At 37.8% G+C, this 72089-nt stretch overlaps 1 protein-coding gene and 2 long non-coding RNA genes across 4 annotated transcripts; 2 read left to right on the top strand and 1 right to left on the bottom strand.

Annotated features, from left to right (window-relative positions):
* The first annotated feature begins 43731 nt into the window (after positions 1 to 43731).
* EBS1 (EMS-MUTAGENIZED BRI1 SUPPRESSOR 1) lies at positions 43732 to 53388 on the top strand. Of its 2 annotated transcripts, none has more exons than XM_079074506.1 (36): positions 43732 to 44199; positions 44303 to 44662; positions 44740 to 44893; positions 44985 to 45156; positions 45268 to 45341; positions 45515 to 45611; positions 45706 to 45818; positions 46262 to 46377; positions 46458 to 46515; positions 46612 to 46764; positions 46846 to 46944; positions 47234 to 47386; positions 47476 to 47544; positions 47650 to 47732; positions 47927 to 48089; positions 48171 to 48305; positions 48399 to 48501; positions 48584 to 48678; positions 48748 to 48860; positions 48938 to 49121; positions 49205 to 49273; positions 49373 to 49518; positions 49611 to 49860; positions 49970 to 50026; positions 50110 to 50240; positions 50331 to 50419; positions 50511 to 50845; positions 51267 to 51293; positions 51366 to 51430; positions 51519 to 51621; positions 51823 to 51981; positions 52076 to 52216; positions 52309 to 52352; positions 52441 to 52555; positions 52673 to 52825; positions 52950 to 53388. In XM_079074506.1, the coding sequence occupies exons 1-36, from the start codon at positions 44039 to 44041 to the stop codon at positions 53169 to 53171; spliced, it is 4761 nt and encodes a 1586-aa protein (XP_078930632.1). In that variant the 5' UTR covers positions 43732 to 44038; the 3' UTR covers positions 53172 to 53388. The 2 variants fall into 2 exon arrangements, with proteins under 2 accessions (XP_078930632.1, XP_078930631.1); XM_079074505.1 differs by having other exon boundaries at positions 51198 to 51293.
* A 1331-nt stretch (positions 53389 to 54719) lies between these two features.
* Positions 54720 to 56362, top strand: LOC145138247 (uncharacterized). The gene is made up of 2 exons (XR_013721414.1): positions 54720 to 54894; positions 56049 to 56362. It is a non-coding gene; the product is annotated as an uncharacterized LOC145138247 (long non-coding RNA).
* A 597-nt stretch (positions 56363 to 56959) lies between these two features.
* On the bottom strand, positions 56960 to 58507 carry LOC145140669 (uncharacterized). Its single transcript, XR_013722232.1, has 3 exons — positions 58230 to 58507; positions 57374 to 57755; positions 56960 to 57303 (listed from the first exon to the last, which is right to left on the bottom strand). It is a non-coding gene; the product is annotated as an uncharacterized LOC145140669 (long non-coding RNA).
* Between the last annotated feature and the right edge of the window lie 13582 nt (positions 58508 to 72089).

Raw genomic sequence — 72089 nt, 5'->3', positions numbered from 1 at the left:
CTCCAATGATTTGTGATTCAATATGATCTCGAAGAATCACTACAAGAAAACAACCCTTTAATGACATGCAAACAATGACACACACTGATTTACAATACACATTTTTTGCGTGTCCTAAAAATAATGTCAGTTTTCCAAAATTTGAAGGATAGAGGACAGCCATTTGTGCGTGCCCTAAAATTAGTGTCAGAAAAGAAAAAAAAGAAAGAAACACGGAGGGCACCTATCATAAAATGTGTGTCATGTAAGTGTGTCGCTTTATAATTTTTAATGAAACACACATTTTAAGGGGGAAATGAAATCCACAAAAATTAACCCCCACCTATTCGATCCCAAAAATTAAAACCCCCGCCTCTTCGAATTAGCAAGAAAAAACCCTAAGGCCTTCGTCTTCATCAGCAGCTTCCTCAATTCCCCAATCCATCACCTCCACCAAAAACCTAATGCTCGGTTCCAACAAGCTCCTACACTCTTAATCAAAATCAGTAACTTTCCAAGGAAAGAAGTGGAGGGAAATGGAAGGATCATTTTCCCTCCTAACTTTCCTTCCGATTTGGGAGGATTTAGAAAGAAAGAAGAAAATGATTAATTTTCCTTCCACTTCTCTCTAACTCGGGAACACAAAAGAAAATTTTATTTTCCTTTTTTTTCTCTTATTTTCTCTCCTAACTTTCTTTTCTCTTCTTTTCTTTTCTTTTGTTAAACTCGGGAACTAGGCGTTAATTTTTCAAAACCAGTAATAGATTAATTGCAACCACCGAAAGTTAGCCATCATGTGGGAGATAAAAGAGGAGGCTGCAAAATCGATAAATCGACTGTGAACGTGGGGGAGAAGAAGAAGGAAGTGCGCAGAGGAGGCTGGGAACCTCTGATTAACTGTAATAAATTGGGTTATTACGGTCAGGATTAAAAGATGAAGGAGTTTTAAAGGCTGAGATCTTTTAGGCGGTTACCACGCACCGTCAACATTAATATAAAGAATATGTTGTATACTTTTTTCATCACACATGACACATATACCCTTTTTTAATATGGTAATATATCAATTTTTAATATGTTAATATATAAATGTTTGATTTTGTTCCAATCAATATTATTCAGTTTTCGTGATTTTTTTTAACAAAAACATTGCAGTTTTAAAAAGTATCTACCAAAAGGGGGTAGTTTACAACTTATTTACAAAATAATTGTAGTTTTATTAAAAAAAAACCTATTAGCCTAGGAAACGGACTCCAACACCCCCACACGTTCTTGCTACGTCGTTCATCGCACGTTCGTTCATCTTTTCTATCACGACCATCAGTGGAAGCGTTCATCACCATCATCTTTTTTAATCTTTCCTAGGATAATGCTTTATTTTCATTGGCATCTTTATCTACCTTTGCTTCAATTTTTCCTATGACAATTTTTGTTGGATAAAAGGGTTTTTCGACTCCTTCACAAAATAAACTTCTTGTTTGTATATTAGTTTAAGGCTCTTAATTTTATTGTTTTTGAGTCCCTTTCATTAACATGCGGCATCACTTGAAGCAATAAGATTGCTACATTCAATTCCTTGTTGCTAATTATGATACTGTGAATTTCTTTATTCAATTCCTTGTTGTTAATTATGATACTATGAATTAATTTCAAAATGTTCTTTTGTATATGATATGACCTGATTCTCCGACGATGTTCTTCGGTGTTCTGGGTACTCCGGTGAATCTGCAAGGTAACAACAGGGAGAAGTCGTCAACCGTTCTCTGGGCGGAGGTCCCGGGAAAACGCTCTGACGGTCAACTCAGTAGGTAGACTTGGATTGTATGGAGTGAACTGAGAGAGAGCAACTTACTCTTCCGGGTGCTGGAGGAGGCCTTTTATACTAAGGCCCTTGCCAGTCCGTACGAGACAGGAGTGTTAGACCCGACATGATCGGGCGCGCTGATTAGACAATCGTGCTCCTCGTTCTGTCAGAGCCAATGATTGGCTCATGTGGTAATGCGCTGAGCATACCCTTTATCATCTTGAGTTGTTATGCTTTGGCGCGGAGTAGAAGGCTCCCATGGCGCGACTGGATCTTCTCCGATGGCGCCCCATGCGTAAGGAGGGCCCGCGGGCGCAAGATACCATCGGGCTGGTTACACTGGGTGTAATTCTGCCTTGGGGTATTCTTGGTGCGTCTGAGAGCAGCTTTTGGCCCGTGCTGAAGGGCACGTTATCAAGTCCCCTAGTCCAGTAGTCGTAGCGTTGCTAGACTAGCTATGTTGTTCTGTACTTAACTGCTTCGTACACGTGTCGACTCTTGATTCAATCGATGCTTTGATTTTTCCGGCGATGCGACCTCCCATCATGGCAGTCGGTTAGATTATCTTTGCCAGGGATTTTGAATATCCCGCCTTTCCTTATTCCTTATAAGGGTGATCATTTCCTTATCAGCTTACGCTTTTTCTCCTGTCTTTCCTTCTTCTTTTCTTCAAGATTTCCTCCACCTTTCCCATCTGTTTTAATGGCTGTTCAACCTGGTATCGTTCCTTCCGACACCGAGTTCAAACTTCTCAGGGACACTTATGGTTTCTCCTCGGCCGACGGTGTGGAGTTTCTAATGGCTGACTTGATGATCCTTTCTCCTCCTGCCGGCAAGCTCGACAATTTTTAGAAGACTTTTGACGCCGGTCTGTACCTTCCTCTTACTGACTTCCAGGAGGAGCTTCTCCAAAAGAATGGTTGCAATATTCAAATGCTTACCCCAAACGTCGTTAACAAAATGGTGGCGTTCGAGATGATCAGTCAAGCCAATGGTGTGCCTCCTGACTTCTTTGTCCTTAAGTTCTTTTTCCGATTTAACGCTACCAGCGACAAGTATATGTTCTCCACTTGCCGCGATGGTCACATCTTGGTCCCTAACGACAAAACCCCTTGGCAGGACAAATGGTTATGGGTCAACCAGGAATGAGTCGGTCGTGGACACTATTGGGTGAATAACGTCTCCGATGTTACTCCTAAATTGTTTCCTCATAACCAAGCTGCTACTTGTAACATCCCAAAATTTCATATAAAATTTAAAGCTTTTCAAAACAACCCTTATACTAATAGAAGTGTAACAAAACCATTGTTTTCAATTCATTATTTAAAATCAGAGTCTCCCAAGATCAAGTCCGTTGAAAACCGAGGATGTGTACGGTCACGCCTTCGCCTTGCCACAGTCCACTGAAGTACTTGAAACCATAAACCAAAATTGTAAGCATAAAGCTTAGTGAGTTTCCCCAAATACCGTCACACAACCAGATAACATATACAAACAACACATGCTCAAATACTCATGCCTAGCCGAATCAGCCTCGGGCTGAAATACCAGGCATGTCTACGATGGGCCCAGTCATCCCTAGGATGGAATACCATCGTATCATAAGCGGTTTGGTCAAATCAACCATCGGGTTGGAATACCCCAGGCCTATTGACTGACGCACAAAGCAGTCCGGTCTCACTATATACCATATCGGGTCCAATCAACGATCGGGTTGGAATACCCCCAGGCCCAATCAACCATCAGATTGGAATGCCACTATATAACGGGCCCAATCAACCATCGGGTTGGAATGCCAACATACTATGGGTCCAGTCATCCTGTGGATGGAATACCCTCAAGCCCTCCGTACGAGTCCGACATACCGCCCGGTCCTCATCTCGTATCTGGAATGCTCCAGGGTTTGTTAGCTACAGTACGAAGCATTACAACCTTAACCCAACACAATATGTTGATATATAACAGATAAATATATAAACAGTCTACAAGCAGACAGGCAGATCTACAGATTACTAAGCATAGCATCATCCTATATACCAGGATACCGATCCAATTGATCACTACAGTACAATAGCATGCAAAACCGAATATCAACCCAATGGGTTGACATTGGTGCCCTCGACCCTCAAGTATAGTGAGGAAAACTCACCTCTCAATCTGATCCATATCTGATGAGGTTCAACTCTGAATCTCAGCTCCATCCAACACCTATCCATCCAAGTGACCAAATCCATCAAAATCTCAAAATACCAAAATACCCAAAATACCCTTTAGGCCAAACTTGGTCAAAGTTAAAAGTCAAAGTTAAGGTCAACAGTCCATGTTGACTCAACACGCCGTGTTGACTTGCTAACACGTCGTGTTTTGCCATCATCCAAAAAAGTCGGGGAAGACCCCAGCCAACACGTCGTGTTGACTTGCAAGCACATCGTGTTTTCCTAAGTTCAAACAACTTAATACATTAAGCTGCTTTCTTCGCCTCCAAGAGCTCCAATGCTCGGATCTAGACCAAAATGTGATTAAGAAGGATAAAGTTTCCAACTTTATCCATTGGGACCACCAAAAAGGTCCAAAAACTCAAATCATAAGCTTGATGATACAAGGCTTAACCCAAAATGCACTTAATCCTTAAGGTCTGAAGTCCATCCTTTCCAGAAGTGATTTAAACACCTAAACCATCCCAAAGGTTGGTGATTTTTAGACATACATGTGCAATGTATGTCTTGAACCCGTATTAGGTCAAAATGAGGGTTTATGACCTAACTTCTAAGCATGGCATCATAAATCGATTATAGATCAGATCCAAGGCACTACTGGGTCACCTTGACCTGGAGATTCATAAAGTTGCAAACTTTATGAGATCTACCCATTCCAAAATCCAAGAACAAGAAGAACAAGGGACAAAACTCGAGATCTAGCAACTTTGAATGATACAAATCAGATCTTGGACACTTACAAAGGTCCAAAAGAGTGCCAAACTGAAGGATGTGACTTGCTTGCTGGATCTTTACTTCCTTCATCCACCTTCTTCCTCAAAAACACCAAACTAGCTTCAAAATAGGAGGAAAAGATGATTAGGGTTTCTCTCAGGGTTTTAGGGGATGATGGGGGCTGAGTGTGAACAAACCCTAGCCTCCACTTTCCTTTAAATAGGCGGCAAAACCCGAAAATTAGGGTTTCATTCCCAGCCACCAACATGCCGCGTTCCAAGAGGAAACACGCCGTGTTGCCCAAATGAAACCCGCACCTTTTCTTATCTAAACACACCGTGTTGGTGCCTCCAACACGGCGTGCCAAATTCTCAAAAGGGAATTATACTCAAAGTTGCTCCTCAAATTTCTGGGTGCTAGACTACTGATCTTCTGAAGACCATTCAGGTCGTGCCTGAGGAGTATTCGGAGATTCTGCTTGCTGGTGTCGGGATGAGCCCTTCCTGGAGGCGTCGGGGGAATATGCCCATCTTTTACACTGTTATTGATAGTAAACAGCTTTGTTCTATTCTCCCCCCCCCCCTTTTTTTAAAAGAATTTGATTTGAGAAAATGGATGTCGCCTCACTTCTGAAAACCTTCTCTGCCAGGTGTTGAGTCCCTATTGTCCATGGATGCTATCCTGCGAAAACGGTACCAAGGGAAATTGGAGCATCGAGAGACTGGTCTCTTCAAGGCTCTCTCGCCGTCATGTCGTGCTGACCGGATCGCTATGAACCATGCTCAAGTTATTTTGGCTTTGGAAGGTTCTTCGGCGACCGTCGGTGAGCGTCCTCTGGTTGATCGGTCCATTACCATGGTTGCGCCGTCTCCGATCGTTGACTATGGTCGTACTGAAGTGGTTGGGGATATCAAAGATGGTATTATCTCGGACGTCCGGCGGGCCATGGCCAAGAGGAAAGCCATCTTGGCGATGGGAGAGGCCTCCTCTGATGTTTTCAACATCGAGAGGCGTGTTCAGTCGAGACAGAACTTTACCTGTCTGCTGAACTCGATCTCCTCCACTCCGGAGGTGGTCGTGGTGATCCCAAATGATGACGTGCACCAATCTGAGGGGAATCAGGGGGCGTCTATGCAACCCATTTTCAAGCTCAATTTATTTCAAAATCCAACCCCAGCCCTACTTCTTATGGGGGCTTCATTGGAGCTTCGCGTCATCACACTCCTCAAAGAAAGGTTTCTCAGTCGGTTGGCCCTGGTGCTGGCCCCTTCGTTCCCTCCTGGAATCTTCAGAATGACTCTCGATTTTCTGTGCGTGCCAATGTTGTGGAGTTTACCCGTGACGCTTTTCCGTCGGTTGCCGTCATTGATATGGATGTGATGGGTAATATTGCACTGTCCCACAATATGCCATACGCCGTTGCACAGGCCATGTTTTACTTAGTCAGTGGCTCCCGACATATCCAACTTCTGAGTGAGATGGAGGAGATTCATGCTAGTTGTGCTGCTCGAGACGATGAGTACAAATACCGAATCTCTGAGCTTGAGAAGGAAACTCGTAGCTTCGATCATAAATATGATCTTTTGGCCTTGGAGAAAGCTGCTACTGAAGAAACCTGGGCCTTATTGGAAGCTAAGATGGACTCATTGTTGCAGGCCAATGAGGGTTTAATGATTCAAAATAAGAGCCTTAAACGAGACGTCGTTGATTGCGATAGGCTTATCGAGGAAACTCGAGCTGAAGCGGAGGATCTACGCTAGGACCGGGACTTGCTTATATAGGTGGGAGTTGTACGCATTATGGATAAGTTAATCGAGCATCCAAAGTTTACCAGCGGAGTCAGTCGGATTCGACATGCTGCCTTTGCTGTCGACAAGGAGTCTGGCTGTGTTGGTTTGAAGGCGGAGATAGACTCTGGAGCTTATGATCCCGAAGCTATTCTCGGTCCTGTTGGATTAGTGTCTAAGCCCGTAACTATATTTGGTATGTAATTGACCCGGTTGTGCATGGTCATTTTGGGTTGCCTTCACCAAAGCAACTTGATAGGATGATTCAAGGAGAAAGAGAGGTTATTATGGTTTATTAATATATTATATGAATAATATATTAAAGGAGAAATCATATTGTTTAATTAATATTAGTCAAGAATTAATAAGAATTGATTTTGTGGCTAAAAGACATTAATTAAATAAAGGGGACTAGAACTGTCAATTGTGTGATAGTTGAATATTGGGCTAATGGACTCCATAGAAGTTGGAGTGGATGAAATCTATGGGGAAACCCATTAGAATTCATCCAAGGCCTCTAAGGAAGGAGTCTATGGGCTGCTTAGAGCCTAAGCAGTCAAATTAGGGTTTCCTTGTTTGATAACCCTAATAGCCTACCTATATAAGGAACCCCTAAGCCCCAAAAACGTGTCCAACCTTCTAAAAGAACCCTAGGACGTTTTTTGGTGCCTCCTCCCTCTCTCCAAGATCATCCTCTTACTTGTGGTGTTTGTAAGCCATTAGAGGAGTGACATTTGTGACTCTAAGCTCCAAGACAAGAAGATTCAAGCCATTGTAGAAGAGGTAATAATCTAGATCTGATTTCTTATGTTAATATTAAATAAGTATGCTAGATCTAGGGTTCATAAGTCTTGGATGAATTGCATGTACAATAGAGAAACCTAGATCCAAGCTTTAGGGTTTGCATGAGCACATAGGATGTTCTTTTTGTATAAAACCCATCAGGTCCAGCCACACTACTGGTCTTAATGATGCATTGCTTGCGTTTGCCACGACGGATTATGCTGCTATTCTGGGCTTGGGTCATCTTGACATGGCTGGGATACGACAACTTTTTGTGTTAGATGATGCTGGTGAGCCTACAGATGATGCTCTGATTGGGGCAGCTGGTGGTGGTGATGCAAGAGTTGGTGGTGGCCGTACAGAAGCTGGTGGTGGCGGTGCAGGAGCTGGCGGTGGCGATAAACAAGTTGTTGGCGGCGGGGAAGCGGTTGGTGGTGGCGAGGAAACAGTTGGTGGTGGCGATGATGTTATTGGTTCATAAGGTACATTGTATCGTGTGCTACCCTTCGGGTGTGAAAAACTTATGAATCTTGCTGTTTTACTCTTTTCTTTTGTGTTTGTTTGTTTTTGTTTTTTGTAGCCCTTCGTGGCATGAACTGGTGGTGGCTCCTCGTGGCCTTGGTTGTAATGAATCTTTTATCTTTTGATGATCTCTAGATGTATGATACTTCTATATATGCGTTGTGATTGTTTTATGCTTGTCTGTTTTGCCTTTGCGATGTGACGCATCTTTTGGACTTTCTAAATGTCTTTTTAGATGACTTTGAGCGTGTGTCAGACCTGTATCACTTGTTTTGTTCTATCTGGATTGCGAAGAGCTTGGAAACGGCCCCTCTAGGCGAGGCACATCAAGTTTCCATCCTGTTAAGAATACGTTTGGTCCGTGTTGTACCTCTGGCCTGTGTGGGTTGTTCTGAGTCTTATAATGCGTTAAGCGCTTAAGTGTTTAGGAGCCATTTTGAGCCATGAGGCTGAGTATGCTGGGTATTTAATTTACGTGGGTTAGCTCTACCTTTTGGGCGAGATACACTGAGTATCTAAGTATACCATGGCTGTTCTGAGCCTTTCTAGTTGCGACATATTGCTTTTAGGCATAAGGTAATTGTTTAAGAATACACTGAGTATCCGACGAAGAATGACTATTTATGAGCCCAATGAATATACTGAGTATTTAACGCAAGATGGTGACTCTGAGCTCAACGACTACACTGACTATTAAAGGTGGTTATTCTGAGCCTAATGAATACATTGAGTATTTAAATATGCAAGTGATACATTAAGTATTTTGATCTTGCAAAAGGTGCGCTAAGCCTTGAGATACACTAAGTATTTTAATATAAAGGTGGTTGTTCTGAGCCTAATGAATACATTGAGTATTTAAATATGCAAGTGATACACTAAGTATTTTTAATCTTGCAAAAGGTGTGCTAAGCCTTGAGATACACTGACTATTTTAATATAAAGGTGGTTGTTATGAGCCTAATGAATACATTGAGTATTTAAATATGCAAGTAATACACTGAGTATTTTTAATCTTGCAAAAGGTGCATTTTGGAAACTATGCATTTTTGGTGTCGCCTATTTAAGTTGGTAGCTGATAAGTTACTTAAAACGTGGAGCTTAGCAATCACCAGGGCATCACATCTGGTTACAATAATCAATCTGGTAGGTACACTCAAGTAGATTCTTGATATGGGTTATGAAACATGAAACAGGGACACTTTTATTAGCTTGATTTTATTTTGATTTCAAACTTTTCCTTTCGACATAGACCTTTAAAATTTTAGGCTTTCCCCTTTTGAGGTATAATGTTACAGTTGTATGATGATCTTATGATGCAATCTACCATATGAATTCTACTCAGGTCAAATTCCCAACCCTGTTGATACTTGTCTTCACTGTTTTACGTTGGATTTCAGGTTTATGATTATAAAAGTAATCATCGTTACAAGGTTATGATTAGTGATTTCTTATTACATCTCTTTTCTTTTTATTATGGGTTACAACTTTTAAACTTTTTTTTTCAACATGATCATCTGTCATTTCACTCTTTTAGGAGATATTGCTGCCTGAGGTATTTTCTTCAGTACCCGCCTTCAACTTATTTTTTTATTTATGTTACTAACATTTAATGATTTTTTATTGAAATTTGTTTTGATATAGAGGATAGACGCGTATGGGGTAGCAAACCGGAATGAGGTAGCCTAATTCAATATTATGATACAATATACATGATTTCAGCTTGATTTGGACCCTAGTATTATGAAATTTTCATTTTTACTCCTCATATATCATTAGTTTTTGTTTTCTCATCAATAATATGGCTTATTTTTTATTAAATAAGCCAAAATACCATTACATATTATGGTAAACATCAACTGTGTAATGGTGACTAAAGATGGCTATGCTAATTCCAATTTATAGTAGTTCAAGTTCATTGCATTTACATGGAAATTTGATATGTATTAACCATGAATTCAACATTAATTTTAATATATATCCTGCAAATTTAATATTGCTTTATCATGACTTCAACATCAACCCTTACACGTTTGTATCACATAAACTTGGTCTAATTATCTATTTCTACTTTGATTTAATTGCTTCATCTTCTGTAAATTGGTAAGCTCACTTTTATTTTATTATAAACATTTTATGGTTTATTGCAATCCAATTTTCAAGTTGGGTTGCCCATGTACCAGAAAACAAATTGCCCGACTATCCAAATTTCCAATATGAAACCTTTATCTTCGTGGGTGTATCCACAATGCTCTTTACCTCCTTCAATTATATCAGTATTGACTTTACTCTCAAAAGGGGAAGATATAAAATATTAAAAACTTAATTTCATCCATACCCTTTTAACCTTTTATTTTATTTTTATTTTGTTTAAACTTTAAAGCATCGTTGTTTTATAAATATGAAGGGCAAATGGATCTCTTGACTAAACGGCAGTTGGCATGGGAGGCGTCATTTCGAAGCCTTTATGTCACGTTGCGCAACAACATTTGTAATTTATTCTATGATATTTTCTCTCTTTTAAAAGTATTTATCTTTTATATATTATTTTATAAATTGTATTATTCTTACATGCATTTTCGTGAAAGTTTACAATATACACCAGACACTTTGTGTAACATCCCAAAATTCTAGACCAAAAATTTCATTTTTAATTAAGTTATTATAAAACCAATTAGTATAGAAACATCCATAATAAAATCTCATGTCATAACCAAAGTGTCAATAATCAAAACAAGTTATCATAAAACAATATCAGAGTGTAACCCCAAAGATCTCATATGCGGAAAACATAGTGTGATGCGCTGCGATCGAGCCGACTCCTTTCCTTTGAAAACGAAGTACCTGAAACCAAAACTGAAAACCGTAAGCATGAAGATTAGTGATTTCCCCCATCATAACCCATACTATATAACATATCTGGGTACTAGCTACCCATTCGGTCTCTTTCAACCGGTAACTTGCCTAGCATATCAGGATGTTGGCCTAACCCTTCAGTACTGTCGACCGGTAACTTGCCTAGTATACCAGGGTGCTGGCCTACCCCTTCGGCCCTGTCGACCGGTACCTCGCCTGGCATATCAGGGTGCTGGCCTACCCCTCCGGTCCTTTCGACCGGTAGCGGGGACTATTTCACCCCCTACTCTACCACATGCATCCTAGTGCATAAACATATATATCATATACTGTCTAGCTTATCCGGGTGCTGGCATACCCCTTCGGCCCTATCGACCGGTACTGGGGTCTATCCTACCCCTCCTATCACATATCACATAACATCAAAGCATACTAGCACATAAACATACCAGATAGCGACATACCAGATAGTTATCACAAAGACAATCATCTCTACTATAACTCTTACTAGTGGGCCGGACTTGGTGCCTTAGACCCACTTCTACTGGAAAATAAGTCACCTCGCACTGCTGAAGTCCTGCGGACAAACTCTAGCTGTTGGATGACAGATTCCTAAACTGCCAACATCAAAATAACACCCAATTAATAATTGGGTTCCAACACATATCCATAAGTCCATGCTTGGGGTAAAAGACTACTTTACCTCCATCTTAGCTTGATTCAAACTCAAGGCCCAATACAAAGGCCCAGAAATCAAACTATGAATCAAAACCCAACATATGGCCCAATTTTCCAAATTGGACCCAAACTTTTACATGGTATTATTCTAAGGCCCAACCATTTATTCCAGTCCAAACATTTAGCATTCTAATGGCCCAATATCTCATGATCATAAAGGCCCAATTATGGCCCATCTATGGCCCAATTTTCTAAATTGGGCCCGAACCTCACATGGGCCTTACCCTAAAGCCCATCCATAAATTCTTAGTCCATATGATTGTTCTTGGATGGCCCATCAATAGCCCAATCACTAAAGCCCAATAGAAAAGGCCCAACTTAAGGCCCAAGTAAGATTAGGGTTTCACATAAAATGACAATTAGCGTTAAGTGTTTCTTACTTAACCCATTAAGGACTTAATCCATTAAGTCCATCAATTTACTAGGTCAACCATATGGTGCGATCGGGTTAATACCTAATCCCAATCCGGTCATCAAAAAATGCGGTTCCCGAAGGAATGACTACACAACCCACACCTACACGCCTTAACTCAGAGATCTGGACGCAACTACCCACCTGGTGGTGCATGATGATGGCAGCAGCAGCCCTAGCGGCCACAGCGGTGGCTAACGGCGGAGGCTAACAGGAGGAGTGAAGAAGGTTGGTGGTGGTTCGCCGTCATCAGGAACAACAGAAATGGCATAGCCTCCGGCGACGTGAACGGTGGCGGAACAGAAGAAGACGCGAAGAGGGTGGCGACTTCCACCAGAAATAGCAACAGCGACGCCCCGGGTGTGTTCCTTCCGATCTCCCGCTGCCATGACGTCTAATGGTGGCTTTTGTCTTCAACGGGACGGCACAACGATGGCTCGGTGGTCGGAGAAGCAAGAGAGTAGGGTGGCGGCCGGTGGTGGGAGGCATAAGGGTGGAGGTTGCGGCTGATATGGTTCCTAGGGTTAGGGTTACGGGATGGGAGTTATATACCCGGCTCCCTCAAACTTTATTACATAATGACAATATCAGTCCCTCCTCTCTAAAGTGTTTCCAATTTAGCTCCAATATTTACCAATTACACCCCAGCTTCCATAATTCCTCTCAAATTCGATCCATAATTTACCAAACAGCTCCTTAGTCTCCAAAATCTCTTCAAATGAAGTCCCAGAAGTTACCAAGTAGTCCCTGCCTTCATAAATATTTACGAAACCAATCTGAAACTTATACTTTTAACCCCCGACTTCTAAAATCATGACAGTTAGCTCCTCGAGACCAACACCCCACTAAATATTATGGATTTTATGGCCACAATTCATATTAATTTTATCTATTTATTTATTTACTAAACGGGGTGTTACAACTCTCCCCCACTTAAATTAGATTTCGTCCTCGAAATCATCCCTTACCATTCCTTACATGCCAAACCACTCAAGTAACATGGCCACAATCCTGGGCACACCCTAGCCTTCCCCAGGGTAACCGTGACCAACCTTCGTAAGGCCCTAAAACCCGCAGATGAACGAAATCCTTGCAACAATATCACATCTACTCCGTCTGAAATATGCAGTCTAGAGGTGGTCTGACTCCCTGACAGACCGCTTATACTGAATCATTATTGTTGAACCCAGTCCACTTATCCCTCAACTGACTACTCAACTTCTGATAACTCGAGGTTCCCACTATAAAACAGGATCACAGACCCAATTATACCTGCAGATCACTTATACTTAGCCAAGGCTTAGATAATCCCGATGTGAGTGACTTAGCATAACCCAAGCAATCTGTTATTCCGTCTGTACTTGCAACGTAAAACACAAATACTAATACTGCCCAAACACTGAAACTGCCTGAAACAACATGCTGTCACATGGCTGCTTTCCAATTGTTAAAAATGTTATGTTTTGTGCATGGATATACATTATGTAATATTGAGGTGTCACTAATTCTAATAATCCATGTTTCTTTTTTTTCTTTTTTTTTATAAAACCGAGAATTAGAGATGGGAGGGAAAAGAAATTTGAATGTTGGGTTAGAATGGAACAACAACCGTAAATATATATGGCCCAATAAGTAAGTTTTCGGGCCATTTACGGCCCAATATAATAAAAGGAAATGGGTTTTTCGGCCCATTGAGGTTCAAGGAAGTTGTTTACGGCCCAATAAGGCCCACGAAGCAAGGTGAGACATTTTAGGTCCAATAAGGCCAATAAAAAGTCTTATGGCCCAAAATGTTATTGTTTAATGAATGTGGGTCCATTTAGGCCCCAAATGAGGATTCTTAGCCCAAAATAGTTCAATTGAGTGTTTATTGGCCCATTAGGCCCAATAAATGATTCTTGGCCCAATAATAGGTTTGAACTGGGAAGTTAGGGTTACAACCCAAAGCTGAGTGAATGTAGTATATTGAATTAGGTTTAGGGCTTCATGAGTGAGTTTTGATTCGAATAGTTGTTTTTGAATGAGAAATATGTATAACGTCAAACTTGGAGTTACAAGATACAACAAGAGTTGATTACACATAGAAAGAATTTCTTAGCCCACAAATGCTAGTTGTGACATCATCCCCCCGTTAGAGGGAATTTCGTCCCGAAATTCTTTTGAAAGTTGTTCTTAGGAACTAGAGAAAATGTGAGGGTACTTTTGTTTCATTTGGTCTTCGCGCTCCCATGTGAATTCCGGTTTGTGCTTAGCGTTCCATCGAACCTTCACAATCGGAATGCGACTTTGTTTCGTACGCTTCACTTCCCTGTCCATTATTTCAACTGGCTCTTCAACGAACATGAGATTCTCATTTACTTCGATCTCATCCAGAGGAACGACGAGGGTTTCATCTGATAAGCACTTTTTCAGGTTCGACACGTGGAATACGGGGTGTATGTTGCTGAGCTCCGCAGGCAGCTGCAGCCTATATGTCACCAGACAAATCCGGGCAAGAATCTCGAATGACCCGATGTATCGCGGATTTAGTTTTCCCCACTTCCCAAAACGGATCATCCTCCTCCATTGAGAGACTTTCAATAACACCCGATCTCCGACATGAAACTCCAGAGGCTTTCGTCGTTTATCAACGTAGCTCTTTTGTCGGTCTCGGGATGCTTGGAGTCATGCCTTGATTTGAATTATTTTCTCTATCGTTTCCCGTATGATCTCGGGTCCTGTAAGAGTGTTGTTCGGTGTTTGTCCTTTTGCCAACTGGGTGTCTCCCACCTCGGCCCAGTAAAGAGGCAATCTGTATTTGCGACCATACAACGCCTCAAAAGGAGCAACCTTAATGCTCGTGTGATAGCTGTTATTGTACGAGAATTCAATTAAGGGAAAGTGGGTATCCCATGCCCTGCCAAAATCAATCACACAGGCTCGGAGCATATCTTCAAGCGTTTGAATCGTTCGCTCGCTTTGGCCGTCGGTTTGAGGGCGGTAAGTAGTACTCATGTCTATTTATGTTCCCATTGCCTTCTGGAGCGACTGCCAAAATCGTGAAGTAAATCTACTATCTCGATCCGAGATAATAGATATCGGCACTCCATGGAGTCTCACAATTTCTTGTATATTGATTTGTGTTAGCCTCTCCATTTTGTACGTCTCCCTTATTGGTAGGAAATGGGCGGATTTAGTTAACCTATCGACAATTACCCAGATAGCATCCAATCCATTCGCTATCTTAGGTAATTTGGTTATGAAATCCATGGTGATCCTTTCCCATTTTCCCCTCGGGTATTACTGGATGTTGTAACAATTCTGAGGGCTTCTGATATTCCACTTTTACTTCGGCACAAGTGAGACACTTGCCCATGTAAGTGGCAATCTCTTTTTTCATGTTCGGCCACCAATAATGTTGTTTAATGTCCAGGTACATCTTATCGGAACCTGGATGGACGGAGTATCGTGTTTTGTGCGCTTCGTTCATGACTACATCCCTGAATCCTCCATATTTTGGGATCCAAATACGTTCCATGAAGTAGTAGGCTCCGTCTCCCTTGACTTCTAGATTCTTATCTATTCCACGGAGTGCTTCATTAGCGGCATTCTCCGACTTCAATGCCTCCAATTGTGCTTCCTTGATTTGTGAAGTTAGATGAGAGTGGATGGTTATCGATAAAGTTTTCACTCGGCGACCTGAGTATTCTTTCCTGCTTAGGGCTCAGCTACCATGTTGGCCTTGCCTGGGTGGTACTTGATCTCGCATTCATAATCATTTAGCAGCTCAACCCACCTTCACTGCCTCATGTTCAGCTCCTTTTGATTTAGAATGTGTTGGAGGCTTTTGTGGTCCGTGAAGATGGTGCACTTTGTACCATAGAGGTAGTACCTCCAAATCTTTAGGGCGAAGACCACGGCTCCCAGCTCGAGATCATGGGTCGTGTAATTCACTTCATGCGTCTTCAACTGCCTGGACGCGTAAGCTATCACCTTTCCATGCTGCATAAGGACACAACCTAACCCTTGGTTCGAAGCATCGCAATATACTACAAAGTCTTCGGTTCCCTCTGGTAAGGATAACACTGGAGCACTACAGAGAGCCCGCTTCAAGGTTTGGAAAGCAGCTTCTTGTTTGACCGTCCAGTTGAAGGGTACACCTTTTTATGTTAGGGTGGTGAGGGGCTTGGCTATCTTGGAGAAGTTCTGAATAAACCTTCGGTAGTAGCCTGGGAGACCCAAGAATTGTCGGATTTCTGTTGGTGTCTTCGGAATCGTTCAGCCTTCAATAGCCTTGATTTTGGAAGGATCTACATGAATTCCCTTCTCACTGACTACGTGACCCAGGAAGTTTACACTGTGAATCCAGAACTCGCATTTTGAGAGTTTTGCATATAGCTTCTCGGCTCTCAGAGTTTCCAAGATCTGGCGTAGGTGCTGTCACAAATACTAATACTGCCCAAACACTGAAACCGCCCGAAACAACATGTTGTCACATGGCTGCTTTCCAAAATCTACCGATACCTTCCGGGTCTGCAACCGATCAGGTCCACACGACGAATCCTGACGTCACCAAATCCAAGGCTAAAAGTGATTGCTACATGACCAATAGTAGCCTTATATCACAAACGATCTTAAGCAGTCCATTGCTTCCTTGATCTCATAACTGTAGTGGCTGTTCCTATAGTCTTATTACTGGCTCAACCAGATCTAACCCATCTGGGTAATTCCATAATCCAATCTGTGGATTTCCATATCCTCACTGCTGCACCCGAACTGGTGGGTACTACTGTTCCTTCCGTGTTCTAACAACTCTCCCATGCTATCTACCAACCTAGTGAATGATACGGCTACACCCGTAGTCTTACAACATTCCAGCACTATCTGCCAACCTGGTGAATGCTACGGCTACACCCGCTGACTTACAACACTCTAGCACTATCTGCCAACCTTGTGAATGCTATGGCTACACCCACATACTTACAACACTCTAGCACTATCTGTCAACCTTGTGAATGTTACGGCTACACCCGCATACTTACAACACTCTAGCATTATCTGCCAACCTTGTGAATGCTACGACTACCCTCGCAGACTTACAACACTTTCCATACCGGTCGAATACGCACTCGACTTAACACTCAACTGAACTTGAGTCATACTGGAGCTCTAACCTGGTTCCCGAAACCTGCTATCTGATGCCAAGGAAAAGCATGAACCAAATGTTGGAACGTTTTCTAAACTCCCAACTTACCTAATCCTCAACCTAGACGGCCACTCGACCGTCTTCCTTTCTGACGGGGATGTGAAACTCATCCTAGTTTCACACTTATTACTGCTCCCGAATACCTGATCGATTCTCCCCCGCTTAGATTCAACTAAGTCTTCACGGCACGTGAGAACTGAAGGATTCCCAATCCTTCTTGCTTTCTAATAATCCACTGATGACAACCTGTGTTTACCAATGCTAGCAATCAATCACCAGTTAAACCCTAAGATCACCCATCTTCTGAAATCTTAAAGAGTACTCTTGAAATCTGGTACAATCTGACACCTCAATCCACCTCTCATGCTGACAACTGGAGGCCTTAATCATCACTCTGGCTGACGAATCGTCGTTCCCACTTCCAATCTCGTAGCACCACTGAACTTTAACCGAACACAGCCCATGCAAAAATACAATTCTCTTGAACATCCAATGACCAACCACTTATGCACCTAACACCCGCAACTGACACCACCATCTTCATAGTACCAGTCCTTTCCTAGAAAAGGTAGTGCCTTGAACTCCAAAGTTCTTCTATAGGCAATTGTCAACTATACCCGAACAAATGATAGAACCATTGAAATCTGACTTCACTGGAGAACTATCGCTCTAACCCTGGCCTAATATCCTCTAAATAATACTCTTGCACAGATCCCAACACCCACCTAGAATTAGCAGAAAATAACACATCCGCAATCATTTGAAGGATTCCTGATCACCTCTTCCTGAGATACCTCGACCATTATGAGGACATGGTGCAAAACTCCCTTCCAATCTCGATGACAGGAACTAACAATAGGACCCTCCTTTCTGAAGGACTCTAAGGATTCACAGGCTTTGGGCTTCAAATGAGCCCCTAACTGCCCCGCGACAAATCTGTACTATGAACCGAGAGAACACTGAACACCCCGAACCAGCAACAGGGAAGCAATCTTACACTAACCACTAGTAATTCACGGTACGCAATTGGCATATGACGATATTTGATGATTTAACCCAACATGAGCAAAGAAATAAACCGGGGATACACTTACTCATCCTGCTACAGTATCCCAAACCACAACACAATTCCCATAACAATGTGCAGATAAAACTGAAAGAAGGAAAGGTTACATACCCGCAACATCGCCTGTTGGAGTTATGACTTCTCCTGTCTGACACTGTAGGGCCTGACTCCTTCTGCTGACATGACCAACCCCGCTACACTTGTAACAGCCTAAACCCCCGGAATGTCAAACTCCCTTGTGTACTTTCCCGCACGTGCTGCACTGACTCCGGCCCTATTGGCCTTTCACCCGATGATCAGAAGTCTTGGGTCTCTCCCCAGGACCCCCTACTATATGCACCTGGCACGACCCTCTCTTCTCAAAATGCTCCAAATCGATCTCACATCCTCGGACTTAGAAGTCATATCCTCCAGGATCTGACACCCTGTTACGCTCACTAGCTCACTTGCCAATGGCTGAGTTGCAACAGTTGGAACATCCTCTATCCCTAAACCGGGTCACAAACTCCTCCCCGAAGCTTCTCAGATTTTCCAAGACTCTCACTGATTCGAGTATGGATCCTGTGCTTTCAGTAGTACGGGCACAATACTACCTTCCACACCTATCCATACTTTCCTCAGCAATCCTCCCGAATCCGCCAAGTCACTTCCTCAAACTGATGCACCCAAGTCTCACTAAACCTCACTACTAACCCACTGAAACATATCATAGGCTTTTCCTAGGTTCCTGAACCCACCCAGTCCTCAGCTGCTGAAAGATTCCCAGTAATGTCAACTAGCTACCTCATGAATATAGCCACATGCAACAGAGATCAGATAATCCTTCGAGTAAAAGACCCATCCCTAGAACGGTTAGACTCATACAAGAGCTGCGCAATAGGGTCAAGTCCATCACTTTGAGATTATTCGACATGTGTCCCATGTGACTTAGCATATTCACTTAGTAACTAACGCACATCACTAAGAGTCCCACAAAGCACAAAGCAAACAACATTCACACAATGGAAAATCTAACCATCATACTCCAATCAAACCTTTCTATCCTCTAATCAGGAATCTGTACATGCAATTCAAAGGCTCATACAATCAGGCATAACCTAAACAGGCCATCCTATCACTGACTGATCAGTACTAGCATGCAGGTCTACTAGCACATATAATAGGCATATAATGCCTCTTTCCTAGATCCTTAGCCCTAGTTGTGACATCCCCAATTTCACGGCCAGAAAAGACCGATTTGTTTATGTTTTGTTTTTAAAATCAGAGTAATCTTTTAAAGAAAACAGTTGCGGAATTTGCTCCCAAAACAAAATATGATAAGAATTTATCAAAGCATTCCTTTAAAGAAATGTATTTTCATTATATAAGAAAATCTCGGGATGTCATGTTCAATACAGACCAAAAGCATAAACGGAACAAAATAGACCTTACAACAGTTATTCATAACTACTGGCCTATAACCCAAAATCTCTCGTTATGTCAGCCAACTTATGCTCTCGTGCCATAACCTGTAATATAAAGAAAACTGAGAGGGTCAAGCTTGGGAGCCTGGTGAGCATATAGGGTTCTCAACCCACAATAATATAATTATTATATTTAATTATCAAACAATCAATCCAATTACCCACCCCCATTATCTTCCTTTATTTCATAAAGATTTACCCTAAGAACCAATTACCCTTCTCCCATTCATTCCTAAGAATTGCCCTAAGGAATTGGCACAAAGTCTAGTGCTGCCATGGTTCTTAGATCACCTCTGGTGAACACGCAGTTCAAAATAATTAATGAACACCTAGTTCAAGAACACCCATTGAACAGACTCCGTTCAATAATACCTAATGAACACCTAGTTCAAAAACACCTAATGAACACTTAGTTCAAATATCCCTGGTGAACTCAATCACCTAAGGAACACAGAGTACGAAAGCTCTTAGTTCAAACCACGTGATAATAATGTATATCTCGATCCTGAAAAACCACTAATATTATTAACACATATAAATCATATTTCTAAAACAATCTATCCCATCTCGTCGATCCCCACACATTGACCCTATACAATGATCTTACGAGATCTAGCCTAAGGAATCGATATGAACAACAACTGACGAAGCTGCTTCGGAAATTCCCTGGCAGCAAACGAGGATCAATAAAGACATCAAATGAGGGGAATGGAATAAGTTTCACCACGAACCTTCGTTCATAAAAGAAAGAACCACAAGACAATTAAGTCAGGGGTAGTTATCTAGATAACAATGCCTAGGCGTGGTCCAACTATCATGAGGTATTATACCCCCAGACTCTACCTATCCCAGCATCGAACTTTGCCTAGCAGTGGCCTGAATACATGAGGTATTTCACCCCCAGACGCATCCTATCCAGCAATATAACACCAGACATACCTAGCAGTGGTCTATTACCGACACACTTTATTAGGTAGTCTACAAAGTTCCCTTAATTACTTCGTGAAAGAAAACGCTGACATATGAAGCTCGGTCGATCACTTCATAAAAGAAACGCTGACTCCAAAGCTCTCTCAAAATAAAAGTATGGGGAAAAACTACTAGAGTACTCCCGTACGCTCCCGTAACCGACACACAAAATTGTCAAAAAGACTTTGTACATGATAGTACTTCTAGCACATTATAGTACTCTGGTATGCGAAAGACTCGTACCCGAGAACATAATAGTACCCTGGCACAAGCAGCACCCAAGACACAGAGCTTTGAAAAGGACTTCGTACATAAAATGTACTTCTGTACGTAGGACGTACTCCACCGATCATCAATCTCGCAATGCACGTACTCTTAAATAGAGACTACCCAATGTCCAAACTTAATTGAACTAAACATCCCATTTAAGTCTTAACCCATCACTAGGCAAACCTCCAATACTTATAATCAATTTCCGATACTATCTCCGTTTAGGAAACGCTAACTAGTGTATTCTTAACACAAAGTTTTAAGTAATAATATCATATATACACATCTTAACACATATTGGACCATAACTGTTTCGCACGTTGTATATCATCAATTATATATATATAACACACGTTTTGAGCAATAGCAAATATTTCACACACACACACACACATATATATATATATATATATATATATATATATATATATATATATATATATATATTTCATACTTTAATCAATGCTCGTATTAAAATTACGTTCCTAAAAGGGACTATACACATGATACCTTATCGAATGAACATATAGTTCAAAAATACATAATCCGTACTCCCGGATCTAAAATTTACCTCATTACCTAATCCATATTCCCGGATCTAAAACTAACCTCTTGATCTGATCCATACTCTCGGATCTAAAACTAACCTCTTGATCTGATCCATACTCCTAGATCTAAAACAAGTTTATCTCTTTATCCTTTTATCTCATGGTCCAACCCATCTTTTATCACCTACCAACAACCTCATCTACCCATGTTCTACCCAACATATTTTTAGATACAAAATACATATATAATTTAACTCATTAAAACTTATATAATTCATCCATTCCACAATCATCTCAAATAAACAACAATATATTATACACATAGCACGTATTTCATAGCAAATACTTAATATTTATGTGTTAGAAGAAAGTGACTACACACTCACCTGATCAGAAGATGATCGGGCAGCACTACGGCTTGTAGAAGTAGTATCCTTCGGTGAAACTGTGATCTCTTCACACACCGGACTTCTCGCAGGCAGAGCTTCGGCTCGGAAACTCTTTTCTTCTCGGGATCTTCGGGCTTCGGGACTCGCTGCGGGTCTCGGGATGATACCGGGGCTTCGGGGGGTTAAAATAGAGCTTAGAGAGAGTATCGGGAGTGGGAGAGATGAGAAGGAGCAACCAAAATCGGCTGACCCTCGATTTCTATTTATAGGGTGAATTTTCTGAGTTCACCTCGTGAGTTTCTAATATTCACCTCGTGAACTGGCTCACCTCGTGAGTTTCTAATATTCACCTTGTGAGCTCGATACGTCATTGCGTTCGTCATGGCCACTTGCCCTGGAAGACGTCCATCATCTGTTCACCTCCTGAGTTTCTAATGCTCACCTCGTGAACTGACTCACCTTGTGAGCCACATATGCTCACCTCGTGAGCTCTGACACAGCCTTGGGGTTCACGCCCCGAACTTCAGAAATTCATAACTTTCGCATACGAGCTCCGTTTTCGACGTTCTTTATATCCATGCGTAGGTGAGATTATGCTCTACAACTCTTGTTTAGAATCCGTTGGCTAATTTTGATTTTATTTTGATTATATTATTTTTAGTAGGTCGGGACAGGAAAACTCCGCTATAAATTCATAACTCCTTCACCTGACGTCCGTTTTCGTCTGTCTTTTTACCGTTGGACTACTATCAACGAGATCTTCAATTCTCGTTTAGATTGTTTCGGCTAAATCTCGCTCGATCTCATATTCGAACTTCGAGCTGTACACTGCTAAGCCGAAACTTCGAAAAATCATAACTTCCTCATACGAAGTCAGATTTGGGCGTTCTTTTCACGCACGCTCTCGGTTTAACGTATTCTACGACTTTCGTTTAGATTGCTAAGGCCAAATATCGCTCTAACGTAAATTCACTATTTACGTCGCGCTGTGTCGTGCCGGTTCTGTCGCGAAACTTCGACATGTCATAACTTCTTCGTTGTAACTCGGATTTCGGCGTTCTTTATATTTTCGGAAACCTTGAGACATATACTACAACTTGGTTAAGATTAATCCTTCTAAATAATCTTCCATCAAAAGTCATTTTTGATGCTTATCGTCTCTAAATTGACTAGCCCGGATCTACGGGCGTTACACTAGTCTAGCATGCAGTTCACATATTCTCAATTCATATCATAACATAACATAACATAACATGTATGGGTATCTTGGGGAAAACTTACTTGACCTCGGCTGATTGCACGCATCACACACCTTGTTCTTTTTCAAAGTTCCTTTTTCTCTTTTCAAATTCTTTTCAAAATTCTTTTTATAAAAATTATTTTTCTTTTGAGAATTTTCATACCAAGTCCTCAGTTTGAGTCCAGACACACCCGAGAGTATGCCCGAATCCCTCAAACCAAGGCTCTGATACCAACTTGTAACATCCCAAAATTCGAGACCAAAAATTTTATTTTTAATTAAGTTATTATAAAACCAATTAGTATAGAAACATCCATAATAAAATCCCATGTCATAACCAAAGTGTCAATAATCAAAACAAGTTATCATAAAACAATATTAGAGTGTAATCCCAAAGATCTCATATGCGGAAAACATAGTGTGATGCGCTGCGATCGAGCCGACTCCTTTCCTTTGAAAACGAAGTACCTGAAACCAAAACTGAAAACTGTAAGCACGAAGCTTAGTGAGACCCCCCATCATACCACATACCATACATAACACATACTGTATAACATATCCGGGTACTAGCTACCCCTTCAGTCTCTTTCAACCGGTAACTTGACTAGCATATCAGGGTGCTGGTCTACCCCTTCGGTCCTGTCGACCGGTAACTTGCCTAGCATACCAGGGTGCTGGCCTACCCTTTCGGCCCTGTCGAACGGTACCTCGCCTAGCATATCAGGGTGCTGGCCTACCCCTTCGGTCCTTTCGACCGATACCGGGGACTATTTCACCCCTACTCTACCACATACCATCCTAGTGCATAAACATATAAATCATATACTGCCTAGCTTATCCGGGTGTTGACATACCCCTTCGGCCCTATTGACCGGTACTGGGGTCTATCCTACCCCTCCTATCACATATTACATAACATTAAAGCAAACTAGCACATAAACATAACAGATAGCGACATACCAGATAATTATCACAAAGACAATCATCTCTACTATAACTCTTACTAGTGGGCCGGCCTTGGTGCCTTAGACCCACTTCTACTGGAAGGTAACTCACCTCACACTGCTGAAGGCCCGCAGACAAACTCTAGCTGCTGGATGACATATTCCCGAACTGTCAGCATCAAAATAACACCCAATTAATAATTGGGTTCCAACACATATCCATAAGTCCATGCTTGGGGTAAAATACTATTTTACCCCCATCTTAGCATGATTCAAACTCAAGGCCCAATACAAAGGCCCAAAAGTCAAACTATGAATCAAAACCCAACATATGGCCCAATTTTCCAAATTGGGCCCAAACCTTTACATGGTCTTATACTAAGGCCCAACCATTTATTCCAGTCCAAACATTTAACATTCTAATGGCCCAATATCTCATGATCATAAAGGCCCAATTATGGCCCATCTATGGCCCAATTTTCCAAATTGGTCCCGAACCTCACATGGGCCTTACCCTAAAGCCCATCCATAAATTCTTAGTCCATATGATTGTTTTTGGATGGCCCATCAATAGCCCAATCACCAAAGCCCAATAGAAAGGCCCAACTTAAGGCCCAAGTAAGATTAGGGTTTCACATAAAATGATAATTAGGGTTAAGTGTTTCTTACTTAACCCATTAAGGACTTAATCCATTAATTCCATCAATCTACTAGGCCAATCATATGGTGTGATCGGGTTAATACATAATCCCAATTCGGTCATCCAAAAATGCGGGTCCCGACACTCCAAAACCCATATACCCAAAATTAGGGTTTTCTAAACCATAATTAGGGTTTCCAACCCAATCACAAGTTTACAACCCAATAGGCCCAAAAGCTACGTCTTTAGATCAATTAGGGTTTCATTATGGTTTCATAAGTCGGGCACCACTGACTACCACCTCGGGTAGTGGTGGTCAACGATGGATCACGGCGGCGGCCACCACCTCACGTTGGTGGTTATGCTTCTAGTCCATTTTTGTCCAAACATCCCAAAAGCAACTATACACAAGCAAAAGCACACCGCCACCCAACACGACGGCAGCCACCACCTCACGGTGGTGGTTAAGAGTTTTCTTTTGATTATACTAGCACTGATTACAATTTACAACACAAATCCCAATAACACACACACACACACACTAATATAAACACACACTCACAGCCACCCTTGTGGTGGCCGGTGGTGGTACATAGTGGCTGTCACCATGGCTGGCGGCCATGTTAGGTATCTTCTCCGTTTTCCGGCCATCAAACACCACCTACAACACACACACACATACGATTCTGATTTGTACAAAGGACCCAGCCACCCACCTGGTGGCTCATGGCGGCGGCAACAACGGTTTTGCGATGGCAGCCACCACCTCACGGTGGTGGCGGTGGTTTCTCTTTGGTTCCCGGTTAAGCAGCCACACAAACGAAGGAATGACTACACAATCCACACCTACACTCCCTAACTCAAAGATCTGGACGTAACCACCCACCTGGTGGTGCATGATGACGGCAACAGCAGCCCTAGCGGCCACAACGGTGGCTGACGGGAGGAGTGAAGAAGGTTGGTGGCGGTTAGCCGTCATCGGGAACAACAACAATGACATAGCGTCCGACGACGTGAACGGTGGTGAAACAGAAGAAGACGCGAAGAGGGTGGCGGCTTCCACCGGAAATAGCAACAACGACGCCCCGGGTGTGTTCCTTCCGATCTCCCGCTGCCATGACGTCTAATGGTGGCTTTTGTCTTCAACGGGACGGCACAACGATGGCTCGGTGGTCGGAGAAGCAAGAGAGTAGGGTGACGGCCGGTGGTGGGAGGCATAAGGGTGGAGGTGGCGACTAATATGGTACCTAGGGTTAGGGTTACGGGATGGGAGTTATATACCCGACTCCCTCAAACTTTATTCCATAATGACAATATCAGTCCCTCCTCTCTAAAGTGTTTCCAATTTAGCTCCAATATTTACCAATTACACCCCAGCTTCCATAATTCCTCTAAAATTCGATCCATAATTTACCAAACAACCCCTTAGTCTCCAAAATCTCTTCAAATGAAGTCCCAGAAGTTACCAAGTAGTCCCTGCCTTCATAAATATTTACGAAACCAATCTGAAACTTACACTTTTAATCCCCGACTTCTAAAATCATGACAGTTAGCTCCTCGAGACCAACACCCCACTAAATATTATGGATTTTATGGCCACAATTCATATTAATTTCATCTATTTATTTATTTACTAAACGGGGTGCTACACTTTGTGACAATGTTCACTAATCAAAATGGTGCATGCAACAGTTATGTATCCTAATCAACATGAACCTTGAGGTCACTTCTAAAAGAACATGTACATGATATCGCAATAATTATACATATATTTCGAGCGATATTTATGTATTTTTAGCTATATTTTGGTATGATTTAAGATAAAAGGTACTTATAAAGTTTGAAATTCCATTTTACAGTTAAAAATCATTTCTGAAGAAAAAGGAGAAGAAAATGTGCAAAAATTCGCAAAAAGAAGTGAAAGAAATTACACGAAGAAAAACGAGATCAAAAAAAGTCAAAGAATTCAAAAAAATAGCCGCGTTGGAAAGACGAGAAAACAAAATAAAAATATAAAAAAAAAAGAATTTAAATTAATTAATGAGGTTTAATTAAAATAAATTATTGGGAATTAATTATTTAATTTCTAAATAATTTATATTAATTAAATTAATTTAATTTAATTTAAATTGGAAAAAGAAAAAAAAATAGAAAAGAAACAAAATTCGGAGCCCAAAACCCGGAGCCCAAACCAGGAGCCCAAACCCGGAGCCCAAGTCTCGAATCGCGACCCAGATCCGGAAGATCCGAGCCCGATCCGGAGTCCGCCCCGCGTCCAGATCCCCTCACAGACTAACCCGATGATTACCGACCCGGCTCCGACCCGGGTTGGATCCGCGCTTTTTTCCACTGGTGACGTCATCGACGACGTCACTCGGATCCGATCCATGAACAGATTTCGACCCGCTCCGACCCGCGACTCTGATTCGTTTTCCCTCACAGAAGATCCGCGCCTCGACCCGATGTCGACCCGATTCCGACCCAAAATCCGATTCGGAACTATTCAGCTTAAAACGACGTCGTTTTATGCTCCAGATTTGCCAATTCCGATTCCATTCCATTTTTAACCATTTTTTCTCCACTTTTTCCTATTCTAAACCCATTCATTTCCAACCAATACTCAATAATTCACCACCTTTAAACTTTCCAACCATTTATTCCCATCTTTTTAATTCTTTTGAATTCTTTTTCATTAGATCCAATCTCAATTTATTTCTTTTTGGTATTTAATTCTTCCAATTTTTACTATAAATACCACCATTTTTCACCACAAAAAAGAGAAGAAATTGAATCATACACTTTGATACACAAATTTCTCCATACAATTTCTTACCATATCACCACTATACCAAATTCCACCCAACCTTTGAACCACAATTGGGGATTCAAGAGTCAAAAAGCTAAGGAATTGAAGATTGCAGTGGCATTAGGGACTACATCGGGTTTGTTTTATCGACATGTTTAACATTCTCAATATGTTTTCTATGTATGTTGTAACCTTAATTATGAGCTAAATTCTCTTTGCTTTCACTTGGATAATGAAACCTTGAAAATATGATTTGATTTATATTATTCGGATATTAATTGTTATTTATTTTATCATGCATATTTGATCATTTATTTGTATATGTTAAGTTTTTGTAATTAATTTTCCCATAACTAAGTTAATATTTTTAAAAGATCACTTTAATTATATTATCTTGAATCATAAATTTTTCATAACCATTGATATTTATGACTAGTGATGGACAAAATCCTAGGATTAGGCAAAATAAAATACTAAAAATTTAACATGTATATTTTGTATCGTATGACCAACTTACGATTCCTATTAGTTTTACGACCACTAAAATTAATAGTTTGATCAAATGTTTGCATGATACGAATTAAATATTGTTAATAAAATTGTTAATTGCATGACAATTGTTTTTAATTATTTTTATTATCAAAACGGTAAAAATTAGATCATGATTTTTAACCAATTTTAGAAATCGGTAAATAACTAATAATATCCATTGCACTTAATATAAATCATTCATTACTAAAAGGTGGAATTAAATCTAAGTGAAAGCATCCTTATAATTCTTGATTCTTAAAAACCAATTCTTGTTCTATATTTGTTTTTACACTTTAATCGTTAAAATTCTCATTATTTGTCTCGTTACTAAAAATTCCCCCAAGTTTCTTATCTTTTAAGTTAATTAGCGACAAATAGTCTAAACGTAAATCATACTCGTTTCCCCAAGTGTTCGACATCCGTTCTTACCATTGCTATATTACAATTACAATTAGGTACACTTGCCTAAGTCGTGTAGTAAATTCTAGCATCGATAATTTCGACCTTATAAATTTAAGACTAGAGTGAATTTTTACCACATCAAGTTTTTGGCGCCGTTGCCGGGGAAACGGTTTTATTTGGTTTAGTCTTATTGTTTGTTAGTTAACGTAAAAAAAAAAAAAAAAAAAAAATTAATTTAAGAAAAAAAAAAATATTTATTAAAAACAAATTAAAAAAAAAGACGAAATTTATTTAAAATACTAAAGCTTACTTACTAAAAATAAAAAAAAAATTAAAAAAAAAAAAAATTATTTTTTTTTTATCTTTTAATTTAGTATTGCATAAATTTCCTTAGTTAATTATAGATTGTTAAATTTACTAATAAAAAAAATTTAAAAATATATAAAAAAAATTATATTTAAAAAAAAAATTTAAAAATAAAAAAATAAAAAAATGGTATCAGAGCCATGTTTATATTGCATGAATAACCTTATTTAATTCGCGTGTAATACGAATAATTCTACTTACCAGAACGGAGTTTGGAATTGGTACGTTGGTTTTGGTTGTTGGATTTCAGAAAAGTTATATTTATAATATACACCGAAATGATCCTGCCTCCCGGCTGCCTCTCTCTGTCTGTTCTCTATTTGATAGTCAAAGTATTACACAAAAATTAAATAAATAATTTATGCAGTATAATCAATTCACTTTAAGATAGAATTTCCCTAATATATGACCCGAAGTTCAAATTTCACTTTCGTTCCACCTTTAGAAGAGCCCGAACGCACGTTTCACCAACTAATCCGAGAAAACCAAACAATGACCGATCTAGCCCTCCTTTCATTAGAGGAATATACAAGCCGTACTAGAGACGGAGATGATTATGGAGTCATTCGTCCAGCGATACCAGCCCAAACAAATTTCGAATTAAAAGGACAATTTCTTCACCTTCTACGAGAAACTCCTTTTGCCGGAAGAGAAGATGAAGATGCGAACCAACATGTCGAAGCTGTACTCGAAATAGCTGACTACTTCAACATTGTTGGAGTAAGCAAAGATGCAGTCATGCTTAGAGTGTTTCCAATAACACTACAAGGAGCTGCAAAACGTTGGATAAAATCTGAACCTACGATTACCACATGGGAAGGTTTAAGATCAAAATTTACAAAACAATTTAGCCCACCATGCAAAATTGCGAAGATGAAAATGAAAATTCAAAATTTTCAGCAGCTTGAAGATGAGACACTGTATGATGCTTGGGACCGTTATAAAGAAATGCTGCAAAATTGTCCACAACATGATCTAAATCCACATCAGGTCGTGCAGACTTTCTATAACGGGATCGATGTTTGTACCCGTCAGTTAGTTGACTCTCAAGGACCCATTCCTAAGAAAAATCCAGCTCACGGGAAAGCAATAATCGAGGAACTCGCCCAACACTCACATCAGTGGCATTCTTCACGAGATTCATCTTTCCGAAAAAGATCAACAGGAGAGAGCTCAGATGGCTTGGCAGCATTAAATGCAAAATTGGATGCATTAGGAAGAGACATGAAAAAGGTCAATCAGACAATTCATGCTATCCAAGTCGGCTATGACAACTGTAGTGGACCACATCTTGAAAGAGATTGTCCATTAGATCAAGATGGGAATCAAAAGGTTGATGTATGCTACTCATCTGGAGATAGATACGATGAAAGGAAGCCTCGGAACAACTGGAAACCATTCGATGAATACAAGAAGGAAATGGAGATGCAAGGGAAATGGAGACAAAGCGGTCAAGGTTTCTACCAAAAAAACCCACCATTGGAGCAAATTGTGCAAGAAAAGAAGCCAACTTTCGAAGAAATGATGGCCAGATTTGCAGAAGCATCTGATAAAAGACATCGAGATACAGAAGAGTTGGTGAAAAGAATCGGATCAACAACTGAAACTGCTCTAAGAAATCAGCAAGCTTCGATGTTGAACATCGAAAACCAAATCGGGCAAATTTCGAGAGTACTACAAGAGCGATTTCCTGGAACATTACCAAGTAACACTGAGACAAATCCGACTGCTCATGTCAAAGCAATAACAACTCGAACTGGAAAAAATCTTGAGCCGTTAGTTCCAGTTCATACTAACGAACCTTCTACTATTTCACAATCACAAGAGAAGGAAAAAGAACTAGTTCCGGTTGAGACAACTACATCCACTCCAGTTGTCAAACCATATAGGCCACCAATTCCTTTCCCTCAACGCTTGAGGAAGGAAAAAGAGGAGGAGGACTATCGCAAATTCATCGATCATATCAAATCCTTGCATATCAACATCCCATTCATTGAAGCTATGGCTCAAATGCCCAAATATGCAAAATTTCTGAAAGATTTGCTTGTTAACCGAAAGAAAATGGAGGAAGCTTCAAGTGTAGTATTAAACGAACAATGTTCAGCAGCCATGTTGAACAAACTTCCTCAGAAAATGAGAGATCCAGGAAGTCTGACTTTACCGTGCCAATTTGGTAATTTGGGTCTCAGCCATGCTCTGGCTGATTCAGGAGCAAGTATAAATCTTATGCCATATTCGTTTTACAAGAAACTTGATTTACCTGAACCAAAACCAATTCGAATGGCAATCCATCTGGCAAACAAATCAGTGACGTATCCAAAAGGGATAGTGGAGGACTTACTGGTGAAAGTTGACAAGTTCGTATTTCCTGCAGATTTTGTAGTGCTTGATATGGAAGAAGACAATGAAGTTCCTATTATTTTGGGAAGACCATTCTTAAGCACTGCAAGAGCATTAGTTGACATTCATGGATCAAAGTTGACACTAAGAGTCGGAACTGATGCTATCACCTTCGGTCTTGATAGAGCAATGAAGCACTCCAAGGTGAGTGATGATGAAGTTTTCTTTGCTGATGTTTTTGATAACTTATTGGAAAATGAGATATTGGAAGTAAAAGATAAAGACATTGAAAGCATAATGCAACTTGGAGAAGATACGTTTGATGCTGAAAAAGATCTGGAAGAACTGGAAAAGCTGCTGGAGGAGATTAATCAAAAAGAAGACTACACGGATAGTAAATCAGAAAAAGAGGAAGCACACCACAAAGAAACACCTTTTGACTCCGATGTCAAAAGTGAGTTGAAAGTTTTACCTGATCATTTGGAGTACGCATACCTAGGAAATAATGAGCAATTCCCTGTGATCATCGCTGCAAATCTCTCACCGCATGAAAAAGAGAGGTTGATTGAAGTTTTGAAAAAGAGAAAGCAAGCTATAGCATGGAATATTTCTGATATCAAAGGAATAAATCCATCCTATTGTTCTCACAAAATTTTGATGGAAGAAGGATCAAAACCAGCAGTCCAACCACAAAGGCGATTGAACCCGAAAATGCAAGAAGTTGTGAGAAAAGAGATCGTAAAACTCTTAGATTCGGGAATGATCTACCCTATTTCAGACAGTCCATGGGTAAGCCCCATTCACATTGTCCCAAAGAAGGGAGGAATGACCATCATAATCAATGAAAAGAATGAGCTGATACCAACAAGAACAGTTACAGGGTGGCGAGTGTGCATCGATTATCGAAAGTTAAATGATGCATCCCGCAAAGACCGTTTCCCCCTTCCTTTTATCGATCAGATGCTAGAGCGTCTTTCTGGAAATGCTTACTATTGTTTCCTAGATGGTTTCTCAGGATACTTTCAAATTCCTATCGTTCCTGAAGATCAAGAAAAGACAACATTCACTTGCCCATACAGAACTTTTGCATACAGACGAATGCCATTCGGACTTTGCAATGCTCCTGCAACCTTCCAAAGATGCATGACAGCCATTTTCCACGACATGGTGGAAAACTTCATGGAAGTGTTTATGGATGATTTTTCAGTGTTTGGAGATTCCTTTGATGCATGTTTAGCTAATCTAGACAAAATGCTTGCTAGATGCGAAGAATCAAATCTGGTTTTGAACTGGGAGAAATGTCATTTCATGGTGCAAGAAGGCATTGTACTAGGGCATAAAATCTCCAAGGAGGGGATTGAGGTGGACAAAGCGAAAATAGAGACAATATCAAAATTGCCACCTCCAACCAACGTCAAAGGGGTCAGAAGTTTTCTAGGTCATGCAGGATTTTACAGAAGGTTCATAAAAGATTTTTCAAAAATCACGCGCCCTTTGACTCAACTTCTGTTAAAGGAAGCAAAGTTTAATTTTTCTTCAGATTGTTTAAATGCTTTCAACAATTTAAAAGAAAAATTAACAACAACCCCGATAATGGTCGCTCCAAATTGGAATTTGCCATTTGAATTAATGTGTGATGCTAGTGATTTTGCAGTGGGAGCAGTTATGGGACAAAGAATTGAGAAACATTTTCAGCCAATCTACTATGCCAGCAAGACGTTAAACCCCGCTCAAGCAAATTACACCACAACTGAAAAAGAATTGCTTGCTGTGGTTTATGCTTTTGAGAAATTTCGCTCTTACTTGATATTGTCAAAAACTATTGTCTTTACTGATCATGCTGCCTTGAAGTATTTATTCAGGAAAGAAGACTCTAAGCAACGATTAATTCGTTGGATCATGTTACTCCAAGAATTTGACATCGAGATTAAAGACAAGAAAGGCATGGAAAATGTGGCTGCTGATCATTTGTCCAGATTAGAGAATCCAAACATCGAAGAACTCAAGGAGTCTGAAATAAATGACAAATTTCCAGATGAATCCTTGATGATGATAGGTGAAGAGGTACCTTGGTATGCAGACATTGTAAACTACTTGGCTGCAGGATTTCTTTTTAAAGGAATGACACATCAACAGAAGAAGAAATTTTTTTCGGACCTCAGGCACTATTATTGGGATGACCCTTACTTATTCCGAAGTTGCGCGGATAATGTAGTAAGGAGATGCGTATTCGGAAAAGAAAGTCGTGAGATCATGAAAGGATGTCACGCTGGACCGACTGGGGGGCATCATGGTGCTAATTACACAGCAAGAAAAATCTTTGATGCTGGATTTTACTGGCCTACGGTTTTCAAAGATGCTCACATCTTCGTGAAAGAATGTGATGCATGTCAAAGGGCCGGTAACATCTCTTCCCGAAATGAGATGCCCCAAAACAGCATCCAAGTATGTGAAATTTTTGACGTTTGGGGAATCGATTTTATGGGACCATTTCCTTCCTCACGAGGAAACAAATATATTTTGGTAGCTGTTGACTACGTATCAAAGTGGGCTGAAGCGAAAGCTTTACCCACTAACGATGCTCGTGTAGTAGTCAAGTTTTTAAAGAATCTGTTTTCATGCTTTGGTTTCCCTAAAGCTCTGATCAGTGACAGGGGTACACACTTCTGCAATACCCAACTGGAAAAGGTTTTGCAAAAATATGGTGTTCACCATAGAATCGCAACGGCCTATCATCCACAAACCAGTGGGCAAACTGAAGTCACAAATCGAGATTTAAAAAGAATTCTGGAACGATCAGTGGGAAGTAACAAGAAGGAATGGGCAGATAAACTTAATGATGCGCTGTGGGCATTTCGAACTGCATACAAAACACCTATTGGTAGTACACCATATAGGATGGTCTTTGGAAAAGCATGTCATTTGCCAGTCGAAATCGAACATAAAGCATTTTGGGCATTGAAATCATGCAACTTTGATCCTGTGGAAATTAAAACTAACCGTCTTATGCAGATGAATGCTCTGGAAGAATTAAGGGATGAAGCTTATGGAAACTCTCAAATCTACAAAGAGAAATCAAAGAAATGGCATGATAAAAGATTAAACAGAGACAAAAAATTTACCCCTGGAGAAAAAGTATTGCTATTCAATTCCAGGTTGAAACTTTTTCCAGGTAAACTGAAGACGCGTTGGTACGGTCCATTCACAATAAAAGAAGTCTTTTCACATGGTGCAATCGAACTAATTGGAAAAGATGGAGAAAGCTTTAAGGTAAATGGACATCGAGTGAAGCATTACCAGGAAGGAATGTTAGAAGAAGAAGAGAAAGAGGATATACCCCTCCAACTCACTGAAAACAATTAAGTGAGGGGTAGAGTCTGGCTCATGACTCAGTTAAAAAGAAGCGCTTGCGGGAGGCAACCCGATGTTTGTTTTGATTTTTAAATGTGGTGTGTTTATTTTCTGTATGTTTGGTGTGAATTTTCTTTTTAGTTTGTGTTTTCAATAAAAGTGCTTTTTAATGGTTTTATTTTTCTGTGAAAGTTACTTTTCAGCTTAGAAACAGGTGATGGTCAGAATGGTGTAAAGTAAATTTATGAAGTGCAAATTACAATTGGAGCAATGGCATCACATAAGTGTGGGGTGATTCCCCACAAAGAGCAGGATGGAGAACTGAAGCTAACACTGACCAACGGGAGAGCATTATTCGAAGGATGAAGCAAGTGTTCGGCCGACACAAGTCAAATCCAATTCACTCAGCGAAAAGGAGTAATTGATCTAATAACGTAATGTGTACTTGGCCAGTATACAAAGCGTTAAATTCAAGAATCGCGAAGAGAATCCCAATAATTGCATTACGCGACGTGTCCAAATCTTATACGGGACACGTAAATGCACCTGTTCAGAGAAATTGTGCGGAAAAAGATTCAGATGCCACACTTGCCTAAATCTCCAACTGGTTCAAAAAGAAAAGATTTACATGCACTTCAACATCACAAACAGAAAAATGCACTCAACACTTGTCCCACGCAATTCAGGATTTCGACCTCGCCACTACAATACCCCAGGGGAGTCTGTTCCTTTTTCTTCCTTTTTACTTTTATGTGCTTTAATTTTACATACAATGGGGACATTGTATGATTTAAGTGTGGGGTAGGGGGTCGAATAAGGAAACCAAGCATTTTTGATAAAAATTAAAAAGTTTTATTGTGTTGAAACTTAAGTTGTTAACGTTGTGTGGGATGATTCAATGCGAACTCAAATGTTTAATTGAACCAATAGTATGTTATAGTACATTTGTGGCTTCCCTATCCTAGTGAAATCATGGAACAAAAACACAACCTTGCTTAGTTTGAGGGCCATAATACGTTTAGCATCGTGTACCAGAAATATATCCAGGAGAGCTTATGTAGTCATTGCACTCTAGACTAATATCTCTAACCAATAAGAGTTGAAGTTAAGTTCCCTTGCTTAAGCATATGTTTTTATTTTTAGGATTTTTAGATTGAAAAAAAAAAGAGGAAAAAGAAAAGAAAAGTCTACAAAGCTATGAAGATCAAGAAATATCATGAAGAAAAATTCCAAAAATCAATGAAGACTCTAGAATAAAGGCAATTTGCCAAGTTATTAGTTATTGTAATTTTTATTTCTAGGTTATTTTTCCATATGTATGCTTGGGGACTTAGTAAAAGTACTTTGAGGTTAAGAAAGATTTCTGAGGATATATTCGGAGGGATGCATAAAATGAATGTTGTTCAAAAGAAGTAGGCAAGTGTTTATGAAGATTATGAGTATTTAGGATTGGGGAAGTTTTAAGAATCATTAGACACAAATGTATGCATTGAGGTTTCGATGTAATGGCTGGGTTCAAGTTGGATTGTCTTAAACAATGTTGGTGATGAAGGTTTTGATATGATGACATGCTAAAGTTAGTTTTGCTTGAGGACAAGCAAAGTTCAAGTGTGGGGTATTTTGATATCGCAATAATTATACATATATTTCGAGCGATATTTATGTATTTTTAGCTATATTTTGGTATGATTTAAGATAAAAGGTACTTATAAAGTTTGAAATTCCATTTTACAGTTAAAAATCATTTCTGAAGAAAAAGGAGAAGAAAATGTGCAAAAATCCGCAAAAAGAAGTGAAAGAAATTACACGAAGAAAAACGAGATCAAAAAAAGTCAAAGAATTCAAAAAAATAGCCGCATTGGAAAGACGAGAAAACAAAATAAAAATATAAAAAAAAAAGAATTTAAATTAATTAATGAGGTTTAATTAAAATAAATTATTGGGAATTAATTATTTAATTTCTAAATAATTTATATTAATTAAATTAATTTAATTTAATTTAAATTGGAAAAAGAAAAAAAAAATAGAAAAGAAACAAAATTCGGAGCCCAAAACCCGGAGCCCAAACCAGGAGCCCAAACCCGGAGCCCAAGTCTCGAATCGCGACCCAGATCCGGAAGATCCGAGCCCGATCCGGAGTCCGCCCCGCGTCCAGATCCCCTCACAGACTAACCCGATGATTACCGACCCGGGTTGGATCCGCGCTTTTTTCCACTGGTGACGTCATCGACGACGTCACTCGGATCCGATCCATGAACAGATTTCGACCCGCTCCGACCCGCGACTCTGATTCGTTTTCCCTCACAGAAGATCCGCGCCTCGACCCGATGTCGACCCGATTCCGACCCAAAATCCGATTCGGAACTATTCAGCTTAAAACGACGTCGTTTTATGCTCCAGATTTGCCAATTCCGATTCCATTCCATTTTTAACCATTTTTTCTCCACTTTTTCCTATTCTAAACCCATTCATTTCCAACCAATACTCAATAATTCACCACCTTTAAACTTTCCAACCATTTATTCCCATCTTTTTAATTCTTTTGAATTCTTTTTCATTAGATCCAATCTCAATTTATTTCTTTTTGGTATTTAATTCTTCCAATTTTTACTATAAATACCACCATTTTTCACCACAAAAAAGAGAAGAAATTGAATCATACACTTTGATACACAAATTTCTCCATACAATTTCTTACCATATCACCACTATACCAAATTCCACCCAACCTTTGAACCACAATTGGGGATTCAAGAGTCAAAAAGCTAAGGAATTGAAGATTGCAGTGGCATTAGGGACTACATCGGGTTTGTTTTATCGACATGTTTAACATTCTCAATATGTTTTCTATGTATGTTGTAACCTTAATTATGAGCTAAATTCTCTTTGCTTTCACTTGGATAATGAAACCTTGAAAATATGATTTGATTTATATTATTCGGATATTAATTGTTATTTATTTTATCATGCATATTTGATCATTTATTTGTATATGTTAAGTTTTTGTAATTAATTTTCCCATAACTAAGTTAATATTTTTAAAAGATCACTTTAATTATATTATCTTGAATCATAAATTTTTCATAACCATTGATATTTATGACTAGTGATGGACAAAATCCTAGGATTAGGCAAAATAAAATACTAAAAATTTAACATGTATATTTTGTATCGTATGACCAACTTACGATTCCTATTAGTTTTACGACCACTAAAATTAATAGTTTGATCAAATGTTTGCATGATACGAATTAAATATTGTTAATAAAATTGTTAATTGCATGACAATTGTTTTTAATTATTTTTATTATCAAAACGGTAAAAATTAGATCATGATTTTTAACCAATTTTAGAAATCGGTAAATAACTAATAATATCCATTGCACTTAATATAAATCATTCATTACTAAAAGGTGGAATTAAATCTAAGTGAAAGCATCCTTATAATTCTTGATTCTTAAAAACCAATTCTTGTTCTATATTTGTTTTTACACTTTAATCGTTAAAATTCTCATTATTTGTCTCGTTACTAAAAATTCCCCCAAGTTTCTTATCTTTTAAGTTAATTAGCGACAAATAGTCTAAACGTAAATCATACTCGTTTCCCCAAGTGTTCGACATCCGTTCTTACCATTGCTATATTACAATTACAATTAGGTACACTTGCCTAAGTCGTGTAGTAAATTCTAGCATCGGTAATTTCGACCTTATAAATTTAAGACTAGAGTGAATTTTTACCACATCATACATCTCATCACTTTCTTCAAGGGTATTTTTTTTATGTCCATCTTCTCACTCCTCTCTTTGTTACTATGTGTTGAAGGACATTTTTTTTACTATGCCTATTTTGAATTCTAAAGTGGAGTAAGCCACTGCAGAATAGCTTTTTCAGCTTTCAAAAATTGAAATGAATAATCTTGGAAAGGTACACGGTATCAAGTTGGTCTTGAAGGCGTTCATGATGAGAATTGTACATATGGTATTGGGAATAGGGTTGCTTTTTTTTTTATTATTTTTTTATTTTTCGAAACCAAAAAGCAAAGTACATATATGTGACTTTTTAATGTTTGTTACGTTGTCAAATCTATAAAGAGGCATCATTATCTATTTCAAATGTTACAAAATGATTTGTCTCCTTTATCTTACACTGTTTAATCAAAACAAACCAGGCATCATTATATATTTCAAATGTTACAAAAACGATTTGTCTCCTTTATCTTACCTGTTGTCACCACCAACCACTAGAAACCATAGGCGACCATCTCTAACAACCACCTCCAGCATCTATGGCAACCACCAGAACCATAGGCGATCCAAAAAATCAAATCCACAACTTGTGCCATCGAACACCACAACAATTTTGGATCTGGTTCGCAAAACCACCTTCACCACCACTGCCATCAAATTCTATCTCCACCAACTCTGTCGCCAATCACCGCTTCCATCAAACAAGTCCGAAAACTACTACCCATTACTAGAGATAGGCACAAAAACCGGATTGGGCTCTAGGATCCGATTCGATCCGAAAACCGGATTTGGTCAAAACCGATTTTGACCGAACCGGATCGGATTAAACCGGCCACCGGATCGAAACCGGATTGAGTATTCGGACAACATTTCAGATTGACCCTCGGATTGAGAACCGGATTCGGTTCAAACCAGATCCGAAACCGGTTTTTTTTTTGACCGTTGAAATTTCGGAAATTTGAATTTTTTTTTTTTTTTGAATAGCCGTTGGAAAGGGGAAAAAACGGCTAGTTTGACTTTTCTTGACTTTTTTGCCCTTCCAAACACATATAAATACAACCTATTTGCTCCATTTACATTTTACACACATTTCTACTACTTTCTACTTCTACTTTATACTTTTATTTTCATAATCTTCCAAGAAATGAGCTCCCGAAATTCTACCGCGGCTCAAGAGTCGGATGCAACGGTGGTTAAAATCTTACCAACCACTCGGAGTAAAGATGTTTGGGAACATTACGATTTGTGTTTGTTGTCGAACGGGAAAGAAAAAGCAAGGTGCAAGCAATGCGGGATGTTTTTGGGAAAAGATGGCAATAGTACGTTGAGGAGTCATACAACAAAAACGTGTCCGGTTGTAAAAGGTCAAGGCGATCCGGATCAACCAAATATTACTCCCGACTGTTCGATCTTTATTTACAACAATGATGACATTCGTGAAAGCTTTTGCAAGTTCGTCATTCAAGAGGGCTTGCCTTTCAGCCACTTCGACAACCCACGATTAACAAGGATTTTGCGGGAAAAAATGCAACCACAATACCGACAAGTAAGTCGCACTTCTCTTAGACGTGATGCTTTAAAGTATTGGGATATAGCCAAAAAAGATATGCAATTGGGATTTTTAAATAATAAAACCGGTGTTTCTTTAACGTGTGATGTTTGGTCCTCCACCGGTACTTGTCCCAAAAGCTATCTTGCCGTCACGGCACATTGGATAGATCCCACTACTTGGGTAATGAACAAACGAGTTATTGCTTTTGAACTTTTTGCGCATCCTCACACGGGGGCACGATTATTTGCAATTTTAGTAAGCGTTATAGAGACTTATAATTTACGCGACAAAATCTTCTCTATTTCGTTTGACAATGTAAGTAATAATACCGTCGCGGCAAAAAGATTAATTGCAAAATATAAACCTATTTTGGATGGCTCGTTTTTTCATACTAGATGTGTTTGACACATTATTAATCTTGCGGTACAAGATGGTTTAAAAATGATAGATTCGACGATTGAAAAATTCAAAACTGTGTTAACTAGAGTTTTTGGAAAAAATAAAGCTACAATGGAAAAATATCGAAAGTTTGCCATTTCCATAAACGTAACTCCATATAGTCCTCATTGGGATGTTGACACTAGATGGAGTTCAACATGTATGATGTTTGAAAGTTTGACACGTCAAAGAATCGCTTTACAATTATTTTACGACACAATTTCAAAAGGAAAAAATCCGGTTTCGGATTATGATTGGGATTTGATGGAAGAGTTTGTGGAAATGTTAAAAGTTTTTAAACAATCAACCACTTTTTTATCGGGCGTGTATTACCCTACAAGTCCGTTGTTACTAAATGAATTATGGTTGATGTCTGCACAATTGGAGCGTTTTGAACAAAGAAGTGAAATATTTGTTTTGGTTACGAGACCAATGAGACAAAAACTAGTCAAATATTTCAAAGAAATGCCACCACTTTTTACTTGTGCCGCAGCATTAAACTCATGTATCAATGTTACGGGTGTAGAGGCTTTGATTACCAAAATTTCTATGTCTTTAAATTTGCACAAAGATGACTCAAACTACATCCGTAACCAAATACACACTTTTAATAATACTTTTACTAATTTGTTTGACATTTACGCTACAAAGTATGGCGATATGTCAAACACTTTTGCAAGTGTAACCGACTCTACTAGTGGTGCATCGGGTAGTGGTGGGGGTCGAACGGATTTTCATATCGACCTCTATAACTACCTTTTGGAGGAACAAAACAAAAGAGCACGCACATTAACCCCTAGTAGCGAACTTGGAATTTATATGTGGTCAAATTTTTTAAAATTCATGAGTGCACCACAATTTAAAAATTTGGATCTTTTGGCTTGGTGGAGAGAAAAGGAAGCACAATTTCCTATTCTCTCCGTCATGGCCCGTGATTTACTAACCGTCCAAGCTTCCATGGTAGCTTCGGAATCCGCTTTTTCTTTTAGTGGTAGAGTTTTATCAAAGTTGAGGACGAATCTTACCCCGGTTGCGGTAGAGGTTTGCGTTTGCTTGAAGGATTACTTGGATTCGGTGGAACGTATACAACACTTGGCATCACTAGAAGGCCCACTACCACAAAATGTTGAACCGGAGATCATGGATGAAGAATATGCACAAGGCTTATCAACACCTCCGGAAGACGAAGACGATGACGATGAAGACGAAGACGAAGATGAAGAATATGGTATTGATGACACCCCTACTTATTTGCGTGGCGGTTAAAAAATATTTTAGTGAAGGCGACACGAAGTGGAAGACCACAAAAACTATTTCTATTTGGCTAAATGTTATAACGCCACTTTATTATTATTATTATTAGTTAACTAGTTTAAAAACTCTTTCTAATTCGACGTTTGATGTATGTTTTAACTATTTTAATGAACCTATGTTGCATTTTGTGTTATATATGAGGTCCAAAAAATGTTTTTAAAAAAAAAAAAAAAAAAAAAAACCAAATTCGGATCGGATTGTAACCGGATCGGATTAAACCGATTCGGATTGGGGCCTCGGAAAACCGTTCAAATCCGGTTTGAAACCGGTTCGGATTATTGGCTTATTCGGATCGGCCCTGACGTCATCAAACCGGATCGGATCCGGATCCGGATCAGATCGGGTCTTTGTGCATCTCTACCCATTACCGCTAAATCAAATTAAACTAAAACAAGACGAAAAGGAAACCAAACCAAAATGAAAATTAAAAATAAGCCCATATCGGAGTATTAATATCCTAAAAAACATGAACAGAACGAGATTCAATGGCAGAGAAACCAGATCGGGAAACAGATTCTAGTGTTTTGCCTAAAATTGTTTTAGCTTTTGTCCACCAGAGGAAGCAATCTGGAGGCGACTTTAGAGTTGCAGGTTTCCGACGACTTTTGGGTTGTAGGCTTCTGGTGGTGGTGTTCACCACCAACAGCTGCCTAGCAGCGACAACCACGTTCGATGGTACCTCCGAAAATAAAGGAAAAAGAAGATTTTGGAGTTGCTCAGTTCGAGAATGGGAAGAATGCACAAACGATGGCGGCTCTGTCTCCGATTCACGTCAAATGGATGACGGTCTTCTGTACTGTCGTCTCCGGTCTTCTATACCATCAAATGAAGACAATGGTGACAGTTTCGGGCAAGGAAGAAGGTAATTAGTGGTGGTTTCCAGCAAGAAATTAGGAGGCGGGGGGTTTGATGAGGGGATTAGTGTTAGGTGGGCCTCATAAATATTAAAGCATTTTATGTAACAGGTTCAAAATAAAGAAAACTAATAAAATATTTAATAAGGGTATTATGGTCATTTTAAGTCAGTTATGGGTGATACACGAAATAAAAACAAACTATAGGTACGGTCCGAGTGCAAAACAAATATAAGGACCAAACATGAATTTTTTGCAAACCACCAAGACGATTTTAGTAATTTGTTATAATATTTATTAATATATAAATATTATATATTAAAAATAATATTTATTAATATATAATAATACAATAAAAAAGAATTAATCCAATAAAAACTAGAAAAGATTCTCGGCGTTGCCGAGGTCGGAAGATATTGCTTTGTAAAGTAAAGTAGCATGTTGGTTGTTTTTTGTCCGTTAATGTGAGGGTAATTTGGTCTTTTCAGGTAGTAGGGACTGAATTTGTCACCATGGGTAAACCATATGAACTATTTATGTAATTTTGGTGGTGGTGGTGGTGGTGATGGCAGATGGTGGGTGAGTTTATGGTATTGGGTGGATATTTTCTAATAAATAAAACATTAATTTAAAACCAAAAAGAGAATGTTAAATCTGGTAAACCACAGGGACCAATCGTGTAATTTTGTCTAACAATAATAATAATAATGATGAGGGACCATTTCTGCCAAAAGACTAAATACTAATAATATGTAATAAAAGGCGAGGGTTACGAAAAATTCAAACCAAAGTGAAAGGGTTGTTTGTGAACAAAAGCATAAAAATGAAGGGTCAATGTTGTAAGTTGGAGGACCAAAATTGACAAAAAATATACCACTTTACTGTTAAAATCTTTCATGACTTTAATATATATATAATAATATTAAAAAAAGAATTAATATATAATATTTGAATAAAATAAAAAAAAGTAATACATAAATGACCCTTATAGTTTGGTTACAGAAATGATCACTAAGGATAAAATAATAATCAAATTGTTGAAGTTAATATTTTTGGACAAAAAATGACAAAGTATTCAAAATTGGATCATTCATACACCACCAAATATTTTTTTGATCAAAACACATAATTTTAACAACATAGTGAGACCATTTTTGTAACTTTTTATTTTTTTTAACAAAGTTAAAACTTTATTACATTTCTAAGAAAACCTCTCGGTCACCTAATATTCACGTTAACATTTTCTCTTTTGGCTGAAAACGGACTAAACCTAGAATAACATATGATAATGATAATTTTTGAATATTTTAGTCTTTAATAGTATAATGTACAAATAAAAAGTTTTAATGATATTTTTCAAATTGAAACTTTGTTACCTAGTCATTTTCCCTTTGATATAAGCTAGTGTTATAATCTTCAGATTATCCAATGAAGCAATGCCATGTCAAATATCAGACGTGGTTATTAACATATTGCAACGTGTATACTCCGTCCATGTAAGCGTTTACCATAGCTATGGTGCATTGGTGCGATCTTAAATCTTAATTCTCAAGTTCTCAATAGAAATCGTCAATTGACAAGAAAGAAGAGCATTGGGTAGGAACCCTAGCTAGCTCTAATCACTTCAAACAAGACTTGACTTACTTCACTCAAAACCCCAAGTCTCTGCTTCCGATAAAATTAGAAAAACCATCATAAAAACCTACGATTGAAGTTCATATCTTTGATGGGAGGGTTTTTAGGCGAATGACGACACTTGTGCATTCGTGATCAGCTTATAAGAACATATTGCCATTGAAAGCTTAGTTTCAAGCAATGAAGACCCGAATCAGATCTGGCTTCCAGATACTGATTATAATCGCCGTTTGCATAATAGTTTGTGGCTACTCGGTTTCTGCAGAGACCCAACGACCCAAGAATGTACAAGTTGCCCTTCGTGCCAAATGGCCTGGTACCTCACTCCTTCTCGAAGCCGGGTATGTTTGTCAATTTATCATCTACTATCCCATGGTGATTCTGTAAGTTGTAAGTTCTACTTAATTTCATTATGCGTTTATTGAATTGAATTGTTTTCCATAGGGAATTACTATCAAAAGAATGGAAAGAACTTTTCTGGGAATTCATCGAAACGTGGCTTAATAACGAAAGTGCAAACACCGATCCTTTCACAGCCAAAGATTGTTTGCAAAAAATATCTAATTATGGGAAATCGCTAGTGACTGGACCACTGGCATCAGTGTTTGATTTATCTCTTACTCTTCGATCTTCATCACCAAGATTAGTGCTTTATCAGCAACTAGCAGAAGAATCTCTTTCTTCGTTTCCATTATCTGATGACATTAATCCTAGTCCCGGTGGCAAATGTTGCTGGGTGGACACAGGTGGGGCACTGTTCTTTGATGTCCCTGAGCTGCTATTGTGGCTTCGTGATCCTCACAAGTAAGTCTTCCTAACGAATTATGCAACCACTTTTCATCGGGTAAAGTATTAAGTTATTTACCAATCTGCCCTTGTAGGAATGGAGATGGCTTTCAACAGCCTGAACTGTTTGACTTTGATCATCTCTACTTTGATTCATCTAAAGGGAGTCCTATTGCCATCTTATATGGAGCTCTTGGGACAAATTGCTTTAAGGATTTTCATAGGACCCTTGTGGAGGCAGCTAAAGAGGTCCAGTAAAAACTATCTTTTTCTTGTTACCAATTTTATAGATGCTTATATTTGATAGGTTACTTACTGATAAAGTTATAAAAACTCACAGGGGAAAGTTAAGTATGTTTTGAGGCCTGTGTTGCCTTCAGGATGTGAATCAAAAAGTGGTTATTGTGGAGCAATTGGCACAAAAGACCCATTGAATTTGGGTGGTTATGGTGTAGAGCTTGCCTTAAAGAACATGGAATATAAGGCCATGGATGACAGTGAAATAAAGAAAGGTTAGTCTTGTAAAGTCAACTCTGATCATCCTGATTCAAAATTTATGCCTATATATTCCTTCTATTTGCTTTGCCAAAATTTAAATGGGACCCACGTTAATGAAAATGCAGGTGTCACTCTAGAAGATCCTCACACTGAAGATCTCAGTCAAGAAGTCAGAGGGTTCATCTTTTCCAAGATTTTGGTATTTGATTGTCTTCATTTTTTCCCTTATTTTCTGTGTTCTTTAATTCTTTGTTTTACCACTTTAATAGGATCTAAAATTTAAAGGGTTGTTGTTAGAAATTCGTTCAGAAATATAATCTTTTACAATGATTAAAATAAAGTTGTATAATTAGCTTTCTTGAACTAATGCAGGAACGGAAACCGGAGTTGACATCTGAAATAATGGCTTTCAGGGATTCGCTCTTGTCATCAGCAGTATCTGATACACTTAATGTGTGGGAATTAAAGGGTACTATTGCATTATCTTAAAAAAAAACTAAGTTTATTTATATTATTGGGGTCTCGTTCTTCATTGTTTTTGTATTTGTGCTCTTAAATCACAGATCTAGGACATCAAACTGTACAAAAGATTGTTCGTGCTTCAGACCCTCTTCAATCAATGCAGGAAATAAACCAAAATTTTCCTAGTGTTGTCTCATACTTGTCTCGTATGAAGGTACTTTTTTCTGTTTTATTTTAAAAAGATTGCAGAAAATAGCATCACACCATACATTTGGTTACTTATTTTAGCAATTTGCTTTCTTTCTTTATAGTATGTAACCTGAAACTTGTAAAATGCTTACTTTTGTTAGATTATGTATTTCTATTAAAGAACTTTAAGTACATTACTATTAGAGTAAATTACAAATATGGTCCCTGTGGTATATAGGAAATTACAGGTTTAGGCCAAGTTTTGGTTTTTGTTGCAAAGTGAATTACAAATTTAGCCCCTGTGGCATAGATCATTGGATGATGAGGTCATGACTTTTTGCTACAAATCGATGCAATTTGGACAAAGTTGCACGAGACAGTTTATTTTCTTTTTCATGTATTTGGAAAATAAAAAAAATTGATTGAAATACAAATCGATGAATTAATCTTGTTTGAAAATTCATGCAGCTGAATGATTCAATCAAAGAAGAAATACTTGCAAATCAGAGAATGATCCCACCTGGCAAGTCCTTAATGGCTATGAATGGTGCCTTAATCGATATTGACGATATCGACCTTTTTATGTAAAATACCTTTTCCACTTTCCATCAATAAATTTAAATAAATAAATCTTCTGAAAACTTATAAAATATATCTTTCATAGGTTGCTTGACATGGCCCATCAAGAATTATCTTTAGCTGATCAATATACAAAACTAAAGGTACCGATTCTTTATAGTTTATTCTAAATATAATCATTACCTTTTTTTTTAAAAAAAAAGAAACTTCTGATTTATGTTTTTTTTTACAAATTTTAGATTCCTTCAAGCACAGTCCGGAAGCTTCTAGCAACTTTACCACCTCCTGATTCCAATACTATTCGTGTTGACTTTCGGTCAGACCATGTTCATTACCTCAATAACTTAGAGGTGGATGCCAGATACAAACAATGGAGAAGTAGCCTAAATGAGGTATTATACTTTTATTGTTTTATTTCTCATATAAGCTCAAAAAGATTTTATTTTTATTAATTTTGGCTTCATCTTTTTCAGCTTTTAATGCCTGTTTTCCCTGGACAATTACGTTACATTCGCAAGAATCTTTACCATGCTGTCTATGTGTTGGATCCTGCCTCCATTTGTGGACTTGAGGTAATTATATTTATAATTATATTTAGTCCAAAATTGAAACATTTTTCAATTTTGGTCCTTATTTGTGGATATTATATTGATTTTGGTCCCTTGAACTTAAATCAAGTACCTAAAACAGAAACTACATGAAACCTTGAAATAAGGACCAAAGGGTTTCAGTGTTGGACTGAACATGGTAAAAACAGAAATCACAGGGACTAGTTTTGTAACTTACTTGGTTACTCTGACATTTAATTTAAACTTGCTGAGTGAATCATGAAATCTTAATCATGTTTTTATTTTTTTGCAGACAATTGACACCATTGTCACTTTATTTGAGAACAGTCTTCCAGTGAGATTTGGTGTGATATTATATTCGGGAAAATTGATTGAGAAACTTGAGGAACATGGTGGAGAATTGCCATCTTCAGACAGCTCAATTAAGGAAGATCTATCAAGCTTGGTAACAAGTTTTTTCCTTTTTTTTTTAAATTTCTTTTTGTTGTTAATATATTCGTCACTAATTAATATGTGCATTCTAATGATCTGCAGACTATACGCCTTTTTCTTTATATCAAAGAGAGTCATGGGATCGAGAAGGCTTTTCAATTTCTCAGCAATGTATGGGTTTTAATTAGTACATTGATAGCTATTGAGGCTTTGTTCTTTTTTTTTTTAAAGATCAAGTGTTGACTGGATAAATTATGTTTAAAAAAATATATACAGATACATAAATTACGGATGGAGTCAGGGGAGGAAGATGCACCCGTGCTTCACCATGTGGAAGGGGCATTTGTGGAAACATTACTGTAAGTCATGAAGATTATTTTAAACCTGAGTTAAAAGTTGTTTTTATTATTGGGTAGTTTTTTCAAAGTATAATATCCTAATAAGAAAAAGATTGAAACTACAATGCTATAATTGGGTAGCTTTCAAGAATACAATTTCTTAATATGATAGGAAAAAAGTACAATGCTATTATAATATAATATTTGTTTTGTAGGCCAAAGGCAAAAACTCCACCTCAAGATACTTTATTAAAGCTGGAAAATGAGCAATCTTTCCATGAAGAATCTCAACAAAGTTCTTTACATGTTTTCAAACTTGGTCTTGCGAAGTTGGAATGTTCCCTCTTGTTGAATGGTCTTGTCCTTGACTCAAATGAGGTTCTCTTTTTTATGCATATTAAATTTAACATTATTATTAAATAGTAATAGTAATTTTCCATGGTTTTATTACATATTCAGGAAGCTTTAATGAATGCAATGACTGATGAGCTTCCAAGAATCCAGGAACAAGTTTACTATGGGCGTATAAATTCTCGCACTGATATTTTGGATAAATATTTATCCGAAAATGGAATTCATCGCTATAATCTACAGGTTTGCAACTATAATTCAAAATTGATTTCCCTAATTTTTTATAAAGTATTTATTATATTTTTGTACTAAATTCATCTTGTATTTTATAAACAGATTGTTGGAGGAAAGGCGAAGCCTAAATTTGTCTCTCTGACTCCATCAATTCTTGGAGATGAATCTTTGCTAAATAATATCGAATATTTACACTCTGTTGGAAGTAAGATTTTGGTCAATTCCTGCATTTGACTTTTGTAAACTGTTTAATATTTTTATTCTAATTCCAAAAATGCCCTTCTTAGCTATGGATGACTTGAAGCCCATAACTCATCTTCTTGCTGTTGATGTCACATCAAGAAAAGGGATTAAGTTACTCCATGAAGGAATACGTTATCTGGTACACTTTCACTATTAATTTAATAATTTATTATTTATCATGAGCAAAAAAACTAACACATATTTACAGCTGGCAGATTCTCCAAGGGGTCGTGTGGGACTTTTATTTAATTCTGATATTGATTCTGATTCAAATAGTCTCATCTTTATGAAGGTTCTAGAAGTCACAGCCTCATCATATAGGTCTGTTATTATTTTTATACAATCATCATATTATGATTTTTATTTTAGTTGATGTAAATCTTTTTTCTATTTTTCAGTCATAAGAAGAAGGTATTAAACTTTCTGGACCAATTGTGTTCATACTATGAGTCTTCTCAAGAAAGTCAAGAATTTCTAGATAAGATTTCTGAATTAGCTGATGCGAATGGAATACAATCTAAAGGATTTAAGTCAGCTATTTCTGAATTTTCTGTTGACAAATTTACACGTCATTTAAAGAAGGTACAAATTTCTCTCTTTTTAAGCTGAAGTCCATCTTTATTACCAATATCACATTTACTAATATTTCTCAATAAAACACACAGGTGGGTCGATTTCTAAATGGACAACTTGGGCTTGAAAAGGGCGATAATGCAGTTATCACTAATGGCAGGGTGTGTTCCATTTTTACCCCTTGTACTTATTCTTAAAAAGGGAAATGTGGATTACATCATTACACTAATTAGAAATTTTAATTAATTGGGAGTCCATAGGTTGTTCGTCTCACTGATGATGCTACATTTTTAAGCCAAGATTTACATCTTCTAGAAGCTTTGGAATATAAGCAAAGAACAAAGCACATTGCTGACATCATCGAAGAGGTGACATGGGAGAATGTCGATCCAGACACACTTATGAGGTTTTTCCTTTTCTATCATCTTGACATATCTACCATATTTCATTTTCTGATATGCACATAAAGTTTGACTTTTTATTTTCATTTTTTTGTAGCAAATTCATGAGTGATGTAATTATGTCTGTCACATCTTCACTTTCTACACGAGACCGAAGCTCTGAAGGGGCCCGCTTTGAGATGTTGAGTGCAGAACACAGTGCTGTTGTTATTGGTAGTGAAAACTCAAGTATTCATATAGATGCTGTTCTTGATCCTTTGAGCTCTTCTGGTCAAAAAATGGCTTCACTTCTTCGGATACTGTGGAAATGTAGTCAACCAAGCATGAGGCTTGTGTTCAACCCAATGGTTAGTTTAAAGAAATTGTTTGACTATTGGTCAAATTTCTAAAGTACCTTAGTAGTTATCAATCCTTTTGAGCTTGTAACTAATGCATTATAATGGTTTTTCTTGACAGAGTTCCCTTGTTGATCTTCCACTGAAGAATTACTACAGATTTGTTACTCCAACAATGGTAAAGTCCACCAACAACAAGCTTTCTAGGACTATCTTTGATGATGAGGATGAGGGCATTTACGTCTTTTTTGTATATTTCAGGATGACTTCAGCAACACCGATTTAACTGTACATGGCCCGAAAGCATTTTTTGCAAACATGCCACTATCCAAAACCCTAACCATGAATCTTGATGTTCCTGAATCATGGCTTATCGAACCTGTCATTGCCATGTAAGTTTCATTGTTATCCACAATTTACAGTTTCACCCCCCGTAAATTTCTCTTTTCACTTTTGAACCACTTTACTTATGTGTATTTCAGCCATGATCTTGACAATATATTACTTGAGAACCTTGGTGACACAAGAACCCTACAAGCAGTTTTTGAACTTGAAGCTCTCATTCTAACTGGTAACTCATTTTCTTTTTAAACATCATGTATTAACACTTTATGTCTTTGTACTTAATGATGAATCTAATCAATGATGAACTACTGAATCAGGCCATTGTTCAGAGAAAGATCATGATCCACCACGAGGCCTTCAAATGATACTTGGAACAAAAAAGAATCCCCATTTAGTTGACACACTTGTGATGGCTAATTTAGGTTATTGGCAAATGAAAGTGTCACCTGGTGTTTGGTATCTTCAGTTAGCTCCTGGAAGAAGTTCTGATCTTTACCTTCTGCAAGATGGTCAAGAAATGCGGTCAACAAAACGTATTATCATTGATCAGTTGAGGGGAAAACCATTTCATCTTGGAGTTGTGAAGAAAAAGGGAAAAGAACACGAACAATTATTAATTCCTTCTGATGATGATGAATCTTCAAGAAAACAAGTTGGGTTTCGTTTATTTGTTAGTAAATAGTGGATACCTTACACTTTATTAAAATTTTGTATTTTTTGTTGACATGGCACTGATGTGGAAGCATGACATGGCTGGTTTATTTTTACGTGTCATATCAATCCACATCAGTGCCACATCAACAGAAGATACTAAAGTTCATAACAATGAACAAAAATATACAAAGTTCCATAATAATGGAGGAAAATTGAAAGTTTGAGTCTTGTAAAAGAGTGAGGTGCCTAGGTGGCAGAAATGTGAAACTTGGTTGCTGTTTAATGACATTGTCCCAAAAAACATTTTTTTTTTTTCATGAAATAAAGGCAGTTTTACTCAATATTTGTAGGATGATAAAGATAGTTGGAATTCTAATATTTTGAAATGGGCTTCTTCTCTTATTGGTGGCAATGTGCAGACAAAGAAGGGTGTAAAGACTGAAGTGGTGAGTATTTTGTTCATAAAAACTCCTAATATATTATATATGACATGTAAACTGATTAATATTTTTTTGTAGGATAATGTAAGCAATGGGCGAAAGGGTAAAACCATAAATATATTTTCGATTGCTTCTGGACACTTGTAAGTAATTTATCAGCAATCTTGGATTCTTTTGAATTTGGAAGGTTTTCTTGTTTTTCTGATGTTTTTAATCGTGTGATATATGCAGGTATGAGCGGTTTCTGAAAATTATGATTCTAAGTGTTTTGAAAAACACACAACGTCCAGTAAAATTTTGGTTTATAAAGAACTACCTTTCACCACAGTTTAAGGTTATTTGCTTCTCCATATTTTTGTCTTTTTCTTAAAATAAGTTAGGGTTGTATGATGGAATCAGTATATATTATAAAACTTTTATGTAAAAATTCATTCCATTCCTACAACCCAACAAACATTCATTCCATTCCATTCTTTCCTGATTCCATTCCATCCAAACAAACATGTTATTAAATCTTGTTATCATTTTCACGCAGGATGTGATTCCACATATGGCACAGGAATACGGTTTCGAGTATGAACTGATCACCTATAAATGGCCTAGTTGGTTGCATAAACAACAAGAAAAACAACGAATTATCTGGGCTTATAAAATTCTATTTCTTGATGTCATTTTCCCCCTTTCTCTCGAAAAGGTATTCATCTCAAAATCGTATTTTCTTGTATAAAAAAGTAAAATAACCTAGGAATACGCTAAAAAAACATGTGTATGTTTCATTGTTTCTACAGGTTATATTTGTTGATGCAGATCAGATTGTTAGGGCTGACATGGGAGAACTTTATGACATGAATTTAAAAGGAAGACCTCTTGCATATACCCCATTTTGTGATAATAATCGCGATATGGATGGTTATCGGTTTTGGAGACAAGTAAGTTTCTGAGTAAATTACATTTTTGGTCCCTGAGTTAACTACTTTTTGCAATTTTGGTCCTTAAATCTTAATATTGCTTTATTGTTTAGGGTTTCTGGAAGGAACATTTACGGGGAAGACCGTATCATATTAGGTGACATCATTGTTTATATTTTATAAAATTATAATCTCATTGTCATTTCAATAATCTAATATCTATAAAAAATTGTTTTATGTTACAGTGCTTTGTACGTAGTTGACTTAATCAAGTTCCGTGAGACTGCAGCTGGAGACAATTTAAGGGTGTTTTATGAAACACTTAGCAAAGATCCAAATAGTCTCTCTAACCTTGACCAGGCAAGTGCAAAAAATTTCAGATAAAGTAAAATAATGTTAGCTATTATTGGTAAAAAGAAAAAAAAAATTAATATGTTGCAATTAATTATGTTTATAAAATTTCAATTAATGTTTCAGGATTTACCGAATTACGCCCAACACACAGTACCAATCTTTTCACTTCCACAAGAATGGTTATGGTGCGAATCTTGGTGTGGAAACTCCACAAAAGCACGCGCTAAAACCATTGATCTTTGCAACAATCCAATGACCAAGGAACCCAAGCTTCAGGTCGGTTGTCATTTTCCAATTATGCCCTTTGATTATATCTATTCTTTTTTTTTTCTTTTCTATAATTCCCATGTTGGGTTGTACCCAATGCTTGAAAAGTTGTACCTCAAATTCTTCAACTCAGGGTGCTAGACGGATTGTCGCAGAGTGGCCAGATCTTGATCTTGAAGCAAGACATTTCACCTCAAAAATACTTGGTGAAGCTGTGAGCCCGGTAGAGAAGGTGGTTAGCCCACCGGCTCAACCACATGTAGCCGAAGAAGCGGGCCCGGGTCAGGCGGTTAGCCCACCGGTTCAACTGCAACCAACCGAAGATGAAGATGAAGAATCGAGAGCCGAGTTGTGATATTGAACTTGATATTAATAGAGATTTTTGTTCCTCACACAACATTTAGTCTTGAATCATGAACCCTAATTAAATTTTGGTGTTATTAGGTTACAGAATTTGATCAGTTTTGATGATTTTTAGACAAATATGGTATTGGAATGAATTCCCAAATTGTAGAATTTAATGTATGCCGAATTTATTATAGAATAAAGACAGATTTATTATGGTTGTACTATTTGCTTTGTACTGTTGTATATTGATGTTTCTTTTTTAGTTAATAGACTCAAAGAGACTATGATCTAGAACTTGCTTATTTTTCCCTATAAAATGACCATCTAGATAGGGCAATTTATAAAAAGTTTGGATTTATTGGAAAAAAAGTTAATTTTCATGATGTATTTCATTAAGTAGTTCCTTTTGTATGAAATAATAAAAAAGGTTAAATGTAAGTAGTAATGTGTTTTTATTGACTTTTTTATAATATAATAGCTTTTTATTTTTATTTCTTGCTATTAGCAATGTACCTTGAAGAACTTATTTGTTTAAAGCAATTTTTAGGGCTGCAATTAGGTAGATTTTGGAAGGTATAAAATTGTAAATATGAACTCTACTTGATTAGAAGATTTTTTTATCATATTTTTTTATTAGTTTCACATGAACTCCTTGTAAATATAAAGTCTACAAAATTTTTGTAGAAGATAATTTATATGTGAATGATTCTTGTATTTGGCCTTCTCAACAATTATCGATTATTCGTTAATTACTCGTTTACATATAAAATTTTTAATGGATAAAATGTTTATGTTTTTAAAATGGTGTTAATTTTTTTTTTGGGTATCCAAGAAACTAAGATGCGAGATTGAATCTTTTAAAAGCAAAGGCATTGCGGAGTACTTTCCGGTCCGACTTTGCTTTAAAAGTAAATGCATTTTCATGGTATCGATTTGGGATTTTGTGGATTTGTTAAGCCTCGTGTTATCATGGCAGTTTTTATTAAGTCTCATGTTATGTGTTAAAGATAATTATGTGATAGTAAAAGGTAGGGGTGAGCATTGTGCGGTTTGGTGCGGTTTTAAGGGAAAACCGAACCGCAAACCGCATGGTGCGGTTTTTCAATGGTTTGGTTTTGCGGTTTTTAAATGCGGTTTCGGTTTTAAACCTGTAGACTGTGATGGAGAATGGTAGCTGGGAATGATGTCGTAACTCGCAAGACAAGACGCTCATAAACTATATTATAATTTCGTGTGTAATAGAAGCCAAAAGGTAGGAGGGAAGGTAAAAAAAAAAGATAGGAGGGAAGGTTAAAAAAAAAACGGTGAGATTGGAGCTAGTCGGTAGTTGCTGGAGGTAAATTGAATTCCTTTTCAATATATGGATTATGGAATATCAATTAAATTTACCCAGAAGTCAATTCGTAAAACTCAAATAATGGAAGTCAACAATTAGTTATATATATATATATATATATATATATATATATATATATATATATATATATATATATATATATATATATATATACCCTTATCGGTATATATGGGTATATTCACATTAGGTACCCAATAATCAAAACTGTGTCGTTTCGTTTTGCTACGTTAATACTTCCTTCCTAAAAACACACCGATAACTACTATTTCGTTCCTAAAACACCGAGGTTCGTCATTTATTAACCTAAAAAACATGAAGGTTCCATCGTTTCTTGATTTTGCTGATTCGCCATCGATGTATACTTATACAAGAGGTTTCGATTCGTGATTTTGGCATCAGTTCTTCGATCAATGTTATAGCTTTATTGATTTTAGACTGCTTCCATGATTACGTGTATTCATCAATGATTCCTAATTAGATTTATACTAATTTCAAGTGACAAATGGAGGCGTTTTTTGATTACATGTTCTTCACTTTGTTCTTGGTGTGCATTAGATAAAATCAAATTAGATATATACTAATTTCATTATATTGAGTCGTGTGAACGAAACCAGGTTCATTCTATGCATTTTTCTTTACAAATATATTGTTTCTGGTAATGTACACCAGGTGTTTGATTAAATGCCTTAGTGAAGTTTTGTCTCAATATGGGTGAAAAGGCATTGGCTTTTATTGACAATGGATGTTACTCATAATTTTTTGGATTTAATTCAAAAAGTTTGTATGATTAAGAACTTGTTACCCCTTATTTGTACAATGGTTGTTTTTCATAAATTTTTCGGTTTCTTTTGGGTCTTCTGGAGCTGCTGGTTTGTTTTCCTCCATTTTCCCTTTTTTAGTGGGTGCTCCTAGATGTTGTTCTCTTCCTAGATTGCTTGTGGATCTCTAGTTAGTTTTGGCTTGCCTAGTTCTAAATATGGTTTCAATTTTAGCATACATATTGTTGAAGCTATGAAGACAAGTTCTATTACTATGGTTTCAATTGTTTCTGTTAGGAAAGTTAAGTTTGTAATTTTAGCCAATGGTTTCTTCACTGATTAATTGTTTATTTTACATGTATGACCAATTAGGAAAGTCAATTTCACAATTTGTTACACGATAATGGCTTGGAAGGGTATGAAAGATAAGTATGTCCACATAGAAGCAATGTTATTCTACTTGGGTTTTGATTCTTTCTCCTGTTATAGCATATTTTGGATTAAATTGAAAGAGCAATACCATTTCATGTATATACAAATATGCCAACTCTCAAACTACCAATGGTATGGCAAGTGATGTTGTTCCTTTATCTGAGATTTTATATTTCTTTTAAAATACCAATGATATTTAAATTAATAAACCTTGAAAAAATAGAAACGATGATGTGGCGCATCTTCTTGAATTCGATTTAAATTATTAAATGATTATTTTTTTGTTCACCAAATGCAGTTGATCAAGCACTAAGGTTGAATTTGTTTTTTGGGACAGGGGCAACATCGTCCAACAAGTTGATAAACCATCAAACTTATGTGTAGATAAACTCAAAAGTAACCAGAACATTACAGATTGCAGTTTAACATGTTTAAGCACATCATCTCGTTACAACATCTTGCATTAGGTTTCTCTGCTCGAGATTTGGTGGGAATACTTGAAGAATTGAAAGACTTCTAAAAACTGTAGAAATCGTTGGGTTGTTGTATAGTAACTAAACCATGTATATGTTGACAAAAAAGTGTATAAACCATATATTGTTTTTGTGGATTGAGCTTAAATAGCAACCCATTATTCATATTTATCCGAAATAGCAATGTACTTATCATTTTAGAATAAAAATTAGCAATGCACTTATACTTGTAACAATTTTACGACCTTACTTGTCATTTGCAGCATAACCAATGAGTTACATTTATGAGTAAAAATAGCAACCCTCTTTTCATTTTATATCCTAAATAGCATCATACTTTGGTTTTTAACAGCCTACTTTCATTTTTAACCCACAATTGCAGCAAATTTTCATTTTTAATCCAAAATGACAGCCTACTTTCATTTTCAGCCCACAATTGCAACAATTTTTTAAATTCAACCCTAAATTACACCCTACTTTCATTTTTAACCAACAATTACAACAAAAAAACCAAAGTATGAAACTATTTTGTGAAAAACAAAAGTATTATGCTATTTTGTGAAAACAACGAAAGTATGATGCTATTTTCTGAAATAAACGAAAGCATGATGCTATTTTGTGAAAAAATGAAAGTGTGCTACTATTATTAGTTGATAAATAAGTTAGATGATGTTATGTGTTTAAATGAAAGTAAGATGTTATCATTGGGAAAGAGCCCCATCATTCTTCACAAGGTTATTTAACAAACACATCATACAACCAACTGGGAAATCTAGAAATTTAATCATTCACATTTTATTAAAAAATCTGGAAACTTGGAAAGTTAGTTTTACACTCAAAATTCATTAAAAGAACAAAACCTATATCAAAATACAATAATGTTTGTACAACTTCGCTAAATTATAATCCAGCATTATGGAGCTTTACGTATTTGCTTTGCTTCATGCTAACATTTCTAATAGTGGGAATCCATGGAAAGAGCAATATGAAGACAAGTCAGCTACAACTTTCAACATGTGAATGCTTTAGAATGTGTGAGGGAAAATCAATCTTTTCAGATTCGAGGGAGCAATCAAGAAGAACATGTATTCTGGAAGCAACTCCAAAGTTTATGTAACCCTGTTGAATATCTTATTAGAAATCGAAATTAGTGTAGAAATAATGAATGAGTGAGATTTAAAGAACTTACATAGTGAATCAAAATTGATTAGTCATAATAAAAAACAAATGAAGACAAACAATAACGAATGAAGGTCTCCATTCCTTTGGAATTTATGATTTGCATTGAGTCAATTATAACCATCACCGCTACCACCCGCGCCACAAAAAAATGTTTGTGTCCTAATAAACAAAGCAACAGAAAGCCAATTGTTGGCCAAAAGTTTTAGATTAATTTTTTTTAACAGAAGCAACACATAAAGGCCTAAATGGAAATTTCCTATTGTACAAATATTTGATAAAAGGCCACCATGTGAAACAGATGTTCTTGCCTCATGACGAACATGTGTTCTTGCCTCATGACGAACATGTGTTCTTGCCTTTTGATCTTTCAGAAGGATGATGTATTTGTTCTGTATGGTAAGTCATTGCACAATTTTGAGCATAACTAAAAACTAACAAAATAGTGACTAATAAATTTGTCACCTACTGAGGAAATTTTACAACAAAAAAAAAAATGAGAGCAACAGGGGAAATCAAAACAATTTAAGCAATGCCACTGTCGTTTGATTAAGATGTCATTTTGTCAAACACTTGGTAGGCTTCTTTTAGTATAGTTGCAAAAAAAAGACCTGCTAGTAGTAATGTTTAGTCCAAAGTGTCCGTGGTAATGTTCATTCAAAACAACGAAGTCAATACCATGTGAGATTCACAACTCACAACTTAACATAAAAAATCGAATTCACATACTCAATCAAAATCATAAATCACTTTGGACTCCAAGTGAATAAATCTTGATTCTTCAAAGATCAAACTTCCAACGAATCAGAAAATAAGGTAGAAGAAATCGATTAACTTGAATAAGAAATAGAGGAAATATAACTAACCACTGGGCGTCTTAAGAAATAGGAGTCGTTTGAATTCTTTTACGCTGGTGGTTGTGTTTTGATTATCGTTCTCTCCCTCGTTCCTGCCAAATTTATTCCCTGTAGTTGGGTCATTGTTGAAATGTGCATCAAATCTCATAAAACTACAACCAAAGGACTAATGAGGTTTTCATGAAATTAAGGTAGAGGTCAAGATGGAGAATGACAAAATCAAATTTTGATAGAGAAACCGGGGACTGCATGACGATCAGAGAGGCAAAGGGGAAAAGCTTGGGAAGTATTTGATGTTAAAACGACGTAGTTTAATATTTGGGTAACTAATTTTATATACCCTCTAGGATATATATATATATATATATATATATATATATATATATATATATATATATATATATATATATATATATATATACACACACACCTACGGTGCGGTTCGGTTTTGGTGGACCGGTTTTTGGATAAAAACCGCACCGCACCGTTGACCTTCGGTTTTTGCATAAACGAAATCCGCACCATTGGTTTTTGCATCGGTTTCGGTTTGTAGGTTGCGGTTTATTGCGGTTTCATCGGTTTTTTTTAATCGGTTCGGTTTTTGCTCACCCTAGTAAGGAAAGTTGATGAATAGTTCTTCATTATTCTTTATGACTAAGGTTTATGCACCGCAATATTCTGAGCAGAAAATACTTTTTGAATGTTATTCTTTCTTTTATTGATCGGAGACAATGCCAATGTATTAAATTTGGCGTTAACGAAGTTCGACATAAATATGAAGGGTTTGGTTTGGTTTGGTTTTTTGTCAAGAGACAAATGATTCTTTTAATCATTTTATTAATGAGGTTTCCTTGGTCGATATTCATATGGGTGGCCGTAATTTTACATGGATAAACAAAGGATATACAAAAATGAGCAAAAATGAAAGGTTTCACGTTTCTGATGATCTTTTAGATGCAAGTCCAAATCTCAATACTATGACATTAGATGAGAAGCGGTCAAATCATAGCTCAATTCTTCTTCAAAAAATGGGAGTTTGGATTATGGTATGATTCTGTTCAAGATGTGTCATCAGTGGATATCCCTGGAAGGTTTTGAAAAACTCATTATTACTATTTGGACCGAAGTCCCAAAGGATGTGATAGGCAATGCAATGACCCAAAGGATGTGATAGGCAATGCAATGATCCGGTTCAAATAAGCTTAAAACTCTTATATTCGGTGTCAAATGGAGAAATTCAAAGTATAAACCAAAAATTCTGGCGATGGAAGGATTAAATATTGCTATTGTATATGTTATGGCTAGTGTTGTTCTTCGTGGTGCTAGGATTGGCCATCACGAATTTCGGGTTTCACATTTTTTTTTTAAATTTTGATGATGTTTTTTTTTCTTGTTAAGTGGTCTCAACAAATTCCCGTTAATATCATACGGATCTTGGGATCTTGAGATGTTTTTGCTTGGCTATTGGGGTTAAAGTTAAATTTGTAGAAATTGAATATTCATGGTGTTGGAGTGGATTGGGCTGAAATGATGCTTTGGCTTTTATCATAGGATACTTTCTGGGGAAACATTCGTTCACTTATCTTGTTCTTCCTGCCGATTTTAATATGAATAGAACAGAAGGTTAAAATGTTAATATGGACAGATTCAAGAGTAAACTTTACAAATGGAAAGTTAAAACTCTTTTGGTCGGTGGCCATACAAATCTTTTGAAGTAGGTGTTGGGTAGCTTAGGCATTTTTTGCATGTCCATGTTAAAATGCCTGATAAGGTTATTGCATTGCTTAAAAGCCTGATATGCATATTTTTTGAAGGATACATTAATGAAAGGGAGATTTATTGGATAAATTTATGGAAAATATGGAGAAAGATGGTATCGTATTGGTAGCTTGGTTGCATTTAACCAAGAGTTGTTATAGAAATTGATGTTGATGTTGGAGATTTTTTAACGGAAAATCTTCGTTTTGGCTTCAAGTTATTGAAGTCATTGGAAGATAAAGAGAAATATAGTATCAGTATTGGCAGCTTGGTTGTATTTAAATAAGTTTGCTCGTATAAAAATGGAGTTAGAAGATTTTTCTAATGAGAATTCTTTGTTTTGGCTCCAAGTTATTGAAGTCATTCATGGGACAGTGGATAATTTACTGATCTCGAGGATGACATTAGAGTTAAAGTATGCGGTCAAGAATTATTGGGAGACAAATATTATATCACACCTTTTTTTGATGAAAATGTGAATAATAGTTCTTGCACTAGTTTTTGGCACAATGTTTGGCTTAGAGAGGTTGCTCTAAAAAATAGATTCAAAAGACTATTTTTATTGGAGATTGAAATACATTTCCTGCTTTTGGACCAATTTGTGAATGGTACTTTTGGGTAGAAATGGCGGCTTGAAATAATGGAGGTGAACTTGAACAACTTGGGGATCTTCTTGATGTGTTGCAACAGTTTGTCCCGTCTTTGGATCCATATAAATGGTGGTGGTCTCTTGATATACCAGATGATTTGTAACATCTCTAATTCCATGTATTTACCTTTTACCCCCTTGGTATGAGAATTGTTTGCATTTTGGTCCCAATTGCATTTTTGTAATTTTTGGGCAAAGTGTGCCTACGCTGGGCGTACATTGCGTACGCATGGCATACGTGGCAGAATTCCAAACCCTAATATTTACGGTTTGGACCCTATTTAAACATCCTTAACTCTCAAGGCTTCTTTCTTTCATCAGCCTACTGCCCTATTTCAACCCTTTGCAAACCCCAATCCATTTGAGAGCGTATTTGGTCCATTTGTGTGTGTTCTGGTGATCTTGAAGGAGTAGGAAAGAAAAGGAGACAATCTTTGAAGAGTGAAGCACTTTGGATCCAAAATCACATCACCATTTGACACCATTTGGAGGTAAAAAGCTTTGATCTTGATGAAGTTCTTCTTAGATATTGTTTAGTCATGGTTTTGTGTTCATGTTGGTCCTATAAGCTTCAGATTATGAGTATGGGTTACTCTAATTCATATGAGTTTTCCTTTCTGTTTTGGTCAAAAAATGAACAAGCAAGAATCGACCAAAGTGTATGAGAGGCTGTGATGTTCAGAATAATGCAACTATAAAATGTTGATCAAAGTGACACAAGTTGTTTACAAGGAAAGCCCTTGATCCTTGCTAGGATCTCCGACATAAAACATTGGGAGGTGATAATGATCACCTGCCTCGATAATTTTATTGATTGAAAATGTCGATTATAGAGAAAATGTAAAGAATATAAGTACAAGTGTTGGTGTTCTGCTATGTGTCGTGTGTAATGTGATGAATACATATGTTTTTTATAGTCTAAAGCTAATAACAAGAACTCCGACAATTCCGGGATCCTCCGAGATCAACTTATAGGCGTTACTTGACTTGGTCTTCCGGGTCTTTTGAATGGTCACAATGATTATTCGTGAGAATAAGTCTTTGGCTGATTATTTCTGCACATGTGAGAAAAATAACAAAGCATATTACTGGCATAAACGTTAGGAGAATAAATGATAATAGTCAGGATCCTGAAGTATCGTCGAGGATCCTGAATGTAATTCCGGGATCCTGGCCCTAACAATTGCCCCCAAATTATTCCTGCGAAATATTTTGGAGTTAGTTTGCCAAAATTTAAAGGTATAATTTAGTAAAAAGAAATAAGATTGTGAAATGTTAATCGGATAGGGAATATATTTTTTTTAATCCTAACGGTTAGAATTCTAGCCATTGGAGTAGGTCACATCAATCTTTTACCTCTCCGTGATTCTTGTATAAATATAACATCCAACAATTCAATTTTCCTTACTTTTTTACCCCCCACTCCTTGACGTCTATCGAATATCGTTCGAAGGTACTTTTCTCATTTCTTTTTCTTTTTTTTCCTATTTGGTTTCGATCATGGACAAAAGAACAATTCGATCTCGTGGAAACATCATTGCCATACCCGATGATGATTTCACGGATCAAAGGATTTTATCTTACGAGGAAACCTGCACCTTCACTGATGATGATATTGAGATGTTAAAGTCGTCCGGAACCTTCCCTGTTGGCACGGTCTTTAGAGCTTTTGATGCTAAAATTCAACCGATTTTATTTCTTCTACTTGGGTTTGTCTCCCCGAGCCCTTCACCCTAAGGCTTTCTTATCCTTTCTCTGGAATTGTTTCAGAATTTTTTGAGAGCACAAAGATCTCGTACATCCAAGCTATGCCAACGATCTGGAGGATCCTCTATTGGATTGATCACTTGAATCATTCCAAGGATCTTTCCGTCAGTCTAAATGAGCTAGCCTATGTTTATGATCTTACAAATTTCGGGACGCTTTCTATTGAAGGTCAAAGCAGATAGGTTTCTCCTTGTGTTGAAATCCAAGCACAATGATGGTGCTTGGAAAGGGAAGTATTTCTTCGTAAGACGTGACTCCATTCCTGATGGGAATCTATTACCTCAATCTTGGGTTAGAAAGAGTAGGACTTCATGTTTCTATATTGAGGATCTCAATATTCACTTTTCTTATCTTTTCCGATGTTGTGCAGCTTTCAAGTTCGAAATCTTGGTTCCTCCTGCTGAAGACACAGAGAACACGATCCAAATTTTTTCCACTCTGTCTGAATCAGAGAGGTCATTCAAGCTTATCCAATCCAATCTTCAAGAGAGCTCATCTCCCACTGCCTCCATGTCGAAAGGTAAGGATCCTAAATTCGTCTTCTATATCGCATGAGGGGTCCTGACTTCTTATTGTTTTGTCCAGGATCCAAAAGTACCCGTTCCGGCACTCATTTTACCCTTGCTGACTTGGATACAACGATGTCCAGTGGTCAGTTGATGATGAAGAAAGAGAAGAATTTGCCCCTATCATGAGAGCCCCCACAGATCTGGCCGTGAAAACTCTAGGATCTAAGAAAAGAAAGAACACGAGTTCTATTGAATTGAGCTTGGAGAATCTTGGGGCGGAATATGTGCTCCAGAAATTGGTTTCCTTTTCTCAGGCTGTAAGAATAAATATCCTCCTTCCCTTTGTATTTTTATTCTTTTCTATCTCTTACATCTTTCTTGCTTCAGGTTTCTGACCGTGTCTCTGTTGAGTAGAGGGTTCGTGTTGAAAGAGATGAGCAAGTCCTCAAAGAGAAATATAAAATATGGAGAGCAATTGATGCGACATTGGCTCCGACCACCTGCTCTGAGGATGTGCTTCTATTTCAGAGAGGATCTGCGAGGTCACAACAGACAAGACCGTTAGAGCCGCCCCAGGGACTGTGCCTCGGGAGCAGGCTCCGGCGATCAAGTTAGATCGGTTGGTACATGTGAGATGGTTCTACTTAACTAGAAAGAACCATCTTGGTGCTGGGGGTAGTGTATGGTGGCTGACGACGGAGGGTGGCGGCTGAGCCGCCGGGGAGAGATCTCGTGCCGGCTGAGCCACCGGGGGAAGTCCCCCTCCATGGAGGAGGCACTATTCACTTTATAAGGTACAATTAGGTCAAGAGGAATTAGTTCAGGCCTTGGGCCAGCCCAATTTAGGCCCAACTAGTAAGGAGATGGGCAAGGCCGTCTGGGGGCGCCGGGCGAGGATGGCGGGCGCGCACCAGGCAAGGCTGGCGGGCGCGCACCAGGAAATGCTGGCAAGGGAGCGCTAGGCCGGGCCGACAGGAAAGTCCCCAGGCAAGGCTGTCAAGGGAGTCCCAACAAGGCTGGCAAGGGAGCGCCAGGCAATGCTGGCACGCCAGAGCTATCTAGGCCATGCTAATGGACCCTATATCATCAAGTCCCCCCAGTCCGAACTTATTGGTACGCGGCTAATGACATTGGACTGGACTCTGTCATATAAACCGTGTGTCATCAAGTCTCCCTGGTCCGATATGATTGGTTTGCTGACAATCGGATCAGACTAGACAAAGCACCAGTGCATTAAATAATAAAGAGAACGACCAAAACTTGCCCACGAGGGCTGCGGTGTTGGGCTATGGGCCAAGCATGGGCTGGCTTAATGATCTTTCCTTGTCAAGAGTATGATTCGGTCGGTGAGATGCAATGTAGCTATTGCTGCCATTTTGCAAAGCAAGTCTGCTGATGATGTCATGCGGAGCGGGGCTGCTATGCGACAATGATGTCGATAAGGCATCAGACCAAGGTAGCTAAGAAATGTAATCTCGCCATTCAGTCCTTGAGACTGTTATCCGACGCAGTTGTTGTTGTAGTCACGCGCAGATGGAATGTCACCGATAACCATCTACATAGTCTTCTTTGCATGAGCATTAATAACCGTCCTGAAGGTCACTACAAGAAAAACAACCTTTTACGAAACGCAATGCGTGTCGTAAAACGCTCAGACGACAGGCAAATGCGTGTCAAGGAAGGACCTGTCATAACGAAAGACGACACGCTTTTGCGCGTCGTCTATTTACGACACACATTTACGACACACATTTACGACACACATTGCGTGTCAAGGAAGGCCCTGTCATAAAGGAAGACGACACGCATTTGTGTGTCGTAACCTTACGACGCGCGTTTAGGACACGCATTGCGTATCTTTAAAGCCCCTGTCATAAATGAAGAAGACACGCATTTGCGTGTCATAAACTTCAGCAACCATTTACGATATACATTTACGACGCATCTTTACGATACTCATTTACGCATAATACAAAAATATGTAAACAAATATATACCAAAACAATCAATTTCATCCAATAACATCATGTCAAAATATTGTAATACATTGATATTAAGGGGATCTAATTGTATATTGTTATTAAGAGGTTTTCCCTACAGAAGGTTGAAAGTAGTCATCTGAATTTTCAGTTTTAGCACCACTTGAACTCGCTCCCCACCCGCCACCAACTTCTTTCTTTTCACTAGCAGCAGCTGCACCCCATGCATAACCTCCACCATCTTCTAGTCATGAAATAAGAAGAATTTAAAAACATTACAATATGATTATGAAATAACAAGACACAACATATTGATCCATACCTTTACTGACATCATTATCCGTGGAACCAAAAAGGATTTGCAGAATTGGATTCTGGTTGAAGCTGTACCAAGAAATCAATTATCATATTACGGAAAGATTTAAAGAAAGTAGATTAAGATCTAAACAAACCGATGAGCCTGCTGCAGGAAAAGGTGCCCAAGAACTCCTACATATACAAAATACTCAAATCATCAGATAAATACATAAGAGATATATCTAAGTTGTAAACTTATGTTTGTGTTTCTACTTTCTATACATAAGTTATTTATGATAAAAACCTTTCAGTAGTTTGGCCTCCAATATTCCACCCTCCACCACCACCTCCAGGTTCAGATGCCGCTCTTCCATCCATCCATCCTTTAAAGGCTACAGTAGTGTATTAGCCAAAGATGATACACAATATTTAAAACAAAGAAAGATAAAAATAACTTTTAACCATAAATATAATTTCCCACCTTGAGAACTCACAGGCTCACCGAGCAAATCAAATGACTTTTCAGAATCAAACAAAATGGCAGGATAAAGTTTATGGCGTAGCAAATGAAATATAAATTACAAAGTTAAAACCACTATACCCAATGGAAACACCAAAAATCTTTCCTTTAACCTCAGCAAGATGCTCAACTTTAACTGCAGTGCAGACACAATATAATACAAAAAGATTACCTCCTAAATCCCAAGAAAAACAAAATATGACTAAAAAACAGATCACCTGTAAGAATCTTGTGCTGGGAATCAAGCTTGATTGTGATATCTGAATATCGAATTTCCATGACACGACACATGTATCCCTTTAGGTGGCCCACACGTATTCTCAATGACTGCCCAACAGAGAAACCTTCTTTATCTTCAACTGCATGCACGACACAACAAAATCAGAATATTAATGATATGATCATATGTTTGAAAACCCTTCAAAAGGTTTCTTAGGTGATAAAGGGGACTTGGGTGATGATGGGACATCATCAAAACCAGAGTCACCTGATTTACCACCCTGCAATACATAAATTTTTTAATAATATTGAAGAAAGAACAATTACAATGCTAAATATATATAGTAATCTATGATCAACTAGCCTTTCCTTTATAAGAATTAGGGGTGTTCACGGTCCGGTTTTTTCGGTTTTTAGGTCAAACCGAAACCAAACCGTTAGTAACGGTTTTTGTCATGCGAACACCGAAACCGAACCGTTGAAAATTAAAACCGAACCAAACCAAACCGTTGCTAACAGTTTGGTTTCACGGTTTTGGTTTTTCAGACCCATTTTAGTCGAGCACATTATACTAATTTAGAAAAAAAACTACACTATTAAAAGAGTAATTTCTTAATTTATTTCTAGTCTTGGGTGGGTCATTTCATATTCGTTGCAGATCTGAAGTCGTTTTTAGCCCACAGTAGTGGCACAAGTGAGTGAATATGCTAAACATGCTAAATTGACAAGAATACATACATACATATTCAAATGAAAAACAAACTGAAAGAGGGGAAGGATCTCCAATCTCCATACCCACCCAACTACCTTAACCGAATCATATCAGATCAAATTTTAGTCTAAAAAATTAGAAAAATATATTACAAAACATAATTGCTAACATTTTTGAAGTTAATAAAATAATTCTTCCAAGTGTAGATTCATATTCATTACAAGCAGGTAGCGTAAAAGTAGAAGATTTGATATGTTTCTTATTAGTTCAAGACTACTTTTGTCAATGAATGTGGAAGCAAACGACACTTTTATCAAGCTCAACAAGGAGTGATTTAAACATGACCAAATGCACACTACAGATTCCTTACATTAATTATGGATTCAAAATAAGCTAATATTTGTATGGGTAATTAAATGTTGTGGGTTTTAAATTTTATTATTTATATATAAAAATTAATATATAATACAACAAAATACAATTACATATAAAAATTTTTAATTATATATATATATATATATATATATATATATAAACTTTACGGTCCGGTCCGGTTTTTATACGGTTTGAAATCTTAAAAACCATAAGCCAAACCGTTAACTACGGTTTGAAAAGTTCGAAACCGTAAGCCAAACCGTGAAGAAAAATATAAACCGTAAAACAAACCGATGACCGGTTTGACCGGTTTTACGGTTTCAAACCGAACCGCGATCACCCCTAATAAGAATCTGTGGAAAAGTTGCCTCCAAAATTAGCAAGTGGCAAATAGTTCAGGGGTTATTTCCGTAACTTATCGTTTACTATTCATAGTTTGACTATGAATAGTAATCTAATATGAAATTGAAAATGAAATTGGACGGAATGGAGGCGCAGACATTATTATATGTGTATAGTAATATGCAATATGAATTTGAAGATTGTAGGCGCAGCAATTTTGTCTTGGACGGCATTTTTGTTTTCTTCTTTCATTTGTATTCTCCTCTTTGGCTATAAATAGCCAGAGAGATTTAACCCACGAATAACCCAACAATCAAAATATATATATATAGTAAAACATTACATATATATATATATATATATATATATATATATATATATATATATATATATACTGATACACCACCATATATTTTAGCCCTCTCACTCTATTTGTAATCTCTTTCATAATCCCTGTAAACACTGCAAATTATAGTGAATTGTTTCTCGGCTTCCTCCGCCCGTGGTTTTTTTCCCGATTTGGGTTTCCACGTAAATTCCTGTGTCTCTATTCTATTTATTTTATTCGTATTTCGTTGTGATTATTACACTTTGATAATTTTTGATCCCATTTCGCATTGAGCTAATATTATTTAAGTCTATTCGGATCCTTCGTATTTAACAACAATTGGTATCAGAGCCAGGTTGTAATATTAGCTCATTGGGATCATTTTATCAAGTAATTAATCATGTCTTCGGTAAAATACGATATTCCACTACTGGATCGTAACACACGATTTCCGTTGTGGCAAGTAAAGATGAGAGACATTCTCATTCAGATGGATTTACACAAGGCGCTTTTGGGTTTCAATAAGATGCCCGATACATGGACCGAAGAAGAAAAGGAGATGAAAGATCTGAAGGCTTTATCCCAGATTCGTTTGCACTTGTCAAACGATGTTTTGCAAGATGTTCTAAAAGAAACGTCAGCGGCTTCTTTATGGCTAAAGTTGGAGCAACTGTTGATGACCAAGAGCTTACCAAACAAGTTGCATTTGAAGAAACGGTTGTTCAATCTCAAGATGATTGAAGGAGGCTCTTTAACTGAACATATATCCACATTTAAAGAGTTAGTAAATAACTTAGAGAATATGGATGTTCAGTATGAAGATGAAGACTTGGCTTTATTCTTACTGTCGTCGTTGCCAAAATCCTATAGCCATTTTCGTGATACTATTATCTATAGCCGTGACACTTTAGTTTTAGATGAAGTCTATATAGCTTTGGATTCCAAAGAGAAGATGAAGCATATTACTGGTGGTGGTTCAAGTGATGCTAAAGCCGAAGGTTTGAATGCCAGAGGAAGAACAACAGAGAGAAGTAGAATTTCTCAATCTTCCAACAGAACCAGATCCAAATCAAAAGGCAAACGAAAGTTTTGCAACTATTGTCACAAGAAGGGACATGTGCTTGAAGAATGCTTCAAGTTGAAGAATAAAGAAAAAGAGAAGACGGCAACAAATGGTAAACAAGCTAGCACTTCGGGTGAAGCCGATGTAGCTGAGGTGGAAGGAATTGGAGAACTTTTGATAGTTTATTCAGATAAACTGGATTCCACTGGTGATTGGATACTCGACTCTGGTTGTACTTTTCATATGTGTCACAACAAAAGTTGGTTTTACACATTTGAAAAGGTTAACCAGGGCTATGTGTTGATGGGTAACAATACTACATGTCCAGTTCTTGGACATGGTTCAGTCAGGATCCGTATGTTTGACGGAGTTATTCGAACCATGGGGGATGTTAGATATGTTCCTGACCTCAGAAGAAACTTGTTATCTCTCAGTTCCTTTGACAAAAGGGGATACGAGTTTGCTGGTAAAGGTGGAGTTCTCAGGGTATTCAAAGACGGCTCCGACAAACTGAGAGCCAAACGAAAAACCTCAGATCTTTACTTTCTTGACGGGCAAACAATTTCGAGTGATGCTACTGTTGTTTCAAAGTCTCTTTCTGATCCAGATCAGTCCCGTCTTTGGCACCTTCGACTCGGCCATATGAGTTTTCAAGGCATGTCAGAATTGAGTCGAAGAGGTTTACTTGGTCAACAAAAGATTGTTGATTTGGATTTCTGTGAAGACTGTGTATATGGCAAGGCAAAACGAGTGAGGTTTGCAAGTGGCATCCATACAACGAAAGGACCACTTGATTATGTTCACTCGGATTTGTGGGGACCGGCTCGAGTTGCTTCAAAAGGTGGAGCTATTTATATGCTCACTATTATTGATGATTTCTCCAGGAAGGTGTGGTCTTTCTTCTTAAAACATAAAGGAGACGTTTTCTATACCTTCAGAAATTGGAAAGTTCAGGTTGAAAAGCAATCAGGTCTGGTGGTAAAGTATCTTCGTACGGATAATGGACTTGAGTTTTGCTCAGAAGAGTTTAATGTCTATTGTCAAAAGGAAGGCATTACTCGACATCGCACAGTAGTCCATTCACCTCAACAAAATGGTGTAGCTGAAAGGATGAATCGCACCATTATGGAGAAGGTCCGGTGTATGCTTTCTAATTCCAAATTGCCAAAGTCTTTTTGGGCGGAGGCTGCTTCGACTGCTTGCTATGTTATCAACCGATCACCGTCACGAGCAATCGAGAAGAAAACTCCGTTTGAGTTATGGTCCGGTAAACCTGCCAATTATTCAGATTTAAAACCATTCGGATGTCCAACGTATGCACGAGTTGACAATGGGAAGCTAGAACCAAGAGCAATCAAATGCGTTTTTCTTGGGTACAATCAAGGTGTAAAGGGTTACAAGTTATGGAGCTTTGATTTGAAGAAAATTATCATCTCAAGAGATGTTACTTTTGATGAGTCTGCTATGATTCAACCAGTTGCTGACTCTTCTAAAAGAACAGATGCATCAGATGTATCATCCGAAGCAAATAAAGAGTATGCTCAAATGGAGGTGGAGCTTCCTACTTCACCTACCACTAATCAGAGTACAAATCAGCATCAAGATTCTTCTTCGTCGGATGAGCATGTTGTTGGTGAAGATTCAACACCTTCACAACCACAAGCTACTACTCCAAGCATTGCAAGAGATAGACCGAGAAGACAGATTATTCCTCCGAAGAGGTATGCTGAATCTGATTTGGTTGCCTATGCTTTTATTGTTGCTGATAATATTGAGTACGCAACGGAGCCTGCGAATTATGACGAGGCTATCAAATCTGAAGACTCAAATGATTGGATACTCGCTATGCAAAATGAGATGGAATCCTTGCAGCGAAACAGTACTTGGAATTTAGTTCCTATTCCGAAAAGGAAGAGACCAGTTAAATGCAAGTGGGTCTATAAGCTCAAGGAACCTGTCAACCCAAATGATAAACCAAGATACAAAGCTCGGTTAGTAGCTAAAGGCTACAGTAAGATTCCTGGTATTGATTACACTGATATTTATTCCCCAGTTGTCAAACATACTTCCATTCGTGTATTGTTGGGGTTGGTTGCTTCTAACGATTTTGAGTTAGAACAACTTGATGTCACTACAGCTTTCCTAAATGGTGAGCTTGAGGAAGAGATTTTTATGCAACAACCTGAAGGTTTTGTAGTTCCTGGAAAGGAGAACTACGTATGCATGTTGAACAAATCTCTTTATGGCCTCAAGCAGTCTCCTAGACAATGGTACAAGAGGTTCGATTCTTTCATGACCAGTCACAAATTCAGCAGGTGCACCTATGATAGCTGCGTTTATTTTAAGAAAGGTAACAATGGTTCAAAGATCTACTTACTCTTGTACGTGGATGACATGTTGATTGCAGCGAAAGATATGAAGGAGATTCAGAAGTTAAAAGACCAGTTGAAAGCTGAATTTGAAATGAAGGACTTAGGAGCTGCCAAAAAGATTTTAGGTATGGAAATTATTCGTGACAGGAAGTCTAGGATCTTGCATCTTTCTCAGAAAAGTTATATTGAGAAAGTCCTAAGACGCTTCAGTATGCACGAAGCAAAGTCTGTCAACACACCTTTTGCAGCTCATTTCAAGCTATCATCCGTTTTGAGTCCTACTAATGAGACTGATATGGCTTACATGGCACGTGTTCCATACTCTAGTGCTGTTGGATCTTTGATGTATGCTATGATCTGCACGCGCCCTGATTTGGCTTATGCTGTTAGCATGGTTAGTAGATACATGGCGAACCCGGGGAAAGAACACTGGAAAGCAGTACAGTGGATTTTTCGTTATTTACGCGGTACGTCTTCTATGTGTTTACGTTTTGGTAAATCTAACACTGGGGTGTTCGGATATGTTGATTCAGATTATGGCAAAAATTTGGATAAACGAAGATCAATTACAGGGTATGTGTTTACTCTAAATGGTTGTGCTGTTAGTTGGAAAGCCCAGTTACAGTCTACAGTTGCCCTGTCTTCTACCGAGGCAGAGTACATGGCGATTACAGAAGCAGTTAAGGAAGATATCTGGTTGAAGGGGTTATTTGGAGAACTCGATGATAGAATAAAGGTGACCACAGTTTTCTGTGACAACCAGAGTGCTATCTTCTTGAGTAAAGATCAAATGTTTCATGACCGAACAAAGCATATTGATATTCGTTATCATTTTGTGCGGGATATCATTGAAAAAGGTGATTGTGTTGTGGACAAGATTCATACAGATTATAATCCCGCTGATATGTTCACTAAAAGTCTTCCTATAGCCAAGTTCAAATTATGTTTGGACATGGTGGGTGTTTCTGATCGCAGTTGA

The sequence above is a fragment of the Lactuca virosa genome, chromosome 9, assembly GCF_052849685.1.
Source record: "Lactuca virosa cultivar CGN04683 chromosome 9, Lactuca_virosa_CGN04683_v6, whole genome shotgun sequence".
Classification (NCBI taxonomy): Eukaryota; Viridiplantae; Streptophyta; class Magnoliopsida; order Asterales; family Asteraceae; genus Lactuca; species Lactuca virosa.
The sequence above is the reverse complement of the archived record's forward strand: the minus strand, read 5'-3'. Positions and strand labels throughout refer to the sequence as shown.

What these genes read in the sequence shown, in the direction of transcription:
- EBS1 (XM_079074505.1), top strand. Translation starts at nt 44,039, where the DNA reads ATGAAGACCCGAATCAGATCTGGCTTCCAGATACTGATTATAATCGCC. An exon ending in CCTCCATTTGTGGACTTGAG is followed by an intron (nt 46,945 to 47,233) that starts GTAATTATATTT and finishes ATTTTTTTGCAG; the next exon opens with ACAATTGACACCATTGTCAC. An exon ending in CAGTTATCACTAATGGCAGG is followed by an intron (nt 49,274 to 49,372) that starts GTGTGTTCCATT and finishes GGGAGTCCATAG; the next exon opens with GTTGTTCGTCTCACTGATGA.